Source organism: Panulirus ornatus, chromosome 35, assembly GCF_036320965.1.
Source record: "Panulirus ornatus isolate Po-2019 chromosome 35, ASM3632096v1, whole genome shotgun sequence".
In the NCBI taxonomy this organism is placed as follows: domain Eukaryota; kingdom Metazoa; phylum Arthropoda; class Malacostraca; order Decapoda; family Palinuridae; genus Panulirus; species Panulirus ornatus.
In genome coordinates, this window is record NC_092258.1 from 11,669,211 (window position 1) to 11,730,158 (window position 60,948).

Below are 60,948 nucleotides of genomic sequence, written 5' to 3' on the forward strand. Positions count from 1 at the left end.
TGGCAGATAAAAGCTAACAGGCAGATGTTGGTGCTAGGTTACACCGTCGTGTCCTTTCTGCCACTGTTGGTCCTGACGAACATCCCAGCAATGCTACTCACTCAGGTAAGGCCGCTCGAGGTCCACCTCCAGGTGTAGTCATCTTGGTCACAGATAGTACCTTTCACACATCGTATGTCTATTGAGATCTTCCATAAGGTTACGGTTTGCAGAGCGAAAGAGTGAAGATGAACGGTTTAGTGGAAGGAAAGGAGGTTGTGGAAGCCTTGCTTAAGATCAAGAGTGGCAAAGCAGTATGAGTGGACTGAAAATGCAGTTAAGTTCCTCAAGAAAGATGGGTTGACAGTGCTCTTGATTGGTTAATCAGGCCTTTCAGCATTCGTTTGTCTGCGTCAAGGGTGCGTGATATCACCATGGCTGTTTGATCTGTTGATGGACTGAGTGGCTATGATTAATGTGAGGGGACAAGTATAGAGTATGCTGGCAATTAAGTGTCAGTTGCTTCCCGATGACAGCTTTTGGGGTAAGAAACAAAGGAGAAACTCCAGAAGCGAGTTCATGAGATTAGGAACGAGTGAAAGGAGTGAGTTGAAAAGTGACTGTGAAGTAAGGTAATAAGGCGCAACATGGGAGCAAGAAAGGGTGGTTTGAGTGTGTCTGAATGGGTAGGACCTGGGAGTGGACAGTGGAGTGGATAGAACCATGGAGGTTGAAATGAGTCATAGGGAGAGAGGGGGCGCGAAGGCTCTGGTTTGCATTAAGGTGCGTGTGCAAGGAGAGGTTATTCAAAGACTGGTATGTGTGAAAGGTACTTTAGTTTCAACAGTACTGTATGGATACGAGTCTTAGGCCTTAAGTAGAAAAGAAAGGAAAAAGATGGATGTGTTGGAAATGGAATGTCCAAGGACAATACGCGATATAAGGAGGAATTTTCGTTTTACAGAATGACAGTATAAGAGCGAAATGTGGTGGCAAGCGCAGTCTGGTTGAGAGGCTGTGCTGAAATGGTTTGGACATATGGAGAGGATGAGCGAAGACTGATTGACTAAGAGGATCCGTGTGTCGGAGGAGGAAGAAGCAAGGAAAAGGGAAGACTACAGAAGGAGATGGAAGGCTGAAATGATAGAAGATTTTGGGGTACTGGGATCTGAACATTTAGGAAGATGAGAGGTGTGCATGGTATAGGATGAAAAGGATTGACATGATTTATGGGGAACGCCACGGTATAGGACATAGTCAACATAAACCGTAGAGGGGGAGGGGGATATTATTCCGTGTGTGGCGAGGTGGTGATGGGAGTAAATAAAGGCAGACTATGAATTATGTTCATGTGTATATATGTATATGTCTGTGTGTGTATATATATGTGTACATTGAGATGTATAGGTATGTATATTTGTGTGTGTGGAGGTGTATGTATATACATGTGTATGGGGGTGGGTTGGGCGATTTCTTTCGTCTGTTTCCTTGCGCTACCTCGCAAACGCGGGAGACAGCGACAAAGCAAAAAAAAAAAAAAAAAAATATATACATATATATTTTTTTTTTACTATTCGCCATTTCCCGCGTTTGCGAGGTAGCGTTAAGAACAGAGGACCGGGCCTTAGAGGGAAAATCCTCACCTGGCCCCCTTCTCTGTTCCTTCTTTTGGAAAATTAAAAAAAAACGAGAGGGGAGGACTTCCAGCCACCCACTCCCTCCCCTTTTAGTCGCCTTCTACGACACGCAGGGAATACGTGGGAAGTATTCTTTCTCCCCTATCCCCAGGGATATATATATATATATATATATATATATATATATATATATATACATATATATGTATATATATATCATACAAAGTTCCATCAGCCAGGATCGAACCTGGGACCCCTTGTGCAAGAGGCAGGCATGCTAACCGCTAGGCTAAGGGACTGTATAATAGGAAACAACTATTCGAAATACTAAGTACTCGAATACCCTTCGTCTCACTATGGTGAGCAACGGGGTCTATCGGTTGTTTCCGAACAGAACACATAGCCAGCTGAGAGCGTTTTACCGAACCTGACTGTACAACGCGGAGTTATATATATATATATATATATATATATATATATATATATATATATATATATATATATAAGTATCCCTGGGGATACGGGACAAAGAATACTTCCCACGTATTCCCTGCATGTAAAAGGCGACTAAAAGGGGAGGGAGCAGGGGGCTGGAAATCCTCCCCTCCCATTTCAAATTTTCCAAAAGAAGGAACAGAGAAGAGAGCCAAGTGAGGATATTCCCTCTAAGGCTCAGTCCTCTGTTCTTAACGCTACCTCGCTAACGCAGAAAATGGCGAATATGTATGGGAATATACATATATTGGAAAGGATCACAATTTTGCGCGTGATCAAGTATATTCCTAAGAGTCCACGGGGAGAAATGAAACGCGATAAGTTCCTAAGTGCACTTTCGTGTAATAATCACATCATCAGGGGAGATACAAGAAAGAAATATAAGTCAGTTGATATACAACAAAGAGACGTAGCTAGAACGCCATTTGGTATATAATGGTAAGCACAAGTAACAAGAGATTGAATGAAAGGCCTATTAATTGCCATTAGATTCATAATATCATATATGCAATTCATCTTATACATATTCATAAAGCAAACTCCTCTTGGACACCCCAAACAAAGGAGTCGTATTTTTTCTAAACCGAATATGAAGTAAGTTTGATATCGAACTCCTAAACGAGATATTTTTCATTATTTAGGTTTCAGCTGGTAAAAGGTAGTACGAGTACAAATCTGTTTACAGGTTTCCTGCGATAGACCTGTATTACTTTACTTGTATATCGAAGGCAACCTGCACACAGATGTAGACAGACACAAGTCCTAAGCAAGGCCAACCTATAACAAAGTGAGACAAGAAAATCAATAGTCTTAAAGTCGCTGTTAGTTAGCAAGCAAATGTTCAGCCAGGACGTCCCAGTTCGGAAATCTAAGGTCGGCGAGGCAGGCAACAACCGTGTTGGTGTTCGTATACGTACTGACTCCTCGCGAAGGTGGATCATGCGTGAAGGTTCGAGATGTGAGAGGGATCAAGGAAAGATAGAATACTAAGAGTTATTGGCCGAATGGTGTTCAAAAATAATAGAACGACCGTGAATGGTGGAGCAATGAATTTATAAAATAACTGTCTAAACGATTTTTGAAGGTATTTATAGTCTTAGCACTCACTACGTCTGTCGGTAACTTATTCCAGTGCTCAACTCACCTATAGGGAAAGAAGCTTTTTCCCACGTCTGTACCACATCTTTTAGCTGGAGCTATTATGCTCTAGGATTTCACTAAGATTCATAGAATTTCGCTAAGATTCAAGTGGCAAGGGTCATGGAAGGGGCCCGTACTGCTACTGCCTAAGTCCTCCCTCTCTTTGGCAATAGAATCGTCACTGTATATAAGCTTCCCTTCATCCCTGTGAAATTTACTTCGTCTGAAGGCAGAAAAGATACTGAGACTTTAATGTTAAAATTTCATCCGTAGCTGGACAACCATCACTGGATCCGTTTAGAATGAAAAGAAAAAAAGAAAATGTAGAAATACATTTCCCATAATTTGTAAGTCTGACATTCTTTCCTCGTTGTCGTAAGCAAATTGACGTACATAGGCCACATGCATAGTGAGAGTGTATGTGGTCCTCGAATTATCTTTAACTCCTTCTTCAGGAGTTAAAGATTTTTCGGTTGGTGGATGTAACTCAACGTTGACGGCCTCTAATGATCCTGGCAGTTGAACAGCCTAAGAAACTCAACCAAACAACCAACTAACCAACGTACGTTCTTTGTGGTCCCGCACAAAGACCTGTTTCCTCTCTCACACACACATATTGGGCAAACCGCTGAGAAACCTGGAATTGTGATGGAAATTTCCTGCTTCAGACAGACGAGGTGAGGCTTGTCCTTCGAACACTGCGACGCCTGGAGGAGGATCGACAACTGAAACATCAAGTAAGTTTATCTTTTTTTGATTATCTCCTGTCTATCCCCATATAGAAAATAGATAGAAAGATCCTATAAGTAAATAGTTCTGATTTCTAAATTGTTTACTACATAAGTATGATACTGTAACATGATGTATATTAACAAAGTGATATGTTAATAACATATTACATGCATAGTTTTGACCCATTCGGATCACATGGATAATGTTTATCAATTCTTTATCAATTCTGTTCCCAAAAGAAGGAACAGAGAGGGGGGGGGGGCCAGGTGAGGATATTCCCTCAAAGGCCCAGTCCTCTGTTCTTAACGCTACCTCGCTGATGCGGGAAATGGCGAATACTTTGAAAAAGAAAAAGAATAATCTTGACCCATTCTGATCACCTGAATTATCTTGATCAATTCCAATCAAATGCGTCATCCTGACCCATTCTAATCGCATGAATAATCTTGATCACAAGTACTGAGGACTTTTGACCCCGAGCGAAACTGCGGAGAATCTCAGAGCAGACGCAGTGCAGTCTGTCGTCCCGTAAGTGTCGTGTGCAAGAACCATCGGCGCTTGGACACGCCCTGGTCCTCACCATCCCATCTCCCAGCTCTGGGCAGGGATTAGATGCCTTCGTCAACTGACAGTGGTGAAGAACCAGATGCCTAGAGTTGAACTGACTGGTTAGCGTTGGTGCTAGGGTGGATGAGGCTCTCATACTCTCCTAGCAGATCATCAAGGGCAAGTGACGACTCCCGGTCAAACTCTGTCTTGCTTGGGAGCAGCTGTGGTTGTGGCATCTGTCACACCAGTGCAGCATTGGCTGCTCGGACGAGAGAGTGGGTGCGTTTCAGCACAAAAACTCGATCCATTAAGATCTACCCACAGAGTATAAGTTTGGTACAGCAATATTACCAGCACATACCAGTCCCTGTAGAGTTGGGGAAGTCAGTCCTTACTCAAAAACTTGCAACAGCTGACCTTAGAGTTACGGTCGCTTCTCACAGTTTGGAGCAAGTTGGGTGTACCCGCCCAGCTATGGTGACAGAGCAAATGCTGCTCTCCCGAGCCCAAGGACAATAGACTGAAAAAGAAAAGTTTCTGGTGCATGAACACGGCTGCAGAGCTACAGAAAGCTGCTGATGTGCACAATAAACAGGGCTTTCACTTTGGACTACCTATCTGCCTGCGGCCCCAGATCCATCGGCATTTATGGCACCTGACATCACAGCAGAAGGCAGCCAACTCCCTACAGACACACTTGACAGACTCTATCGATGGGCGGTTAGTCTACGGTACGCAACGACGTCAATTACTCGCTTCCAAGACGACCTGCGCAAGACGGGCTAGCCACTGAGCCATCTCAGTCCAAAGTCTCCTATCCTATCAGGCAACTGACAACAGGGTAAGCATCCAGGCGCAGATGGTATGCCACCTGAAATCTATAAAACATAGTTACCATGATCAGTGGCCTTCTGTTTTTTCCATCTGGAATTATGGTAATGTATCTCAAGAGTATAGTCCAATTGTACTAGAGAAAGGGAAACAGCTGTACTGGAGAACGGGAAACGAATCTACCTGTGACAATCATGGTGGTGCCTTCCCTCACCCTCACAGCACGGGAAAGCCTGGAAAGGTTTGTTCTTAATGTCCTCGTCTCCCATATTGTTGATCCGAAGAGCTCAAAATGACAATGTGATTATCGAGCTGGAAGGAGAACAGTTGACAAGATCACTGCAGCCTGGAAACACAACAAACAAGGACATGCAACATGGTGTTCTACTACCTGACCAAAGGCTTCGACACAGTAAACCTTGGGAGACCTGTGTAATGTTCCACTCTACGATAATTAAAGGCGGCTGATCATTTCAAAACGGCATGATGGCCAACGTAATGTCAAAACACATCCTATCAGGTACCTTTCTTGTCACGGATGGTACCACACAAGGTTGTACAATGGCTCTGGTTTTATTTAGTATCAGCCATGCATCTGTTTGCGTTCAGTGACTTCGATAAAGGAACATATTCTGGTCGTCTCCTCAGTCTGCAGCGACGTGAGACTCACGAAAAGACCAAACAACAGCTGCCTGGAGAGTTGCTGCTGTTTGCTGATGATTGTATCATGGCACACTCCACTAAGACACGTAGCTGACCGGTAGCTACTTTACTTAAGCTTGAAAATACTTATACTTCACAATAAAGTTGAAAAATTAGACAGTTAATTCATCGATCAGCACTCGATTACCCCCATGAAACTCCCGTTGTCATGAGTGACACAACTCAGTCCAGAATTTCTGCTACTTCCAGGGTCTCTTCTCCAGCAACACCGGGTTCGATGACGAGGTCGCTCACCCTTTTGGCTAAGACAAAGTCCAGCAATTGGTAGGTTCGCTCCTTGGCTTGGGAACGAGTAGAGAGTCTCGTCTTCAGACAAATATCGAAACATATTAAGATTGTTGTTTTCGAAACCTCATCTTCGCTGCTTGCAATCCATCTTCAGCGTTTCCAGACAGCTGAACACAGTACCCAACACCGCTTGTCTGGAGGAGTGTGGCATCTCAGGCATGACAGCATCCTCATGTGGGTTCAGCTTCGTTGGGATGATCCTGTGGTTTGCATGGACGACACCCGCATACCAAAGCCAGTAATCTTCAGCCAGCTAAGCATGAACACGAGGCGGAAGAGGCCAGTTTCGTCGGAATGGAGTACATGGTCTGGGCGACGATTGTGACCATTGCCATCTCAGATGACTTTCAGGAACGCCTGGGGAGTACACTGACACAGCCACTCAGTAAACAGTGATGGTTTCACCCCATCATGATGCACAGTGAAGGTTGTATGCGTAATACAAATGTGTACTCAAAAGATCCCAACACAGAAAAATATCTTAGCTATAGCTGATACCTAGCTTTCATGTTCCGCTGTTTTTCTACCCAGCAGACTCAAAATCATTGCTAGAAACCTCCGCTAAGATACCAGACCAGAATTTGTCAAACTTGCCATACTGTACATCTTTCCCTCTTAACCTCCTCTGTCTTCTTGTACTGTCGCCATCAAAAGCTCAACAACTCTTCATTTTATGAAGCTATATCAAGCACAATTCAGCTGATATATATATATATATATATATATATATATATATATATATATATATATATATATATATATATATATATATATATATATATCATGCCATCGCTTCGTCAAGACTGGACAGTTGTGGGTGGCAGACATTCTACTGGCAAACCAGTGGTCAGCCGGGGAGGCCGAGTGGGAAATCTGCCATGGAAGATGGCTGCAGTTTCTGCCTTCAATTCGTTTATCTCTTCATTCTTTCCTTCTGTTACTAAATAAATGAACAAAAACAAAACAAGTAATATCAAGATCAAAATCAATTCAAGGTAATGGAGGGATGAAAGAACAGGAAATTAGTCAGACAAGACTAGGGATGATACATCTACAAAGACATCGTCCTTACATGACTTTTAAGAATCAAAGAAAACGGTTGCATGTGACAGTATCATGTAAGGATGAGATCTCTAGAGCTGTGTCATCCTTGCGTTTGTTTGCCTACTCTTTGCCATCATCTTACATGTAACAAATGTTTTTTCTTTTATTACTTTCGTAAGTCGGTGTTACATCTGTATGTGTTTGAAGACCTTCAGCCATTTGATCATTAATCTTAACGTACAATTCATAAGTGTGTTGTACTGACAAGATGGATGTTTCTGCCACACACACAAGCCACAAAAAAGATGTCATTAAACTCGGTTCTCTGGTATGTAAACACACTGATTCATTTCCCATGCTTGATTAGAATCTAACCAGTTTCTTCACACGCAAAGCCGTGTTGCCGAAAAGTATGATAACCACCTGGTGTTGCCTCGGCAGCTGGAGGAGCTGCTGGAACTGCTAGACGAGTCCCCGGGGTTCGAGCTGTGTCGACTCTTCATCCTAGACAGGCGGCGCATGGTGGACGTGAGTACCTTCACAAATGACGCTACAAAGGGATTCAAACAGCAACAGACCACACGGTCCTTTTTTGAGGCTGCTTGTGGTCGTGGTAAATATGAGAATTCACACGTCATTGGCAACACTGTTCTATCGAATACCTCATACACTGCTGGTCCCTCCATTCTTAACTATATCTAATGCATTTTTTTTTTAATTGTTCTTTGTGACCCTTCTGTGTGTTTTGCCTGTGTGTCTGTATTCTCACGCATGCCATCCACTCTCATATGTGTTTTCCCAGCTTTCATTCTTTCGTTATCACTCATCCGATGTGTCTCATTGCCTTATTGTGACACTCTTGTCTTTCCCCTGCCTATTTTGTCTCATGTTGTCTGGTTTCCTCGTTTCTTTTCCTTCTTCAATCTGTGTATCCTCTTGCCATCCATTTTCTGTCACTCCCATTCTCTTCTGACGCAATCGTCTCACTCACTTCTTCCCCACGCTTGCCCATTTTCTTCTTGTCTTACACTATGTCACTTCTCACACTACGTCATCTTACATGTGTTCCTCTTTTTCATTTTGTCTTTGGTGTCATTCCTCACCTCCCTCCTCTGCTCTGACGACCATAGCAGAGACGAAGATTGTAAATCATAGGACGATTCACATCATTATCAAAATCGTTCAAGTCCGACTTTGACATATTTCATATATTCATTGACTATGATGAAAGTGAGGTAATTCATATCAAATATTTACATTTCTAGAAAGCATCATATATAGGCACGTCACAATGTATCAATGAGGCTGGAAAATTGGTTGACTGACCATATACAGACGCGATCAATGGTGAAGCTTGATAATGGTTAGACGTAACAAGTGGTGTACCACAGGGATCAGTCCTAGGGTTCAATTCCCTTTCTGGTATGAATCAGTGACACTGATATTAAAATGTGCTGTAGTAAGATAGGAAAATTCGCAGACGAGAATGACTGGGCTAAAAAATGACAATGAATTTCGATAAGCGCTAGGTTTTACTCGTCGACTGTAAAATACACACACAAAAAAAACAAACTAAAGTACGATTTCCGATGATTTATCAGTTAAAAGAGATCATAAAAAGGCAGATATGGTTCTCAGAGATACAAGGGGTAAGGCACTTGCTTTCACGTCTAAAAATCTAATCATTACACTTCAAGATTCACTGGTGTCACCTCGACCCTAAATATTAACTTCAGGTCGTTTCATCTTACTTGAAAAAAAAAGATGCATTTTAGTGTCAGGTTACCAAAATGATTCTTGAATTGTCTGTTGCTGTTTGTATTCCCGTGTATCTAGTAACAGATAATGTCAAGGTGAGGACTGATATCAACACCTCTGAATCACCACTAAAACGACACTTTGATATTGTTTATCAGTGACTAAGCTTGTTCAAGTATCAGGATATGATATGGAATGATTCCATTTTATTTCTTTAAATGATAACGGTTTATACATTCCCTCCCTAGAATATCCGGCTACTGAAGTTAGCTTAGAGTGTTTATCCTCTCGTCTTTTCTTAAAACATTTCCATGTCAGTATATTCTCCCTATGATACCTGGTACTGTAACCATTTTCGTACCTGCTGATGTGCCGGAAAGGGTAGTGGTCAGAGAAGAGCCTCCTGCTTCACCATCTATATAGATTAAGAATTTGGGAGAGTTAATCTCCTTCAACAGATGAAAGCGTAGCTCCTCGTCCAGCTTCGTGACCCCTTACTGAACCATCTCCTTTAACCGTGTCCATTTCACCCTGTCTTCTCGATTCCCCATTGATGTCTCCATTTCTCTCTCTCAGCATAACTATTTCCCCCATGTCTTGCAGATCTTCAGCTTCGTGGCCACCTACTTGATCATCCTGCTACAGTTCCGGATGACGGACACCATCAGCACCACCTCCGCCAATGGAACGGACCCCAGCGATAATCCATAGACGATGACACTGGACCTATTCAGACGAATTCAGTGAATTTTCTTTTACCGTATCTTATCTAACGTAACATCATATACAGTGGCCCTTCATGATCTTTATAGACTCTTGGTGTGATTATGTACATTTACATACTTTATCCTACATGTTGGTCCCTCGTAATTTTTACTGTGAGCATTGATGTGGTTATGTACATTTAGATACCGTTTATTATATGGATGATATTATTGAATTCATCCTCAACTCTCTGCAGATACATTTTATCAGTAGTATATATATATATATATATATATATATATATATATATATATATATATATATATATATATATATATATATATATAGAAAGAATGATTTGGTAAACAGAGAAGAGGTAGTAAAAGCTTTGCGGAAGATGAAAGCAGGCAAGGCAGCGGGTTTGGATGGTATTGCAATGGAATTTATTATAAAAGGGGGTGACTGTATTGTTGACTGGTTGGTAAGGTTATTTAATGTATGTATGACTTATGGTGAGGTGCCTGAGGACTGGGGGAATGCTTGCATAGTGCCATTGTACAAAGGCAAAGGGGATAAGAGTGAGTGCTCAAATTACACAGGTATAAGTTTTTTTTTGTTGAGTATTCCTGGTAAATTATATGGGAGGGTATTGATTGAGAGGGAGAAGGCATGTACAGAGAATCAGATTGGGGAAGAGCAGTATGGTTTCAGAAGTGGTAGAGGATGTGTGGATCAGGTGTTTGCTTTGAAACATGTATGTGAGAAATACTTAGAAAAGCAAATGGTATTGTATGTAGCATTTATGGATCTGGAGAAGGAATATGATAGAGTTGATAGAGATGCTCTGTGGAAGGTATTAAGAATATATGGTGTGGGAGGCAAGTTGTTAGAAGCAGTGAAAAGTTTTTATCTAGGATGTAAGGCATGTGTACGTGTAGGAAGAGAGGAAAGTGATTGGTTCTCAGTGAATGTAGGTTTGCGGAAGGGGTGCGTGATGTCTCCATGGTCGTTTAATTTGTTCATGGATGGGGTTGTTAGGGAGGTGAATACAAGAGTCTTGGAAAGAGGGGCAAGTATGCAGTCTGTTGTGGATGAGAGAGCTTGGGAAGTGAGTTGGTTGTTGTTCGCTGATGATACAGCGCTGGTGGCTGATTCGGGTGAGAAACTGCAGAATCTGGTGACTGAGTTTGGTAAAGTGTGTGAAGGAAGAAAGCTGAGAGTAAATGTGAATAAGAGCAAGGTTATTAGGTACGGTAGGGTTGAGGGGCAAGTCAATTGGGAGGTAAGTTTGAATGTAGAAAATCTCGAAGAAGTGAACTGTTTTATATATCTGGGAGTGGATTTGGCAGCGGATGGAACCATGGAAGCAGAAGTGAATCATAGGGTGAGGAAGGGGGCGAAAGTTCTGTGAGCGTTGAAAAGTGTGTGGAAGTGGAGAACGTTATCTTGGAAAGCTAAAATGGGTATGTTTGAAGGAATAGTGGCTCCAACAATGTTATATGCCACAAACATCTTTTGCACAAGCCATCACTGCTTCCCTAAATGAATCCCATTCCTCCCCCACTCCCCTTACGTCCTTTGTTCTCACCTTTTTTCATTCTGTACTCAGTCTCTCCTGGTACTTCCTCACACAAGTCTCCTTCCCAGCTCACTTACTCTCACCACTCTTCACCCCAACATTTTCTCTTCTTTTCTGAAAACCTCTACAAATCTTTACTTTCTCCTCCACAGGATAATGATCAGACATCCCTCCAGTTGCACCTCTCAGCACATAAACATCCGAAAGTCTCTCTTTCGCGCGACTATCAATTAACACGTAATCCAGTAACGCTCTCTGGCCATCTCTCCTACTTACATACGTATACTTATGTATATCTCTCTTTTTAAACCAGGTATTCCCAATCACCAGTCCTGTTCAGCAAATATATATATATATATATATATATATATATATATATATATATATATATATATATATATATATATACCGGGGTCGACGTGCTGTCAATGGATTGAACCAGGGCATGTGAAGCGTCTGGGGTAAACCATGAAGAGTTTTGTGGGATCTGGATGTGGAAAGGGAGCTGTGTTTTCGGTGCATTATACATGAAAGTTAGAGACTGAGTGTGAACGAATGTGGCCTTTGTTGTCTTTTCATAGCGCTAGCTCAAGCACACGCGGGGGAAGGGGGTGCCATTTCGTGTGTGGCGGGGTGGCGGCGAGAATGGATGAAGGCAGCATGTATGAATATGTACTTGTGTATATATGTATATGTCTGTGTATGTATATGTATGTATACGTTGAAATGTATGGCTATGTATATGTGCGTATGTGGGTGTTTATGTATATACATGTGTATGTGGGTGGGTTGGGCCATTCTTTCGTCTATTTCCTTGCGCTAGCTCGCTAACGCGGGAGACAGCGACAAAGTATAAGAGAAGAATTTTATATATATATATATATATATATATATATATAATATATCATCCCAGGGGATAGGGAAGTAAGAATAGTTCCCACATATTCTCTGCGTGACGTAGGCGACTATAAGGAGAGGGAGCGGGGGACTGGAAATCCTCCCCTTCCGTTTTTACTATTCCAAAAAAAGAAATAGAGAAGGGGGCCAAGTAAGGATATTTCCTCTGAGGCACAATCCTCTGTTCTTAACGCTACCTCGTGAACGTGGGAAATGATAAATCCCTTAAGTTTGCAAAGAAATCATTTTATTGAGTTGAACCCAAACCTTCCACTGATAACATGAATCTTTTAGTTCTCCCTTTTAATAATAATTTCACTTTACTTCCCATGTTGCTTAAATCCTTTAATGTAAATGTTGCCTTCAGCAACAATTATTTTATAAAGAATATCTTAATCAGGAACTCACCAGAAAATTCTCCTGGATGCATCTATAAAGTGCCATGTAGAAATTGTGATAAGTTTTATGTTGGGCAGACTGGTAAGGATCTTCCTGTTAGACTTAAGCAACATAAATATAGTATAAGAGCATGACAAGAATCAAATGCCTTGTTCAATCACATTAAAAACTAGGATCATTGTATTGACTGGAGCAATGCCATCTTAGTTATTAACTCAAACTCCAGTTCCACGAGAAATATCATTGAATCTTCTATTATCAAATGCACAAGGAATTATAACCTTAATATTAATGAAGGCCTATACAAATTGGATAACTTTATTGTTGATAAAATTCGTAAACAATTTCCCTTCTTGTCCACATAATAAATTTATGATGCGCTCGTTCTGTCTTGGGCAATTGCATGTTTACTAAATGGCGTTCTAGCTACGTCTCTTCGTTGTATATCAACTGACTGTTGTATTCATCTCTTGTATCTCCCCTGATGATGTGATTATTACACGAAAGTGCACTTTGGAACTTGATGTGTTTCATTTTCCCCGTGGACTCATAGGAATATATATATATTTATATATATATATATATATATATATATATATATATATATATATATATATATATATATATATATATATAGTAATGTCATTATTGGCTGTTAACAGCAACTTTATTCTATACATGCATTGTTTAAATGCTGTGTTTCACTCGTATGATAGTTATGTAGTTTACTCATATCATCATCTGATAAAAAGTTACATAAAAAATAGATAATTCAAGCGATCCAATAACAATTAGAAGCACTTTTTTTTCTGTTAGATTTGTTTGCCTTTATACCATCAGAATCTCTTTAACCAAATATGCCTGGTGATGATCGGTAAACTTACAAAATTCTTAGGAATTAGGATTTCGAAAGAAATCCCTTCTCACAAGATGGGTCGATTCTGATCTTTTTTGGGGGTATATATGTATATATCTATTTCATATTTATTATACTTTGTCGCTGTCTCCCGCGTTAGCGAGGTAGCGCAAGGAAACAGACGAAAGAATTGCTCAACCCACCTACATACACATGTATATACATACACGTCCACACACAGCACATATACATACCTATCGAGGATGTAAGGCATGTGTACGTGTAGGAAGAGAGGAAAGTGATTGGTTCTCAGTGAATGTAGGTTTGCGGCAGGGGTGTGTGATGTCTCCATGGTTGTTTAATTTGTTTATGGATGGGGTTGTTAGGGAGGTGAATGCAAGAGTTTTGGAAAGAGGGGCAAGTATGAAGTCTGTTGGGGATGAGAGAGCTTGGGAAGTGAGTCAGTTGTTGTTCGCTGATGATACAGCGCTGGTGGCGGATTCATGTGAGAAACTGCAGAAGCTGGTGACGGAGTTTGGTAAAGTGTGTGGAAGAAGAAAGTTAAGAGTAAATGTCAATAAGAGCAAGGTTATTAGGTACAGTAGGGTTGAGGGTCAAGTCAATTGGGAGGTGAGTTTGAATGGTGAGAGGCTGGAGGAAGTGAAGTGTTTTAGATATCTGGGAGTGGATCTGTCAGCGGATGGAACCATGGAAGCGGAAGTGGATCATAGGGTGGGGGAGGGGGCGAAAATTTTGGGAGCCTTGAAAAATGTGTGGAAGTCGAGAACATTATCCCGGAAAGCAAAAATGGGTATGTTTGAAGGAATAGTGGTTCCAACAATGTTGTATGGTTGCGAGGCGTGGGCTATGGATAGAGTTGTGCGCAGGAGGATGGATGTGCTGGAAATGAGATGTTTGAGGACAATGTGTGGTGTGAGGTGGTTTGATCGAGTAAGTAACGTAAGGGTAAGAGAGATGTGTGGAAATAAAAAGAGCGTGGTTGAGAGAGCAGAAGAGGGTGTTTTGAAATGGTTTGGGCACATGGAGAGAATGAGTGAGGAAAGATTGACCAAGAGGATATATGTGTCGGAGGTGGAGGGAACGAGGAGAAGAGGGAGACCAAATTGGAGGTGGAAAGATGGAGTGAAAAGGATTTTGTGTGATCGGGGCCTGAACATGCAGGAGGGTGAAAGGAGGGCAAGGAATAGAGTGAATTGGAGCGATGTGGTATACAGGGGTTGACGTGCTGTCAGTGGATTGAATCAAGGCATGTGAAGCGTCTGGGGTAAACCATGGAAGGCTGTGTAGGTATGTATATTTGCGTGTGTGGACGTGTGTATGTACATGTGTATGGGGGGGGTTGGGCCATTTCTTTCGTCTGTTTCCTTGCGCTACCTCGCAAACGCGGGAGACAGCGACAAAGTATAAAAAAAAAAAAAAAAAAAATCTCAACGTATACATATATATACACACACAGACATAAACATATATACACATGTACATAATTCTTACTGTCTGCCTTTATTCATTCCCGTCGCCACCCCGCCACACATGAAATGACAACCCCCTCCCCCCGCATGTGTGCGAGGTAGCGCTAGGAAAAGACAACATAGGCCACATTCATTCACACTCAGTCTCCAGGTGTCATGTAATAATGCACCGAAACCAAAGCTCCCTTTCCACATCCAGGCCCCACAGAACTTACCATGGTTTACCCGAGACGCTTCACATGCCCTGGTTCAATCCATTGACAGCACGTCAACCCCAGTATACCACATCGTTCTAATTCATCATATTCCTTGCACGCCTTTCACCCTCCTGCATGTTCAGGTCCCGATCACTCAAAATTTTTTTCACTCCATCTTTCCACCTCCAATTTGGTCTCCCACTTCTCGTTCCCTCCACCTCTGACACGTATATCCCCTTGGTCACTCTTTCCTCACTCATTCTCTCCATGTGACCAAACCATTTCAAAACACCCTCTTCTGCTCTCTCAACCACACTCTTTTTATTACCACACATCTCTCTTACCCTTTCATTACTTACTCGATCAAACCACCTCACACCACATATTGTCCTCAAACATCTCATTTCCAGCACATCCACCCTCCTCCGCACAACTCTATTTATAGCCTACGCCTCGCAACCATATAACATTGTTGGAACACCTATTCCCTCAAACATACCCATTTTTGCTTTCCAAGATAACGATCTCAACTTCCACATATTTTTCAACGCTCCCAGAACTTTCGCCCCTCCCCCACCCTATGATCCACTTCCGCTTCCATGGTTCCATCCGCTGCCAAATCCACTCCCAGATATCTAAAACACTTCACTTCCTCCAGTTTTTCTCCATTCAAACTTACCTCCCAACTGACTTGTCCCTCAACCCTACTGTACCTAATAACCTTGCTCTTATTCACATTTACTCTCAGCTTTCTTCTTTCACACACTTTAACAAACTCAGTCACAAGCTTCTGCAGTTTCTTACCCGAATCAGCCACCAGCGATGTACCATCAGCGGACAACAACTGACTCACTTCCCAAGCTCTCTCATCCACAACAGACTGCATACTTGCGAGATAAAATATGGGTCCCCAAGAGTATAAAACTCCCTCCCCGTACAGCACAGTATGCTAAATACTGTAGAATCATATATTAACAATAAATTGTTTTAAGTTTATATCTTTATATACTAAAACGCACTGACAGGCGAGATAACTTAAAATATGGGTCCCCAAGAGTATAAAACTCCCTCCCAGTACAGCAAAGTATTCTAAATATTATTGAATCATATATCAACAATAAACAGTTTTAAGTTTATATCTTTTCATGCTAAAACGCACTGACAAATAATATTGCAGACAAAAGTTTACTCATTTTTCCGTAAAATGGTAATAGTCCCCATTCACGAAGTTCTCTTCTTTGGGGCGCGACCTAGATCAAGGGATGCTGAATCGCTCACCAATATGCAACAGAGGGTGGGTGACATCTGAAGCGCGGTGGTGACAGAAGAGAAGGCATAGGTGATTGGCACAGGTGACTGCAAAGGGAGTGTGGCAGAGATGCTATAAGAGTAATGGCAGAGGGAGAGTAAAAGTAGCAGTTGGGGGTGGAAAAGGAGACAGATACGCGGGTTGAACAGGTGGTCGTGGTTGAAGAGGTGGTGATAACCTAGACGTGGTGACAGAAATGATGGTCAGGTGTGGTCGAGATGATGGTGTTCGTGAGAAAGGGGCTGGCATCAATGGTGGACAAGGTGGTAGCAGGGGTAATGAATAATGGGTTGGCAGAAGTTGTGGAACAGATGGTTGTAGATGTGGTGCCTATAGAAGTGGTAGAGATTATGGTACAAATGGTTGTATATGTGGTGGCAGGTGTTAGTGAGAAAGTTGTTGGCAGGGATGGTGGACGAGTGGACGAGGTGGTAGCAGGGGTAATGGAAATGAGGTGGCAGAGGTGGTGGAACAGGTTTTGTCACAAGAGATGGTAGATATGGTAAATCAGGTGGTTGTAAATGTGGTGGCAAGAGTTATGACAAAGGCTATTGCAACGGTGGTGGCAGAGGGATGGCAGAGGTGGTTGTACAGGGTGTCAGACGTTTAACAGTGGTGGCTGAGGGGACGGCAGAGGTGGCTGAAGAGGGTGAAACTAGTGGTAGTGGCAAGAAGTAGTAGTAGTGATAACATCAAAAGAGATGGCAAAGAAGGTGACACAGTCGGTTGTAATGGTGTGGTTAGTATTTGTGACAAAGATGTTGGCAGGGGTGGTGGAAGTTACTGGCAGAGGTGGTGGCACTGACTGTTGTAGAGGCGTTGGCAGAGGGTATAGTTACTACTGCGGTGGCAGATGTGGTGGAAGAGGTAATGACAGAGATAACACAGATGATGGTAAAGGTGGTTGTCGTTGGGGGTAGCGAAAGAGGTGGTGGTGGTTGGTGGCAATGTCTCTGGAAAAGGGATTGGCACAGGTGACTTCATCTCTTCTTGAATTCACTGAAGAAACACCACCACAAGTCTTGATATCGTAGAAAAATACACTAAACCTTTCAAATTCACAAGAGTGCAACTTGTACGTTAGTTGGTTACCAATAAAACTATCTGATGAATCAAAAAGCTTTCCCAAGTAAGGGATATCAATTTAATAAAAAAAAAGTTAATTTCTCAATTTTTTTGTTGTATTCAGAGTGATGATAACCAGTATCTGACTCAGTGTCACATCAGAGCTCATAACACTGACTCCAGAGAAATTAATTTCTCATTAAACATTTGCTGGTAGACAGTAGAATGTCTTATTGTGTAACGAAGGTGAATCACTATAAAAAGAAGTTTCTGATACAAAACATTTTGTAGTTAAAACTCACACTTTTTCATGTCTATAAAAACATGTAAGGATAAATATGCCATTTTTAATTCTTGTCTCTCATTAAATAGTCTTTCTGTCACTTTATTATATAGTCTAGTAATGAAAATCTTTTATAATTATACCATTTACTTCGGGCAATAAGCGACGTGTTGACACTTGTACCTTGAGCTATTATGACATGATTCTCCAGCATATCTATGACTAGGTGGGTAAAGCGGTAGTTTTTAGTATATTTACTGTAGCTGTGGAGATGATATAGTGATATATCGTAAGCGTGATATAGACCTGTAACCTTTTCGTTGGATTTTAATGTTAAATAGTCTCAAAATCCGACCTGTTCAGGACTGCCAACACATTAACCTTGGGGAGACGTCCTTTGTCACGGGATTGACAGTGTATATTGATGGTAAGTGCTCTTTGGACATATGAAGGTATTCCTATTACACTCATTAACCACAAGATTTAAAAGATTTAAAGCTTTATAAGATAATGTAAGCAAGTCGATAAGGTATATTTGTGATGATTCAAAGATAATTTTCTAGTTTACAAATGCCACCTTTATAGTTCATAGAAATTAACGACATTCCCAGGAACGCATCGTTTATTAGGTGCTGCACCTGTAACTCCATCAACTTCAACTTTATAAAGTGGGCAGGGCTTTGAAGTAGAAGGAACTTGTTCAATATTGGTCAGTGTAAGTGATAAGTTCTTAACACTTTCCTTGAAGTCTTGCAAATAGTAAATGACCAGGAGGTATGCTTATGATGTCTTAATGTCATTTTGTAATGTTCTTATACTGCGAGGTTATTAGTGTGAACAACACAAGGATAAATGGTAAAATCAATGCAGGGGAAAACGGAAAATGGAAATAAATGAGGTGTGGAGATGATGTGAATATTGTCAAGGATTGTTGAAAGTTGACATGCTGTCATTGGGCATAAGAAGCAACAAGGGGAAGGCATGGAAAGGTCTGTGGGGCTAGGTTTTGAACAAGGGGCTGTGGTTCCGATGAATTAAACATGATATCTAGAGAATGGATGATAGCAAATGAGGCCTTTTACCTGTTTGAGCTCTACCCTAGTAATGCAGAAAATCGAAAGCAAGGAAGATTATCTATATTTATATATATATATATATATATATATATATATATATATATATATATTCTTCTTTCTTTTCTTTCTTTCATACTATTCGCCATTTCCCGCATTAGCGAGGTAGCGTTGAGAACAGAGGACTGGGCCCTTGAGGGAATATCCTCACCTGGGCCCCTTCTCTGTTCCCTCTTTTGGAAAATTAAAAAAAAAAAAAAAAAAAAAGTGAGAGGGGAGGATTTCCAGCCCCCCGCTCCCTCCCCTTTTAGTCGCCTTCTACGACACGCAGGGAATACGTGGGAAGTATTCTTTCTCCCCTATCCCCAGGGATAATATATATATATATATATATATATTATATATATATTATATATATATTATATATATATATATATTATATTATTATTATTATACTTTGTCGCTGTCTCCCGCGTTTGCGAGGTAGCGCAAGGAAACAGACGAAAGAAATGGCCCAACCCCCCCCATACACATGTATATACATACGTACACACACGCAAATATACATACCTACACAGCTTTCCATGGTTTACCCCAGACACTTCACATGCCTTGATTCAATCCACTGACAGCACGTCAACCCCGGTATACCACATCGCTCCAATTCACTCTATTCCTTGCCCTCCTTTCACCCTCCTGCATGTTCAGGCCCCGATCACACAAAATCTTTTTCACTCCATCTTTCCACCTCCAATTTGGTCTCCCTCTTCTCCTCGTTCCCTCCACCTCCGACACATATATCCTCTTGGTCAATCTATCCTCACTCATTCTCTCCATGTGCCCAAACCACTTCAAAACACCCTCTTCTGCTCTCTCAACCACGCTCTTTTTATTTCCACACATCTCTCTTACCCTTACGTTACTCACTCGATCAAACCACCTCACACCACACATTGTCCTCAAACATCTCATTTCCAGCACATCCATCCTCCTGCGCACAACTCTATCCATAGCCCACGCCTCGCAACCATACAACATTGTTGGAACCACTATTCCTTCAAACATACCCATTTTTGCTTTCCGAGATAATGTTCTCGACTTCCACACATTCTTCAAGGCCCCCAGAATTTTCGCCCCCTCCCCCACCCTATGATCCACTTCCGCTTCCATGGTTCCATCCGCTGCCAGATCCACTCCCAGATATCTAAAACACTTCACTTCCTCCAGTTTTTCTCCATTCAAACTCACCTCCCAATTGACTTGACCCTCAACCCTACTGTACCTAATAACCTTGCTCTTATTCACATTTACTCTTAACTTTCTTCTTCCACACACTTTACCAAACTCAGTCACCAGCTTCTGCAGTTTCTCACATGAAACAGCCACCAGCGCTGTATCATCAGCGAACAACAACTGACTCGCTTCCCAAGCTCTCTCATCCCCAACAGACTTCATACTTGCCCCTCTTTCCAAAACTCTTGCATTTACCTCCCTAACAACCCCATCCATAAACAAATTAAACAACCATGGAGACATCACACACCCCTGCCGCAAACCTACATTCACTGAGAACCAATTACTTTCCTCTCTTCCTTCACGTACACATGCCTTACATCCTCGATAAAAACTTTTCACTGCTTCTAACAACTTTCCTCCCACACCATATATTCTTAATACCTTCCAAAGAGCATCTCTATCAACTCTATCATATGCCTTCTCCAGATCCATAAATGCTACATACAAATCCATTTGCTTTTCTAAGTATTTCTCACATACATTCTTCAAAGCAAACACCTGATCCACACATCCTCTACCACTTCTGAAACCACACTGCTCTTCCCCAATCTGATGCTCTGTACATGCCTTCACCCTCTCAATCAATACCCTCCCATATAATTTACCAGGAATACTCAACAGACTTATACCTCTGTAATTTGAGCACTCACTCTTATCCCCTTTGCCTTTGTACAATGGCACTATGCACGCATTCCGCCAATCCTCAGGCACCTCACCATGAGTCATACATACATTAAATAACCTTACCAACCAGTCAACAATACAGTCACCCCCTTTTTTAATAAATTCCACTGCAATACCATCCAAACCTGCTGCCTTGCCGGCTTTCATCTTCCGCAAAGCTTTCACTACCTCTTCTCTGTTTACCAAATCATTTTCCCTAACCCTCTCACTTTGCACACCACCTCGACCAAAACGCCCTATATCTGCCACTCTATCATCAAACACATTCAACAAACCTTCAAAATACTCACTCCATCTCCTTCTCACATCACCACTACTTGTTATCACCTCCCATTTGCGCCCTTCACTGAAGTTCCCATTTGCTCCCTTGTCTTACGCACTTTATTTACCTCCTTCCAGAACATCTTTTTATTCTCCCTAAAATTTAATGATATATATATATATATATATATATATATATATATATATATATATATATATATATATATATATATATATATCCCTGGGGATAAGGGAGAAAGAATACTTCCTACGTATTCCCTGCGTGTCGTAGAAGGCAACTAAAAGGGGAGGGAGTGGGTGGCTGGAAATCCTCCACTCTCGTTTTTTTTTAAGTTTCCAAAAGGAGGAACAGAGAAGGGGGCCACGAGAGGATATTCCCTCAAAGGCCCAGTCCTCTGTTCTTAAAGCTACCTCGCTAACGCAGGAAACAGCAAATAGTATGAAAATATATATATATATATATATATATATATATATATATATATATATATATATATATGGTTGTTTGATTTGTTTATGGATGGGGTTGTTAGGGAGGTGAATGCAAGAGTTTTGGAAAGAGGGGCAAATATGAAGTCTGTTGTGGATGAGAGAGCTTGGGAAGTGAGTCAGTTGTTGTTCGCTGATGATACAGCGCTGGTGGCTGATTCATGTGAGAAACTGCAGAAGCTGGTGACTGAGTTTGGTAAAGTGTGTGAAAGAAGAAAGGTAAGAGTAAATGTGAATAAGAGCAAGGGTATTAGGTACAGTAGGGTTGAGGGTCAAGTCAATTGGGAGGTAAGTTTGAATGGAGAAAAACTGGAGGAAGTAAAGTGTTTTAGATATCTGGGAGTGGATCTGGCAGCAGATGGAACCATGGAAGCGGAAGTGAATCATAGGGTGGGGGAGGGGGTGAAAATCCTGGGAGCCTTGAAGAATGTGTGGAAGTCGAGAACATTATCTCGGAAAGCAAAAATGGGTATGTTTGAAGGAATAGTCATTCCAACAATGATATATGGTTGCGAGGCTTGGGCTATAGAGTAGTGTGGAGGACTGTGGATGTGTTGGAATTGAGATGTTTGAGGACAATATGTGGTGTGAGGTGGTTTGATCGAGTAAGTAATGAAAGGGTAAGAGAGATGTGTGGTGATAAAAAGTGTGTGGTTGAGAGAGCAGAAGAGGGTGTTTTGAAATGGTTTGGTCACATGGAGAGAATGAGTGAGGAAAGATTGACCAAGAGGGTATGTGTGTCAAGAGGTGGAGGGAACAAGGAGAAGTGGGAGACCAGATTGGAGGTGGAAGGATGGAGTGAAAAAGATTTTGAGTGATCAGGGCCTGAACATGCAGGAGGGTGAAAGGCATGTAAGGAATAGAGTGCTTTGGAATGATGTGGTATACCGGGTTGGACATGCTGTCAGAGGATTGAACCAGGGCATGTGAAGCGTCTGGTGTAAACCATGGAAAGTTTTGTGGGGCCTGGATGTGGAAAGGGAGCCGTGGTTTTGGTGCATTATACATGACAGGTAGAGGCTTGGTGTGAATGAATGTGGCCTTTGTTATCTTTTCCTAGCGCCACCTCACGCACATCCAGGGGGAGGGGGTTGTCATTTCATGTGTGGCAGGATGGCAATGGGAATGAATAAAGGCAGCAAGTATGAATTATGTACATGTGTATATAAGTATATGTCTGTGTATGTATATATATGTATACATTGAAATGTATAGGTATGTATATGTGCGTGTGGATGTGTATGTATATACATGTGTACGTGGGTGGGTTGGGCCATTCTTTCGTCTGTTTCCTTGCGCTACCTCGCTAATGTGGGAGACAGCGACAATGTATAATAAATAAATAAATAAATGAATATATATGTATATACATCCCTGGGGATAGGGGCTAAAGAATACTTCCACATATTCCCTGTTGTAGAAGGCAGCTAAAATGGGTTGGAGCAGGAGGCTGGAAATCCTCCTCTCCAGTTTTTAAACTTCCAAAAGAAGGAACAGAGAAGGGGGCCAAGTGAGGATTTTCCTTCTAAGGCTCTCGCCTCTGTTCTTAAGACTACCTCACTAGTGCAGGAAATGGTGAATATGTAAGAAAAAAAGGAAAATATAGATATGAATATATTTGTATATAAGCTACTGTTTATGTCCTATGGTTCCAACTTGTGAATGTCCCAGCTTCCTGAGTGCTGCAGGAACCTCATAAAATGAAAAGTGACTCCTGGGGCAGGAGGTAAATAATCTTTCATATTTTTTGCCCCAGAAGTCATTTTTATCTTGACATCTACTTAAAGAATGGAAATGAAAAAGATTTCAATGAGAAATACATAAAATGCATGGGAAAAATTCTGAACAATATAAGATTATTTTCATACTGTGTTTAGGGTCAATTTATATCTATGTTAAATGATATAGGTATCTGAGGTCTTTCATGTTTCCTTGGTCTTTCCTCAGATGCTTACTTGCTGCAATTCACCATGAAGCTCCTGTTAACTTTAGCAATGGTCAGAGCTCTGCTTGTGCATGGCAGGTTGGTGGTCTAGCTCTGCATTATATTTTATCATTATCAGGCATTTAAAAAACTGCATTTTGGAGTACGGTACAAGTTTAAAGCATACACATACGTGGTTGCACATGCACACATCACAAGAAATTAAGTAAGCATCATATCGGAAGAGATGTAAGTATTTCAATAGTAACAGACTGTTGGGTAAGTATTTCAATATTAACAGACTGTTGGGTGAATGAAACAGGCACAGTGAGTGTGTGAATGCTGACAGTTTTCAGAAATTTAAGTTCCGAGTACTGTAAATTAAGTTTAATAAACAGGATCCTGTGTGTGTCTGACTCCCTCCCTACAATCTACAAAAGTGCAACTGCAGGTACATGTGAATTTGTAAATTTACTGCAGATCATAAAGGAAGGCAACTAAGAGCATACCTGAAATAAGAGAGACGAGATACAGAAAGAGGACAGCAGCCATAGATTTGCCCACATGGGATGAGAAAATTTTTCTTTTTTTTCTTTTTCTCTGCAGTTAAGTTCCACTCATTGGCCCAGGCTGTTGTTTTGTCTTTCTTCCAGAAACATAACACTTGACAACATGTATCTCATATGACACATTCATCTTAACTTTAATTTTCCTTCAGTAAGAGCTATGAGCTTGCTCTCCATTTTGGCAAAGTCTCATCATAACTGCTCATAATCAAGGACTCTATCTGCACTCCATTTCTCTTACATACACACCGACACACACAGGTAAAGTGTCAAGGGAATGGGAAAGGGCCAACACCATATCTATCCATACAAAAGGACACCGGAAGCAGACACTGAACTCCAGAGTTGTCTCACTAAAGATTGTGGTCATAACATGTTCTGGAAGACTTCCTACAGTGGAGAAATTACCTAAATGAGGGACTTCTAAAATTTCTACAAGACAGTGAGCTGTGTTGTAGACTAAAGGAAAGGCTAGGTGGATTGTTTGTATCAGAACAGCCAGAAAGCATATGATACTGTATGGCATGGAAGGCTGATTAAGAAGCTGGATTACCAAGCAGGGATAAGGGGAAAAGTTCTTCAGAGGGTAGATTATCTACGTGGAGGAGGAAAAAGGATGCATGTCAGAGGAGCCTACTCAAAATGGCTTAAAGTCACCAGTAAAGTGTCAAAGGCTCTGCTTTGGGACCATTACTCTTCTCATTCAATGTAAATGACCTTACCAAAGATATGGACTCATCTCTCTATATCTTTTAAGATGATACAAAAAAGGTAATGAAGAAAGTGAAAAGCATGGAGGATTTCATCACTGTAAAAAGTTGGTCTGCTATGCAGGTGATGAAGTTCAACCTGAGTAAATATAAATTAATGAGGATGGGGCACAGTAAAAGAGGGCCTTGATGTGATTATCATCTAGCATAACAAGCTACAGGAATCTGTGTGTGAGAAAGTCTTGGGAGCTGACATTTTCCCTGTTGCCAGAGTCCCACCTTACGAGTATGATCAACTGTCTGCAAGCAAATATTAGGATAGCAAGCAAGTTCATGGATAGGAAATTATTCTGCAAGCTACTCACATCACACATAAAGCCAATACAAGTAAGCTTTTCAAGTCTAGTCACCACACATAAAAAACTAATCACAAAGAGCTACTAGAGAAGGTCCATAGGAAAGCAACAAAGACGGTTCTAGAATTAAGAAAGCAGAGTTACGGGGAAAGGCTAGAGGCTTTAAATTTGCCCCCTTTGGAAGAGAGAAGATTGAGAATAACCTGATCATGCTCTTCAAGTTTTTAGAAGAGAATGATAACATAGAGAAAAGTTCTTCAAGAGATGTATGGGTAAATCAACCAGAAGACATAACGTGAAATTACACAAGAAACTTAAAAAAAAGATGAAGTATTTTTATAGCATACGAATGGTGGATAAATGCATTAAGATGACAGAAAACATGGATAATGCGGACAGAATAGAAAAATTCACGAAATTTTATCACGGAGTACATTCAAGATAAAGGGCCTCACGAGTGTAAAACTCCTTCCCCATTCAGTACAAGTAGGTAATTACACACACACACATGAAAAAGCAAATGACAAGACTGCCTCTATTCCTTACCAAGGCTTGGATTGACTTGAGCTTTCCAAGGCCTTCTTGAACCTAGTAAGGGGAGGGAGCAGATTAAATATAACAAGTTACTGTTGCAGATTGAGGAGTAAAATAAGAGTGGGGATGAGAAAACCACATGCTAAATCAAACTGTGTTAGAGTCATTAAATTCCGAAATCTAACATTTTAGATGATTGCATGAATAAATAATATTTAACTAGGAGATAGATGATAATGTAGCTGATATAACCTTATTATAGAAGTTCTGTATGTAAAAGAAGTGCTGCAGAGTGTAAGAGTATTTAAAAAAAAAAATACTATGGCAACTCTGCCTGCTGATGTGCCAGAGAGCTAGATTCTGAAGTTATAGACATGGAAACTGGCAAATCAACACAGAAGGATGTAGCAGATCAAAGAGTGACAGTAAAATTAGAAAATTAGTGAAACAAGAGGTTGATAACCCTCCTTATTCTCTTTTGCACTGGAAGAAAACCATATTCCAGATAAAACAAAGATATTACCCAACAAAGAGGAAAGGGTGGAGGAGGAAGGAATGCTCATTAAGATACTACTAGAGGCTGCAGATGTGCCAGATGCAGTGTCTATGATAACAGAAATGAAAAGAATTTGTGGACATAGTCTGGACATAAAGGGATGATCAGTGATGGTTACATGTGAGTTGGAGTTGTGTAACCAGGAGGTCCTCAGGCAGGTTAAGAAAGTCATTATTAAATTTATCAACATGGGGAACAGACTAAAGGAACAGAGAAGAAAATAATACTATCAGAAGGCTAAAAATGGGTGACATCAAATAAGGGAAGACATGGCTCCATCAGTACTCTAAAGGGGTCAGGATGTTCAACCAAGAGTGCCAGGAGTTATTATATGACATCTAGTGTAGCAAAGCACTTTGCTTCATAATATGAACACTAGTGTATGTAGGCTTATTTTGAACAACCTGCCAGCATTTTAACATTTGTGGGGCTTCTAATTGTCACTTAGTCAGTATTGGTGCTTATTGCAGTAGTAAGTACTTTCTTGAAGTAATTCTGAAATGTAGATTTACAAATAAGTAAATGTATAAGTAGGTGTTCATGGACTTTATCTCTCTGTGGTTAGACCACTAATGAGAAGTCTCCTTTGGCAAGGTTATGACATATGAATACAATCTTGTTGAAGAACTCCAAAGAAGTTCATCCTTTCCAAGCTACTACGTGTAGTGCATCCTTGAAGCTGCAGGAGCCTCTGGGGAAAGGACTCTTCAATTTACTTAATATAAATGTGTAAATTGTGTGTATATATGTGTAAGTAGTAACCATAAACAGTGATGTCTTTTACCAATTGCGCGTCATGAGGCTCACCCTCCACTCCTCTTCCCCCACAATCCTGCCAAGGGAAGAATGCATATAAGTTTTTTGGCTCATTTTTGCTACATAATGTTTACATTTACAGGTACACCACCAAATTTTCGGCAAGTGATGGTTTAGCACCTCCTATAGTCCGGACAAAATTACGTGAGGGAACTTGAAATTACTGCGGCAACCAGACTAGTTTAATGGGCAGCCACAGATGGTGTTGTGTGTAGGGCATGCTTATTTACATTCTTTACACTGCACTTGTTGGTGGGGATACCGCAATTCTGTGAGATTCATAGCTTATTTTGCTTAAATTTAACCTTAGCTATGGCTTCTAAGACATATGAGAGTGTCAGTCGTGGTGTCACACGTAAACACTAGTCTATATCAATCCAAGATAAAGTAGAACCTGAAAAAATGGACCATGGTGTTTCGGTGCTTAAGCTGTGCGACATCTGCAGTATTGGTTCATCAACTGTTTATGATATAAAGAAACAAAGGAAGAAAATATTGAAATTCTATGCAGACAGCGATTCCAAGAAACAAATGACGATTAGAAAAACTATGGAAGACGGTAAAAGTACTGAGCATGATCATGTGATGATGGAATGGCTTTGACAGCGTCGGAGTGATGGACTGGACTTGTGAGGTAGCATGATAGTGGACCAGGCTACATTGTTCCATAAAGAACTTAAATTACATGAGCATGACTATAGTGAGGGATGGATTCAAAGATTCAAGAAGCGTCATGGAATTTACATGAATAAAGTGTGCGGAGAAAAGTGGTCTGCAAACCATGATGGAACTGGCGAGTATGTGGACGAATTTATGAAACTTGTAGCTGACGAGCACCTCAGTCCTGAGCAGATGTATAATGTATTTCAATTATTTATTAAATTTACATTTAATATTTGTTTAATTTAAATTTCTAGCAGTCCATGGTATACTTTAGACATATGGGAGATATATAATTAGTGGGTTAAAGGTGTGTTGATGAATTATTATTACGTGACCACTGTTGGTCTAGCAAAATGGTTAATCCAGCAAGGCTTTGGAACCAAGAGTGCTGGAAAATCAGTGGTGTACCTGTACATATATTTCTTTCATAAATTGTGATAAGAGTCATTACTCAAACTAATTCACCTCCTTGCTCTTTTTGCAACCTCTCACTGCTACATTTTATTGAACGAAACTTCCTCAAAATCTTTTGCCTGCAAGAAACTCAGCTAGGAAATGATAGATTAACCTTTGGGTATGACTGTAAATATTTATAAATCTTGACAGGTCACAAGTAGAAGGCAACTTTAGTGCAGTGTTTTCAGAGGCTCCCAGCTAATGTTCTTACCTCCTGCTTCCATCTAATGTTCCTCCCTATGACTTTTATATATTGCTCCTACAATTTTGCCAAAACAGAAGGCTAGCGCATAGCATTTACTGCAGAAAATCTAGTTGGGAAGATTAAGTTGTGCGAGTTAAAGTGTTGTTAAGTGTTATGTGTGACAAAGGAAAATTGTATGTTTGTAGATAGAATGCCAGCAGTCCATGTATGGGTGAAACAGAAAGAAAAGATAGTTACCAGGGTCAAAGGAGTGTAACTTGACAACCAGTGAATGGCTGGCTCACTACGCAGACATCACTAACCCTTCCGATACCCAGGTGGGTAGTACTGGTAATATACCTTCCCGGTCAGTGGCTGTGTACCAGCAACTACCTTCTACCAAAATTAACAGTTTGTCCTTAAATGTATGGTTTGGTAAGGAAACCCTTTCAGTTTAGGGAATTATCAATAATTCTTTAATCACTCTTGCCTGATTTTTATTTTCTTCTTTCATGGTACTCTGATATACTTCATACTTATAATAACATTAAATTACCTATTGCTGAAGAATTAATGTATAAGAATTTATTAATAGTTAATCATTCTGTTCCTGCAGATCTTCATGGTCCATTAACTGGGATACTCTGATATTCACACAACAATGGCCAATAACCAGTTGCATCAGCCACATGATTCATAAACCCACCTCAACATGTGTCCTTTACCCTAATATGACAACATGGACCATCCATGGTATATGGTAAGACAATTCCAGGATTCTGAGATTTGACAGTGCCATTAGGAATCTATCATGGTCTGTAAATTTTCTCTTAATATATTATTTTGGTCCATTAGAATGCATTTACAGTGCAGTTTTAAGTTTCACATTTTAATATTTATCCAAAACTGATAGTTATAAACTGAATTTATGTAACACACAATAGTGCCCATGAACCAGCTGCATTAGCCGTTTATTACATAGTAGAAAGGTCACCACTGTGATCTCTTGCAATACACAAAACTTTCCGTGGTTTTTACTTCAGATGCTTCATATGCCCTGGTTCAATCCATTGAGAGCACTTGGACCCCAGTATACCACATCGTTCCAATTCACTTTATTCCTTACACACCTATCACCCTTCTGTATGTTCAGGCCTTGATTGCTCAAAATCTTTTTCACTCCATCCTTCCACCTCCAATTTGATCTCCTGCTTCTCCTTGTTTCCTCCATCTCTGACACATATATCCTCTTTGTCAACCTTTCTTTTTGTTTTTCATACTTATTTGCCATTTTCTGCATTCGTGAGGTAGCATCAAGAACAGATGACTGAGCCTTAGAGGGGAAATTCGTCACATGGCCCTTGTCTCAGTTCCTCCTTTAGGAAATGTAAAACAGGAGGGGAAGATTTCCAGTCCTCCACTCACCCCTTTCAGTCCCTGTCTTGAATGTGGGGAATATGTGGGCAGTACTCTTTCTTACATATCGCCAGGGATAATACAGATGTATGGTAATTTGCATGTGTGGAGACATTTTCGTATGTTTATATATATATATATATATATCAGCGAACAACAACTGGCTCACTTCCCAAGCTCTCTCATCCACAACAGACTGCATACTTACCCCGCTTTCCAAAACTCTTGCATTCACCTCCCTAACAACACCATCCATAAACAAATTAACCATGGAGACATCACACACCCCTACTGCAAACCAACATTCACTGAGAACCAATCACTTTCCTCTCTTCCTACACGTACACATGCCTTACATCCTCGATAAAAACTTTTCACTGCTTCTAACAACTTGCCTCCCTCACCATATATTCTTAAAACCTTCCACAGAGCATCTCTATCAACTCTATCATATGCCTTCTCCAGATCCATAAATGCTACATACAAATCCATTTGTTTTTCTAAGTATTTCTCACATACATTCTTCAAAGCAAACACCTGATCCACACATCCTCTACCACTTCTGAAACCACACTGCTCTTCCCCAATCTGATGCTCTGTACATGCCTTCACCCTCTCAGTCAATACCCTCCCATATAATTTCCCAGGAATACTCAACAAACTTACACCTCTGTAATTTGAGCACTCACTCTTATCCCCTTTGCCTTTGTACAATGGCACTATGCAAGCATTCCGCAAATCCTCAGGCACCTCACCATGAATCATACACACATTAAATAACCTTACCAACCAGTCAACAATACAGTCACTCCCTTTTTTAATAAATTCCTCTGCAATACCATCCAAACCTGCTGCCTTGCCGGCTTTCATCTTCCATAAAGCTTTTACTACCTCTTCTCTATTTACCAAATCATTTTCCCTAACCCTCTCACTTTGCACACCAACTCAACCAAAACACCCTATATCTGCCACTCTATCATCAAACACATTCAACAAACCTTCAAAATACTCACACCTTCTCCTTCTCACATCACCACTACTTGTTATCACCTCCCCATTTGCCCCTTTCACTGAAGTTCCCATTTGTTCCCTTGTCTTATGCACTTTATTTACCTCCTTCCAAAACATCTTTTTATTCTCCCTGAAATTTAATGATATTCTCTCACCCCAACTCTCATTTGCCCTTTTTCACCTCTTGCACCTTTCTCTTGACCTCCTGCCTCTTTCTTTTATACCTCTCCCTCTCATTTGCATTTTTTCCCTGCAAAATTCGTCCAAATGCCTCTCTCTTCTCTTTCACTGATAATCTTACTTCTTCATCCCACCACTCACTACCCTTTCTAATCTGCCCACCTCCCACATTTCTCATGCCACAAGCATCTTTTGCACAAGCCATCATTGCTTCCCTAAATACATCCCATTCCTCCCCCACTCCCCTTACCTCCTTTGTTCTCACCTTTTTCTGTTCTGTACTCAGTCCCTCCTGGTACTTCCTCACACAAGTCTCCTTCTTAAGCTCACTCTCACCACTCTCTTCACCCCAACATTCTCTCTTCTTTTCTGAAAACCTCAACAAATCTTCACCTTCGCCTCCACAAGATAATGATCAGACATCCCTCCAGTTGCACCTCTCAGCACATTACCATCCTAAAGTCTCTCTTTTGCATGCCTATCAATCAACACGTAATCCAATAATGCTCTCTAGCCATCTCTCCTACTTACATACGTATACTTATGTATATCTCTCTTTTTAAACCAGGTATTCCCAATCACCAGTCCTTTTTCAGCACATAAATCTACAAGCTCTTCACCATTTCCATTTACAACACTGAACACCCCAATGTACACCAATTATTCCCTCAACTGCCACATTACTCACCTTTGCATTCAAATCACCCATCACTATAACCCGGTCTTGTGCATCAAAACTACTAACACACTCATTCAGCTGCTCCCAAAACACTTGCCTCTCATGATCTTTCTTCTCATGCCCAGGTGCATACGCACCAATAATCACCCATCTCTCTCCATCAACTTTCAGTTTTACCCATATCAATCTAAAGTTTACTTTCTTACACTCTATTACATACTCCTACCACTCCTGTTTCAGGAGTAGTGCTACCCCTTCCCTTGCTCTTGCCCTCTCACTAACCCCTGACTTTACTTCCAAGACATTCCCAAACCACTCTTCCCCTTTACCCTTGAGCTTCGTTTCATTCAGAGCCAAAACATCCAGGTTTCTTTCCTCAAACATACTACCTATCTCTCCTTTTTTCTCATCTTTGTTACATCCACACACATTTAGACAACCCAATCTGAGCCTTCGAGGAAGATGAGCTCTCCCCGCTTGACTCCTTCTTCTGTTTCCCCTTTTAGAAAGTTCAAATACAAGTCGGGGAGGGTTTCCAGTCCCTTGCTCCCGTTCCCTTTAGTCACCTTCTACAACACATGAGGAATGCGTGGGAAGTATTCTTTCTCCCCTATCCCCAGGGATATATATATATATTTATTTACTTTATTTTATTTTGCTTTGGCGCTGTCTCCCGCGTTAGGGAGGTAGCGCAAGGAAACAGACAAAAGAATGGCCCAACCCTCCCACATACACATGTATATACATACACGTCCACACATGCAAATATACATACCTATACATCTCAATGTATACATATATATACATGCACAGACATATACATATATATACATACACAGACATATATATACACGTGTACTTATATAATTCATACTGTCTGCCCTTATTCATTCCCGTTGCCACCCCGCCACACATGAAATAACAACCCCCTCCCCCCACATGTGCGCGAGGTAGCGCTAGAAAAAGACAACAAAGGCCACATCCGTTCACAGTGTCTATAGCTGTCATGTATAATGCACCGAAACCACAGCTCCCTTTCCACATCCAGGCCCCACAGAACTTTCCATTGTTTACCACAGACGCTTCACATGCCCTGGTTCAATCCATTGACAGCACGTCGACCCTGGTATACCACATTGTTCCAATTCACTCTATTCCTTGCACGCCTTTCACCCTCCTGCATGTTCAGGCCCTGATCACTCAGAATCTTTTTCACTCCATCTTTCAACTGCCAACCACTTCTCGTTCCCTCCACCTCTGACACATATATCCTCTTTGTCAATCTTTCCTCACTCATTCTCTCCATGTGACCAAACCATTTCAAAACACCCTCTTCTGCTCTCTCAACCACACTCTTTATTTTACCACACATCTCTCTTACCCTTACATTACTTACTCGATCAAACCACCTAACACCACATATTGTCCTGAAACCTCTCATTTCCAGCACATCCACCCTCCTCCGCACAACTCTATCTATAGCCCATGCCTCGCAATCATATATCATTGTTGGAAGTATATCATTGTTGGAACCACTATTCTTTCAAACATACCCATTTTTGCTTTCCCAGATACGTTCTCAACTTCCACACATTCTTCAATGCTCCCAGAACTTTTGCCCCTTCCCCCACCCTATAATTCACTTCCGCTTCCATGGTTCCACCCGCTACCAAATCCACTCCTAAATATCTAAAACACTTCACTTCCTCCAGTTTTTCTCCATTCAAACTTACCTCCCTATTGACTTGTCCCTCAACCCTACTGTACCTAATAACCTTACTCTTATTCACATCTACACTCAGCTATCTTCTTTTACACACTTTACCAAACTCAGTCACCAACTTCTGCAGTTTCTCACTCGAATCAGCCACCAGCGCTGTATCATCAGCGAACAACAACTGACTCACTTCCCAAACTCTCTCATCAACAACAGACTGCATACTTACCCCGCTTTCCATAACTCTTGCATTCACCTCCCTAACAACCCCATCCATAAACATATTAAACAACCATGGAGACATCACGCACCTGTGCCGCAAACCAACATTCACTGAGAACTAATCACTTTCCTCTCTTCCTACAAGTACACATGCATTACATTCTCGATAAAAACTTTTCACTGCTTCTAACAACTTGCCTCCCACACCATATATTCTTAATACCTTCCACAGAGCATCTCTATCAACTCCATCATATGCCTTTTCCAGATCCATAAATGCTACATACAAATCCATTCATTTTTCTAAGTATTTCTCACATACATTCTTTAAAGGAAGCACCTGATCCACACATCCTCTACCACTTCTGAAACCACACTGCTCTTCCCCAATCTGATGCTCTGTACATGCCTTCACCCTCTCAATCAGTACCCTCCCATATAATTTCCCAGGAATACTCAACAAACTTATACCTCTGTAATTTGAGCACTCACTTTTATCCCCTTTGCCTTTGTACAACGGCACTATGCAAGCATTCTGCCAATCCTCAGGCACCTCACCATGAATCATACATACATTAAATAATCTTACCAACCAGTCAACAATACAGTCACCCCCTTTTTTAGTAAATTCCACTGCAATACCATCCAAACCTGCTGCCTTGCCAGCTTTCATCTTCCGCAAAGCTTTTACTACCTCTTCTCTGTTTACCAAATCATTCTTCCAAACCCTCTCACTTTGCACACCACCTCGACCAAAACACCCTATATCTGCCACTTTATCATCAAACACATTCAACAAACCTTCAAAATACTCACTCCATCTCCTTCTCACATCACCACTACTTGTTATCCTCTCCCCATTAGCCCCCTTCACTGATGTTCCCATTTGTTCTCTTGTCTACTAGTCTTACATGAAGCCCCCTGCTAGACCATATCTATAGTTCCAAAACTCACCAGCTCTTACAATCCAGAAAGGTCTCTCCTTGTCAGATTGACTTCATAAATGAGAAAGAACTCACATAAATCGATAGTGCAGTAGTGATTTCTAATATTATAGGTTAAGATGTCATCTCATTTTTCAAGGTGAAGAACCGGTGATTGCTGATGAATTAAAAAATTTTGAGGTGAGGCTTTGTAAGGATAGTAGTGGAAACACAAAAGTTCAAAACTGACTCATGGATGGGAGAAATTGGGGATTTGCTAAAAGCATACTGTTGATGTTTGGCTGCAAAATCCATATGTATAGGTCACAATAGCTAAGAATTTATAGTGGGTGAGATATGTAATTAGTGTATTAACTGTAGTTGGAATTCACAGATCAGATAGAATGAAGAATGAAGAGGTGAAAAAGTTATGTAGAATGAAAATTTTATTTGAAAGGCACATGGATGAAAGTCTTTAAGGATACATGGTCATTTAGAATGCATGACAAATTACAGCAGTCATGAAGAAATACTTTAGTAGAGCAGAAAGTACAAAGTGAAGTAAACCATAAAGGAGATGGATAGATGTAGTGAGATAAGTGATTAGGGCTAGTAGGAATATTTCAAATGAAGGTGGAAGTGGAAGGATAAGGGACTAGATGAAAAGGAATCATTTTCTGTGAGGAAGTGGTATAAATGGAGAATAAGGTCCCAACTAATGAACCAATGTAGTGTGGAAAGTGAGAAATTAAGAAGTGCACTTAAAGCAAATGTTCCTGTTTCATTTATAAATGCTGGGCATGGGCTGAGGATGTGTGTGATGATACAGAGGCTATATGTACCAGATTCACCCCATTGTTTTGGGATTGAAGCTCACTGTAATGATAACAAATAGTTAGATTGACATGTGAAAAAATAACTATGTATAAGTCATAACTTTATAATTTGCAGGCCTACCAAGCATGGAACGATTGGACCAAATTTTTGCAACAAATCATGGATTTTTGATGAATCACAAATTTTACCATTGGAACCATACTTAATCAAGTACTGGGGCAACATATTTGGTGAGCAGTCACGGACATCACTCTGGAAACATGAATGGTTGAAACATGGCACATGTGCAGCTGAACTTGCTTCCTTAAATTCAGAGAAAAAGTACTTTGGAAAAGGTAAAACTGAGTAACATTTGACTATCATAATGCATTGATATTGTAAATACAGAAAATTAATATATGATATTCATCTAACGAATGACTCTTAAACTTGCTAATGAAGAGACTTTCCGATCTTTTTTCTTCACCCAATTACTTTAACCATTTTAGCAAGCCTGTCTGTATGTACCAATGATCATGAGATTTTAAACATTTTCCCTCAAAGCATCTTCTTCCTCACATTTCACTCAGTCCATGTTTTAAACCATGCATCCTTTTTCGTTTCTTTCATCATTACACTTTTCAGTATGACTTTCATGGAAATTTATGACACAATCAGATATTTTTGTATCATCATTCATGTGCAGTGGAACTTTCCTCACAACCATCAACTTCCCTCTTATCATTATACTTCTTCATGTTGACTTTCTGATTTTGACATTTTCCCAGGCCTAGTACATTCCACTGTCATATATACTTTAACCAGCTTACTTGGATTTTCTCTCATAACACCTGCTGTCCCACAGTCTAACCTTTATTTGGATTGGACTTCTCTTCATAAAACTACATCATACTTTTCATCGTCATACTTCCGTATTCCTATCTTCATTTAACAAGCTTACCTCCTAAGTAAATCTCATACCCATACCATGATCTACCTGCCTCTTTTTTTAACTTTCTCTGTTTACCAAATCATTCTCCCTAACCCTCTCACTTTGCACACCACCTCGACCAAAACACCCTATATCTGCCATTCTGTCATCAAACACATTCAACAAACATTCAAAATACTCATTCCATCTCCTTCTCACATCACCACTACTTGTTATCACCTCCCCATTAGCCCCCTTCACTGACGTTCCCATTTGTTCCTTTGTCTTAAATAAAGTGCGTAAGACAAAGGAACAAATGGGAACATCAGTGAAGGGGCTAATGGGGAGGTGATAACAAGTAGTGGTTGAGAAGGAGATGGAGTGAGTATTTTGAAGATTTTTTGTCGAATGTGTTTGATGACAGAGTGGCAGATATAGGGTGTTTTGGTCGAGGTGGTGTGCAAAGTAAGAGGGTTAGGGAGAATAATTTAGTAAACAGAGAAGAGGTAGTAAAAGCTTTGCAGAAGATGAACGCCGGCAAAGCAGCAGGTTTGGATGGTATTGCAGTGGAATTTATTAAAAAAGGGGCTGACTGAATTGTTGATTGGTTGGTAAGGTTATTTAATGTATGTATGACTCATGATGAGGTGCCTGAGGATTGGCAGAATGCTTGCATAGTGCCATTGTACAGAGGCAAAGGGGATAAAAGTGAGTGCTCAAATTACAGAGGTATGAGTTTGTTGAGTATGCCTGGGAAATTATATGGGAGGGTATTGATTGAGGGTGAAGGCATGAACAGAGCATCAGATTGGAGAAGTGTAGTGTGGTTTCAGAAGTGGTAGAGGATGTGTGGATCAGGTGCTTGCTTTGAAGAATATATGTGAGAAATACTTAGAAAAGCAAATGGATTTGTATGTAGCATTTATGGATCTGGAGAAGACATATGATAGAGTTGATAGAGATGCTCTGTGGAAAGTATTAAGAATATATAGAGTGGGAGGCAAGTTGTTAGAAGCAGTGAAAAGTTTTTATTGAGGATGTGAGGCAAGTGTACGTGTAGGAAGAGAGGAAAGTGATTGGTTCTCAGTGAATGTTGGTTTGCGGCACGGGTGCGTGATGTCTCCATGGTTGTTCAATTTGTTTATGGATGGGGTTGTTAGGGAGGTGAATGCAAGATTTTTGGAAAGTGAGGCAAGTATGCAGTCTGTTGTGGATGAGAGAGCTTGGGAAGTGAGTTAGTTGTTGCTCGCTGATGATACAGCACTGGTGGCTGATTCGGGTGAGAAGCTGCAGAAGCTGGTGACTGAGTTTGGTAAAGTGTGTGAAAGAAGAAAGCTGAGAGTAAATGTGAATAAGAGTAAGGTTATTAGGTACAGTAGGGTTGAGGGACAAGTCACTTGGGAGGTAAGTTTGAATGGAGAAAAACTGGAGGAGTGAAGTGTTTTAGATATCTGGGAGTGGATTTGGCAGCGGGTGGAAGCATGGAAGCGGAAGTGAATCATAGTGTGGGGGAGGGGTCAAAAGTTTTGGGAGTGTTGAAAAATGTGTGGAAGTCGAGAACATTATCTTGGAAAGCAAAAATGGGTATGTTTGAAGGAACAGTGGTTCCAACAATGTTATATGGTTGTGAGGCGTTGGCTGTAGATAGAGTGTGCGAAGGAGGGTGGATGTGCTGGAAATGAGATATTTGAGGACAATATGTGGTGTGAGGTGGTTTGATCGAGTAAGTAATGAAAGGGTAAGAGAGATGTGTGGTAATAAAAAGAGTGTGGTTAAGAGAGCAGAAGAGGGTGTTTTGAAATGGTTTGGTCACATGGAGAGAATGAGTGAGGAAAGATTGACAAAGAGGATATATGTGTCAGAGGTGGAGGGAACGAGAAGTGGGAGACCAAGTTGGAGGTGGAAAGATGGAGTGAAAAAGATTTTAAGTGATCGGGGCCTGAACATGCAAGAGAGTGAAAGGCGTGCAAGGAATAGAGTGAATTGGAACGATGTGGTATACTGGGGTTGATGTGCTGTCAATGGATTGAACCAGGGCACGTGAAGCGTCTGGGGTAAACCATGGAATGTTTTGTGGGGCCTGGATGTGTAAAGGGAGCTGTGGTTTCGGTGCATTATACATGACAGCTAGAGACTGAGTGTGAACAAGTGTGGCCTTTGTTGTGTTTTCCTAGTGCTACCTCGCGCACATGCTGGGGAGGGGCTGTCATTTCATGTGTGGTGGGGTGGCGACGGGAATGAATAAGGGCAGACAGTATGAATTATGTACATATGTATATATGTATATGTCTGAGTGTGTATATATATGTATACATTGAGATGTATAGGTATGTCTATGTCCGTGTGTGGATGTGTATGTACATACATGTGTCTGTGGGTGGGTTGGGCCATTCTTTCGTCTGTTTCCTTGTGCTACCTCGCTAACACGGGAGACAGCCTTCGAGGAGGATGAGCACTCCCTGCGTGACTCCTTCTGTTTCCCCTTTTAGAAAGTTAAAATACAAGGAGGGGAGGGTTTCCAGCCCCCCGCTCCTGTCCCCTTTAGTTGTCATCTGCGACACGTGAGGAATGCGTGGGAAGTATTCTTTCTCCCCATCCCCAGGGATACATATATGGATGAAGTGGTAAGAGAGATGAAAGCAAAACTAGGAAACAGGGGTGCAGGGATGGAACATGGCAGAGATATGGTGGTTAGGGGCAAGCCTGCTTGTGGATGATACTGTTGTTTGCAATGTGAGGGGAATTGCAGCAGGTTGTAAGTGTGTTTTATGATGTGTGTAAGCATAGGTAATTGAAGGTAAATACGAATAAAAGTACAGTAATAGTGTTTGACAGGAAACAGAGTGAAAGTATAGATTTTGTAAAACCACTTAGAGTGAAAGAAGAAAGTGTACTAAATTGTGCTTTGGATATGGGGAGGAAAAGACTGGAAGAAGTGAGAGAATTTAAGTATCTAGGAACTGTCTTGGGTAAGTGTAGTGATATGGAAGGAGAGATAAGGGATCCTAAGAATTCTTTCAACTTGCAGCACACTACCCTGCAGAGAAAGTGTTTTTATTTTTCAAAAATTAATTTTCTTTTAATCATAACTGCACCAAACTAATCACTTTCCATAATTTTTTTCAGGCTTAGAGTGGGTTACCCAGTATGATTTTGTGGCTGTTCTAAACAAGTACAACATATACCCCAGTGATATTGATACCTACAGAGCTGCTGACATCTTGGATGCCATTAAGGACATGTTGGGAGTTGACCCTGTCATAGACTGCATATATGATAAAGTAAATATTTTTAAACTATGCTTTGTTTTCTCTCTTTTTTTTTTCTCTTGATTTTTCCCAACTTAGGACTACAAAGTTATGTAAGGTTGTCATTTACTGTGAAAGATTTCAGCCATCCAAGGTTTCAATTGGGTAATAAGCCCTTAGTTTCTATGTTGCCCACTTTGCATGGCAAACACTTAAGGATCACTTTGTCCTCTTAATATCATCATCCATTTGTTGTTCATCATCACTGGGGGCCACACTTCAGGTTAACATAAGTCACAACTTAAAACCATATGCCAGTACAGGTTGAAGATCCATAATCTGAAAATTCAAAATGTCCCTGAAATCCAAAAGTTTTTGAGCACCAACATTACATTACAAGTGGAAAATTCCACACCTAAGTTCACTTACCCATGCTGGGTTCTGATGCTCTGTTGGTGCCAGTTTGCATTACTTACTGTGTTTTTTGCTTATTCTTTGCTCTGTGTAAATAAGTATAAGAAAATGATTTCTTATCATTAGCATATAAATTCAGAGTCAGGAATGGAGATGATGCCAAACAACCACAGATTGTCCACATGTGATACCTTAGCTTTCTGATGATTCAGTGTTACACAAACTTTGTTTCTGGTGCAAAATTATTGAAAATATTGATTACATTTCCTTCAGGCTGTGTTTAAGTTGTATATGAAACATAAATGGAATTTGTGTTTAGACTTAGGTCCCATTCCCAAGATATCTCATTATTTATTATCCATCATGACAAATGTGGAAAACAGGATGGTATGGAAACAAATGGGTTAGAGCCAAGACATACCTCAGCGTTTTGAATGTTCAACAGTCTTCCTTAGGAGATACAAATTCCAGCATTTAGTGGGGCCTAATCCCCAGCAAGTGATGGTCACCGTTTTGATGCCTTGGCTTATCTCTCTCTGATTGGACCACTTGTCCTGCTGCCTCCACCTGTTCACAGCAATTTCTGCTGCCTAACGTGACCAGCAGATGAACCCAGACCTTATGTTGATGTTGCTCTTAATCCCTTCCTTTAGGTAAGCTCTCACACTATCACTAAACAGTTTGTCACTTGCCTGTAGTTGCCTTGGCGTCAACCTAGAGAAAGTCCACTATGAGGGCCCATATTGGGGGTGTAATCAAGCAAGGCAAGATAGTGGCAATAACTTCATCATGGCTGCCACTTGACAGTATCATTATTAATATCGTTTCTTTCATGTTTGTAGTGAACAGTGATAATAAAGATGTATTTTATAAGTCTGAACGTAAATTTTTATGAGGAGGAGACTTACATGGTAATCAAAGAAGCTGGAACAAGTGAGTGGTTGTGGTTGCTCTACTGCCCACCTACCCATTACCCACCACTCCTCCATCACGGGCACAATGCTACCTAAAGTGTCCTCTTCAATCTCACTTATAGAGTTGGCTGATTACTATCTGTTAAACAGATTTTCATTTTTATTAACAAAAATTGTTGATGACTGAGTGTTCTAAAACAGTAAGAAAACATTACATAAGCTCATTCATGATGCAGTGAAGATTTTGCAAGAGAAGAATTTAAATATCAATTCTTTTCTACTGTAAAAATTTAGATATCAATTCTTTTCTCCTGTAATATGTTTGTACAGAAAGAGAACATTAATTTGTACAATTTTTTAACATACAGAAGTTTACAATATTAGAATTCACATTATATCACCATGGTGGAAGAGGAATGGCCCAGTGATGGTAGGTACTCTTTCACTGCCTGCCTATGCTACCGCCATCACCTAAAGCTTCCCTTTCAGTCTCATTCCTGGGATTGGCTGTATACGTTTTTTAATGTAGATTACTATTTTTTGTAACTAGAAATTTGTTAGATTCCCATCGCCAAGAAAAGAATGTAGCAATATACTGATACTGGCATTCACATGAGTGATAACCCACCACTGATTGGGTAAAGCAGAAATTAGGTGTATAAGCATATGCTGTAGTCCGAAGTCCATGCCAGCCCTTCCCATTGATTCCCTGGAAACATCATGCTGAAGGTTCCATCAAGAGTGAAAAGTTACCTTTGGTGAGGCTGTATCATATGGAGCGCAGTCTCATCAATGATCTTTTCACTCCAAAGTATTCTACATTTCCCTGTTATTAGAGGTAGCACAGCTTGTGGCTGCAGGAGTCTTTAGAAAGGTCCTGGTAACACCAGGACTCTTACATAGAAGTTAGGTCTGGGGTAATTATGAATGAAATAAAACAATATCATGCACGTTGAGTTCATTACGGTTCCTACTCACCTTGCACTGGTATTTTTCATACGCTCAAAAAGGTAGCACACATCTAGTGGATTCACAGTGAACATGTACTTTGTGGTGCAATATGTACATTTTATTTTTTCAACATGGTGGGGGAATTATGCTAAAAAAAGATTGGATAAAAAAAAATACCCTCTATTACCAGAAAGTGTAAAAGTAGTATTTATCTGCATGTCAGTGTTTGTGTTAATCATAAATGTGTGACTTTCTGATCTTATGGTGTTTTGACACATTAAATGATTATATGATGTACACCATAAAGAAAAAATCATATACCAGCTTTACCATTACAAAACAAGTTTGTTGGCTTAAAATTTACTGTTTGGTGTCATATGATTATTAAGCAATCATTTATGGAGTGCATGTTAAAAATAAAAAATGTATGGCCAAAAACAGCATGTTAATGGTAGTGCACATCTCAACAAACTCGCTGTAATGGTGATGATGGTAAAGATTTAATATAAGAAGAATGAAGTATTATAGAGAAGTCATTTTTGAAGAAATGCATGTAAATAGAAACAGTGTAAGACCTAAAACAGTGCCATAAATTTCTGATTAGAATAACTTACACATGGCTGGCTGCTAGTGCCTTGTCAATTTTCATCATACTGTGAAAGCTCGTCCCCTTGTACATGAAAGTATAAAAGAATGACAAGGAAGTGTATGAGTGAACTGAAATGATGGTGACCGTATGAGAAAAACAAAAATTTTAGGAGAGGGAATGCATGAAGGGTCATGTGGGAATTCTTGCTAATCAAAGTTTTCAAAAATGATCATTAGCTTCACTAAATAAAAAACAAAATTGCTTCATTCTTTTGTTTATAAAATTCATTCTAGGTCACTAAAATAACTTTATCAGTTAGATAACACTAGCAGTAACTGATTTCTAAGTCCTTAGTGTTTGAATTTAAGTGATAAGGCTTTGTTATTTTGCACAATCTTCTTTCAGGAAAGTGTTTGAATTTCAGAAATATAATTTTCTTTTGCACTATCTACTTTCAGAAAACACATCAGCATATACTGTCTCAGATCAAACTGTGTTTTGACCAATCTTTATATATAATGGATTGCGATGGAATCACTGGCTTCAGAGAGCATATTCTAGGGAACTGCCCTGCTGAAGGCATAACATATCCAGCATCAGTAAAGTAAGTAGTTGTTCCACTGTAATACAGAGTGGAATGCAAGTTGAATATTTCTCCAATATTTTTGTTACTAATCTGGTACACTAAACAAACTTATACATTGAAATGTCTTTAATCTGGCTATCTATGTTTGAAATCACCTATGATTCAGAAATATGACAGAGTTTGGCCTCTTTCGGTAAAATTTCCATGGTTTGACAAATTGCTGGTATCCCTAAACTCCAAATACACAATACAGAAGAGAAATTCAAGAGGATTGCAAAAATTGGTGAAATATACCAGTAGTACTGTAGAAGACCCAGTGTTTCTTCTACCTCTTTATATATATTTGTCATTTCCCACATTAGCGAGGTAGCATCAAGAACAGGTGACTGAGCTGTAGAGGGAAAAATCCTCACTTGGCCACCCTTCTCTGTTCCTTCCTTTGGAAAAATGAAATAGGAAGGGAGAATTTCCAGTCCTCTGCTCCTGCCCCTTTTAGTTGCCTTCTGTGACATGCAGGGAATATGTGGAAAATATTCTTTATCCCCTATCCCCAAGGATAAGAATACCCAGTTATCTAATAAAATTTATGCTTACATCAACAGGTAACTTTTTCTGTATTTCTATGAATTTATATATCAATTTCCAAACTGACGGTGGAAAAATGGAATTAAAGTGCATTATCTTAGAAAAATAAAACAACTGAGAAATAAGTAATAACAAACTTCCAACGAGAGTGTATAACTAAGATCATGGTAAGTGCAACACCACTTGGTATTGACATGTTTTGCTCGACGACATTTAGTTCTTTTAGTACCAACATAAACCTCACTTCCTACTGATACCTCATATGTATAAACTTGTTCCTTATGTCACCACTCCTGACAATGTGTATATAGTTTCATTAAAACATTCATTATGTGGTTTGTATTGGTATTCATTGTTTGGGACACCTTAATAGGATGATGTTCCTTATCTTTCCCTCCAATCATGTTTTAATTTATAGGATGATGTTCCTTATCTTTCCCTCCAATCATGTTTTAATTTAGTGTCAGTTAGGATACTTCTGTGCTCTTTCCCAATTCATTTTTCTCATTAATAAATGCATTGAAATTACTCTGTTACAAAAAACTTACAAACTGTTGTAATTTACTGCATATGGACTCACTTTATTTTGATTCTTTGTACCCAGAGCACCATTGGACAATGCTTACCAGAATTTTTATTATAAAGTACCATTTTTCATATCATGCAGTACTGTATTTTAATGTATAATGTTCATTACTTTATCTTGAAAACCCCATATTATGGAAACAACTAAGTTTGCCTCTAGGAAACTGTGAGTCCTGTTAGGTGTCAAAATTTCTTTTCTTCCAAACATTTGCTCTATTTATACAGAGGATTGCTCCATCCTTGTGTGTAGTACTGTTTTCACATCTGAGGTGATTCTAACTTTGCAACCTTACTTGACAGTTTAGTTGAAAGTGGCCTGATATATAAATTCTTCCAAGCTAACTTCAAAACTTGATCCAGTTGCCTTATGCCACAATGTTGGTTCCCTTCTCTATACATATGCCTTTTGTTTTTGATTTCAAGAGCTGGATTCTTGTGGTCCCCCCCCCCCCCCCCCCCCCCACTAGCTAGATCATGCAAAACTCAGCAAGCTGCTGTGTAATATGATTACTATGTGGCCATTAGCAACTCAAGGGTGGGCCATTTTGATAACTTTTTTCCTTACACCTCAAAGCTTTGTAACCGTCCACCCTCTCATGTGTCTCCCAATAATTATGACCTGACACATTTTAAAAGACAAGCTTTCACTTCCTGTATATATATATATATATATATATATATATATATATACATAAATGCCCATACATGTACATATACATACATACACAGACATATACTTACATACACTTGTACATATTCATACTCGCTAGCCCTCATCCATTCCTGGTGATATCCCACCCAAGGGAAACTGCATCGCTACCCCCTGGTTCAGCAAGGTAACACCTGGAAAACAGACAAAAAACTGGCCACATTCATTCACAGTCTCTAGCTGTCATGTGTAATGCACCAGAACCACTGCTCCCTATCCATATCCTGGCCCCATGGTTCACCTCAGACATTTCACATGCCCTGGTTCAGTCCATTGAGTGCATGCTTCCCAGGTATACCACATTGTTCCAATTCACGCTATCCCTTGCACACCTCTCACCCTCCTGTATGTTCATTCCCCAATCGCTTAAAATCTTTTTTCACTCCATCCTTCCACCTCCAATTTGGTCTCCTGCTTCTCCTTGTTCCCTTCACCTCTGACATCTATATCCTCTTTGTCAATCTTTCCTCACTCATGCTCTCTCAACCATACTCTTTTTATTACAACACATCACTCTTACCCTTTCATTACTTACTCGATCAAACCACCTCACTCCACATATTGTCCTCCAACATTTCATTTCCAACACATCCACCACTCTGTACAGCCTCATCTATAAACCATGCCTGGCAACCATATGATATTGTTGGAACCACTATTCCTTCAAACATACCCATTTTTGCTCTCTCAGATAACATTCTCTCTTTCCATACATTCTTCATCACCCCCACCCTATGACACAACTTCCACTTTTGTGGTTCCACTTCCAGATATTTAAAACTCTTCACTTCCTCCAGTTTTTCTCCATTCAAACTCACAACCCAAATAATTTGTCCCTTGCTTTTTTTCCACATTTACTCTCAACTTTCTCCTTTCACACACTTTTTCAAACCAACTTTGGCAGTTTCTCACTCGAATCAGCCACCAGTGCTGTATCATTGGCGAACAACAACGACTCACTTCCCAAGCCCTTTCATTCCCAACAGACTGCATACTTGCCACTCTCTCCAAAACTATTGCATTCACCTCCTTAACCACCCCATCCATAAACAAATTTAACAACCAACCAAGGGGACACCACACCCCTGCCACAGAACGATCTTCACTGGGAACCAATCACTCTCCTCTCTTCTTACTCGTACATTTGCCTTACACCCTTGATAAATCTATCTATTTCTCCAAGTATATCTAACACACATTCTTCAAAGCAAACACCTGATCCACACACCCTCTGCCACTTGTGAAACCACACTGCTCCTCCCCAGTCTGATGCTCTGAAGATGCCTTCACCCTCTCAACCAATACCCTCCCTTACACTTTTCCAGGAATACTCAACAAACATATATATTTTTGCCTAAGCCAGGTACCCATTTTTATTGACCATCCCCTAGGGAATAATGAACAGTTGGTTTACTGTAGACTGTTTACTGTGACAAGAATTTGAACCAGTGTGGACTCATCTGCAGACACGACCTTGGATGGGCCCATGAATACATTATGGTCAGCACTGTTAATCATTACACAACAGAGGTCCATGAATGTAAACACTTTTCTGGAATGCATCCTGTACATCAAACAAGGTGCCCCTCTCATGTAAAAATCCTGTGAATAGATGCCTGTACTTTATTAATAGAATTAGTTTTCATTTCCAGAATATATGCTTTGCTAAACCATTAGAATCCTAGGCAATTGTCATTTCTGTACTTATGGAAAATCACTAGATCAGCAATTGCTTAGTCCTTACCATACCGAACTAAAGACATTTCACTGTACCTTTGTAATTTGAACATTCACTTCTAACGCCATTGCCTTTATATAGTGTCATAGGTATTATGCCAGTCCTTGGGTACTTCACCATTTGCCATGCATACATCAAAAATCTTAACTAAGCAGTCATCAACATAGGCTCCTTTCTTGAAAAATTCAACTGCAATTCCATTCATTCTGATAGGCTTGCCATACCCAAGGAAACAGCAAACAAGCATGAAAGATGAAAAAAGATATATAATATATATATATATATATATTCTGGAAGGAGGTAAATAAAGTGCGTAAGACAAGGGAGCAAATGGGAATTTCAGTGAAGGGCGCAAATGGGGAGGTGATAACAAGTAGTGGTGATGTGAGAAGGAGATGGAGTGAGTATTTTGAAGGTTTGTTGAATGTGTTTGATGATAGAGTGGCAGATATAGGGTGTTTTGGTCGAGGTGGTGTGCAAAGTGAGAGGGTTAGGGAAAATGATTTGGTAAACAGAGAAGTGGCAGTAAAAGCTTTGCAGAAGATGAAAGCCAGCATGGCAGCAGGTTTGGATGGTATTGCAGTGGAATTTATTAAAAAAGGGGGTGACTGTACTGTTGCCTGGTTGGTAAGGTTATTTAATGTATGTATGACTCATGGTGAGGTGCCTGAGGATTGGCGGAATGCGTGCATAGTGCCATTGTACAAAGGCAAAGGGGATAAGAGTGAGTGCTCAAATTACAGAGGTATAAGTTTGTTGAGTATTCCTGGTAAATTATATGGGAGGGTCTTGATTGACAGGGTGAAGGCATGCACAGAGCATCAGATTGGGGAAGAGCCGTGTGGTTTCAGAAGTCGTAGAGGATGTGTGGATCAGGTGTTTGCTTTGAAGAATGTATGTGAGAAATACTTAGAAAAGCAAATGGATTTGTATGTAGCATTTATGGATCTGGAGAAGGCATATGATAGAGTTGATAGAGATGCTCTGTGGAAGGTATTAAGAATATATGGTGTGGGAGGCAAGTTGTTAGAAGCAGTGAAAAGTTTTTATCGAGGATGTAAGGCATGCGTACGTGTAGGAAGAGAGGAAAGTGATTGGTTCTCAGTGAATGTAGGTTTGCGGCACGGGTGTGTGATGTCTCCATGGTTGTTTAATTTGTTTATGGATGGGGTTGTTAGGGAGGTGAATGCAAGAGTTTTGGAAAGAGGGGCAAGTATGAAGTCTGTTGTGGATGAGAGAGCTTGGGAAGTGAGTCAGTTGTTGTTCGCTGATGATACAGCGCTGGTTGCTGATTCATGTGAGAAACTGCAGAAGCTGGTGACTGAGTTTGGTAAAGTGTGTGAAAGAAGAAAGTTAAGAGTAAATGGGAATAAGAGCAAGGTTATTAGGTACAGTAGGGTTGAGGGTCAAGTCAATTGGGAGGTAAGTTTGAATGGAGAAAAACTGGAGGAAATAAAGTGTTTTAGATATCTGGGAGTGGATCTGGCAGCGGATGGAACCATGGAAGCAGAAGTGGATCATAGGGTGGGGGAGGGGGCGAAAATCTTGGGAGCCTTGAAGAATGTGTGGAAGTCGAGAACATTATCTCAGAAAGCAAAAATGGGTATGTTTGAAGGAATAGTGGTTCCAACAATGTTGTATGGTTGCGAGGCGTGGGCTATGGATAGAGTTGTGCGCAGGAGGATGGATGTGCTGGAAATGAGATGTTTGAGGACAATGTGTGGTGTGAGGTGGTTTGATCGAGTAAGTAACATAAGGATAAGAGAGATGTATGGAAATAAAAAGAGCGTGGTTGAGAGAGCAGAAGAGGGTGTTTTGAAATGGTTTGGGCACATGGAGAGAATGAGTGAGGAAAGATTGACCAAGAGGATATATGTGTCGGAGGTGGAGGGAACGAGGAGAAGTGGGAGACCAAATTGGAGGTGGAAAGATGGAGTGAAAAAGATTTTATGTGATCGGGGCCTGAACATGCAGGAGGGTGAAAGGAGGGCAAGGAATAGAGTGAATTGGATCGATGTGGTATACCGGGGTTGACGTGCTGTCAGTGGATTGAATCAGGGCATGTGAAGCGTCTGGGGTAAACCATGAAAAGCTGTGTAGGTGTGTATATTTGCGTGTGTGGACGTATGTATATACATGTGTATGGGGGTGGATTGGGCCATTTCTTTCGTCTGTTTCCTAGCGCTACCTCACAAACGCGGGAGACAGCGGCAAAAATATATATATATATATATATATATATATATATATATATATATATATATATATATATATATATATATATATATATATATATATATATCCCTGGGGATAGGGGAGAAAGAATACTTCCCACGTATTCCCTGCGTGTCGTAGAAGGCGACTGAAAGGGGAGGGAGCAGGGGGCTGGAAATCCTCCCCTCTCGTTTTTTTTTTAATTTTCCAAAAGAAGGAACAGAGAATGAGGCCAGGTGAGGATATTCCCTCAGAGGCCCAGTCCTCTGTTCTTAACGCTACCTTGCTAACGCGGGAAATGGCGAATAGTATAAAAAAAAAAAATATAGATGGAGTGATAAATAGTAGAAAATGCATTAAAAACACAATTTTAGGAAAATTACATTAATTAATAGCTTTCAAGGTTAAGCTAATCATTTTGTTTTCTTTTATCATATTCTAGGACAGGGGGGAAGGAATATAGCTATCCACGCAAGCTTGTAGACCTTCACACAGAACGCTGGGAAGAAGCACAAGCAACCTGTGTTTCATGGTTATGCCATGCTCTTTTAATGGTTTATTCTCTCATGTGGATTACACTTTAGTCTAAGGATTTTTAAATTTTAGTGAAGCACTTTTTTCAAGCACTGTCCAGTTGCCACAATTAAAATAAACATTTTATTTTTTCAGACTGTTCTAATTTACAAAAAATTACCATCTTTGTCTTGTTTCAGAAATATTTGATACAGGAAAACAGAAATATGTAAAGTGTATAGTTACATTAAAAATTAAATTACCAAGATTTTTCGAGATCTTGGAACAAGAGTTCTTATGGAATACATAAGCTGTTTGATTTCATATTTCATTTTCTGCAAGATTACCATTAATCTTACCTGCATGTATAGCAGTTTATTTTATTAGCATTTGTGTTTTTTAAATAATTAAATGCTCCTCACACTTTCTTAAAGAAAGGATTGTTGAAATAATTGCTTGAGTGATGTCAGTCCTACAGTTGGTGTATAAATCTTCCATAGCTTTATTATCTGTGTGTAGCTTTTAGCCACCAACAACTGGTATGCTTTTAGGTTAGGAACTGAAATAAAGGAGATCTAATCCCAGTTGTTAAGTACAGTGCAAGTGATTAGCAAATGAAAGATATTACTGATACTGATTATAATCCATAATCATGAATAGGGGGCTATGGTTTTTGGTGCATTGCACATGACAGCAAGAGAATGGATGTGAGCATCCAGGCACTACCTTGCTAGCACAGGAAACAGCAGACTGATGTGAAAAAATACTGCTACAGGTTTAAATTATTTTTAAGGAGCTGCAGAACATGGTCAGTATCATTATATGTGACCATTTCATTCCAACCAGGGGGAAGCTTTTGATAACTGCAGCCTCCATTTTTTCTATATTAGACTTAATGAAGCCAAAGGTTTGTATGTCTCATCTTGCTGCGCAAGGCGTACGAAATATTAGTTAGAAATGTATACGTAAAGAATTACTTGAAATGAGCACCATCCCACCCAGCAGGAGGCAACAACCAATCGAAATCCTGCCACTGATATTTCCTTCTCTTACTTATTTGACTACCTGTCACCTTTCCATTTCCATAACTGTCTAAGTGATATTCATTTATGAATCTTATCAGGTTCTGTGCATAATGTTATAGTCCAGTGCAACAAAGGTTTCTGCTAACTATAACGAGAGTTTGCAGGAAGACAGCTTGGAAAGATTCTTTATAGGTTACTGAAATTGTCAGATGACTCCTCTTGATTGTGGAAGAGAGAGAGAAGTCATTAACTGGAAAAAATACAAATAAACTGAACGTGACTACAGTCCATGAATCAGCATTTCAGTTCCATAACCGTCCAAGTGATATTCCGTAACATATCACATCAAGTTTGGAGCTAGTGTTGCTAGAGTCTGACACAAAAAATGTGCCATTGACATCTACCTTTGTATGTCAGAGTGTAATTCACTCATATTTTGTACAGATTATTAAGGTTTTCATAAGACCTCTCCTCACTGCTCATTGATGAACAGTTCAACCAAAGTTATCATATCAAAATAAACCACCTGTGGTTCATTAAAACCATTGTCAACTCCTGTGACAGCAGTGCATTGAACAAGGATGGAATTGCCTTACTGCCAAACCTCAGATATCTGTACTGCACTCATGGAGACCGAAGATTTAATGTTACTCAACTCAAAGATAAAAATGTAGAGTAAACATTCTCTTGCCAACTTAACTTTAAGCACCTGTCTCAGTCAGGAAAATACTTGAAAGTAATCTTTCATTGAAAGTGTCAGGTTCATGGTTTCAGTGCTCCATATGAGTATGTTGATACACTGCCAATATGTTCTATAGATTTTACATCTGAATTGGATATGGGTCTCCTGGTTATCAAATTAGGGGTAAAAATAGAGGATAACCAGTTTAATTACACAGCACACTATGTGTAGTATTTCTAGAAATGTGGTGGGCCAGTAGTAACTAGCTTGTCTTTCATTACTGTATATGCAAAGCACAGAAATCTAGGATAGCCAAAAGTTTTATTGCTGTTTCTGACTTGACAGCTATTGATAACACTGATAATCCTAATTGAGGATCAGCATAAGAAAAAATCATGTGTTATAAATCTACTTCATTGTTTGAAACCAGTTGAGTGTCACATATGTAAAACAAAATATTCATTATCCTCTATCATCCCAAATAAGTTTTCCTTTCCAACCCTTGAAATTCACATCCTTCAAGTTGTGAATAACTATATCTAACCTTACAGTTTCAAGTATATCCATACGAAAATGAAAAAATCAGTTCAGAAGTAAATTTCATCATTACTTTCACTAGATAATGAGTAAATGTTTTGTAGATGTTTCAGCACAATGAGCTAAAAAGTGTGAGTAAGGCATGGTTCTCTAGTAAGTTGTCCCTGAGCATGTTCTATTGTTTATTCTACTTACACTGATATAATCAGTGTGATTCATTGATGATTTTTTTTCATGACAGCATAACCTTTGTAAAATTCATCAGATGCAACTTTGTCAAGGTCATGTGAGTGGTGGCGACACTGCCTTCACTTTTATTAGAAAATGTCTTCTGTCTTGTTTTGTTTACCTTTTAATACTGAAAGAGTCAGTATCCATAAAGTCACCCTGCAAACAATCTGAAGTCAGATCATCATCATCATCAAAGAATTCAGGATCATCTTTTGCCTTGTCTTCTACATTTAGCTAAAAGCCACTATATTTTTTTCCCAAGAAAACTCACCAAAAAGTGCTCTCATAGGCTGAAAGATAACTGAATGTGGGGAGAAATTATTGCCACAGCCAATACCTAGGCTCAGTGCATGGCCTTGAAACTGAAGCATGAAATTGCTTAAATACCTGTATAGAGGTGTCTCTCAGCTTGAGTAAATATCTGTCTGAGGGCATTAAAGGGTTAAAGAGATGTTGGCTTTAATAACTATGATCATGTCAGGTATTGTTGATGAATAGGCAACTGTTTATCATCATACAGGTGAGTATAATGCCTTCGTTTTCAAAAAGTTTAACTGAGTAGAATCGTTTTTCAAAAATATATGTACTTCCAAATACGATAATCATTCTCTGTGGATAATGATACAGGTAAGTAGTTCAGCCTTGTAAAAACTATACAATTCAGCCAAAATGGTCTCCAGTAACGTAGTCACTGTCAAAATGGAAAGTCCATGAATAATATTTCAGACTTGGTTAAAGGACTTTCATTATCCATATATACAATATGGGTCTACAGATAATATGGTAAGGCATTGATAAAATAATTCATTAGCTTAGATATTACTTTTTAGCTTTAGCTGTTATGTGGTTTGACGGAAACGTTGTTGAGTGCACATACAGAGCTGTATCCTACTTAGATATATAGCAATAGATTCTTTGGTTTAACAAAAATGTTTGAGTCCATCATTTCCCTACTTCTGTGAAGTGCATCCCTGAAGCTACAAAATCCCCATAAATGGAGTCCAGGGTTTAATATGGGGTCCAGGGTTTGATAATTCTCTTATGGTTGGAAGGGAATATTTCAGACACTCTTAATGTAGGAATATTTCAGACACTCTTAATGTAAGACTAGCTGTCCTTTGAAAGATTACTTCCTTACATCGGTAATTCTTGTAAATCTACCTTCCAGAGCTTCATCTTTCAACAAATGTCTCTCCTCAGGGTTTAGAAACATATTCTTTTCCTGATTGTTTAAATTTCATGGAATTAGTCTTGGAAGAATCAAAATGTCTGAGACATAGAGCTAAATATTGTTCTGGCTCTGGAACAGTTTCCTTATAGTATGGGATAGTCTCTACATGTTTTGTTTAAACTTTGGAGTCCTGGCTTATAATAATGAACACAGGTCTATGAAATAGCCCATGCTGGTAAAGTTTGATAAAGTAACTTTTAATGGGCATCAAATAAAGCAATCACATTATGTTCACATTAAAGAGAATATCTTGGTATATCACTGAACGAGAAGTGGGAGACCAAATTGGAGGTGGAAGGATGGAGTGAACAAGATTTTGAGTGATCGAGTCCTGAACATACAGGAGGGTGAAAGGCATGCAAGGAATAGAGTGAATTGGAATGATGTGGTATACTGGGGTCGACATGCTGTCAATGGATTGAACCAGGGCATGTGAAGCATCTGGGGTAAACCATGGAAAGTTTTGTGGGGCCTGGATGTGGAAAGGGAGCTGTGGTTTCGGTGCATTACACATGACAGCTACAGACTGAGTGTGAACAACTGTGGCCTTTGTTGTCTTTTCCTAGCGCTACCTCTCACACGCAAGGGGGGGAGGGGGGTGCCATTTCATGTGTGGTGGGGTGGCAACGGGAATGGATGAAGGCAGGAAGTGTGTATGTGTACATGTGTATATATGTACATTTTTTTTTTTTTTTTATATACTTTGTCGCTGTCTCCCGCGTTTGCGAGGTAGCGCAAGGAAACAGACGAAAGAAATGGCCCAACCCCCCCCATACACATGTATATACATACGTCCACACACGCAAATATACATACCTACACAGCTTTCCATGGTTTACCCCAGACGCTTCACATGCCTTGATTCAATCCACTGACAGCACGTCAACCCCGGTATACCACATCGCTCCAATTTACTCTATTCCTTGCCCTCCTTTCACCCTCCTGCATGTTCAGGCCCCGATCACACAAAATCTTTTTCACTCCATCTTTCCACCTCCAATTTGGTCTCCCTCTTCTCCTTGCTCCCTCCACCTCCGACACATATATCCTCTTGGTCAATCTTTCCTCACTCATCCTCTCCATGTGCCCAAACCACTTCAAAACACCCTCTTCTGCTCTCTCAACCACGCTCTTTTTATTTCCACACATCTCTCTTACCCTTACGTTACTCACTCGATCAAACCACCTCACACCACACATTGTCCTCAAACATCTCATTTCCAGCACATCCATCCTCCTGCGCACAACTCTATCCATAGCCCACGCCTCGCAACCATACAACATTGTTGGAGCCACTATTCCTTCAAACATACCCATTTTTGCTTTCCGAGATAATGTTCTCGACTTCCACACATTCTTCAAGGCCCCCAGAATTTTCGCCCCCTCCCCCACCCTATGATCCACTTCCGCTTCCATGGTTCCATCCGCTGCCAGATCCACTCCCAGATATCTAAAACACTTCACTTCCTCCAGTTTTTCTCCATTCAAACTCACCTCCCAATTGACTTGACCCTCAACCCTACTGTGCCTAATAACCTTGCTCTTATTCACATTTACTCTTAACTTTCTTCTTCCACACACTTTACCAAACTCAGTCACCAGCTTCTGCAGTTTCTCACATGAATCAGCCACCAGCGCTGTATCATCAGCGAACAACAACTGACTCACTTCCCAAGCTCTCTCATCCCCAACAGACTTCATACTTGCCCCTCTTTCCAAAACTCTTGCATTTACCTCCCTAACAACCCCATCCATAAACAAATTAAACAACCATGGAGACATCACACACCCCTGCCGCAAACCTACATTCACTGAGAACCAATCACTTTCCTCTCTTCCTACACGTACACATGCATTACATCCTCGATAAAAACTTTTCACTGCTTCTAACAACTTTCCTCCCACACCATATATTCTTAATACCTTCCACAGAGCATCTCTATCAACTCTATCATATGCCTTCTCCAGATCCATAAATGCTACATACAAATCCATTTGCTTTTCTAAGTATTTCTCACATACATTCTTCAAAGCAAACACCTGATCCACACATCCTCTACCACTTCTGAAACCACACTGCTCTTCCCCGATCTGATGCTCTGTACATGCCTTCACCCTCTCAATCAATACCCTCCCATATAATTTACCAGGAATACTCAACAAACTTATACCTCTGTAATTTGAGCACTCACTCTTATCCCCTTTGCCTTTGTACAATGGCACTATGCACGCATTCCGCCAATCCTCAGGCACCTCACCATGAGTCATACATACATTAAATAACCTTACCAACCAGTCGACAATACAGTCACCCCCTTTTTTAATAAATTCCACTGCAATACCATCCAAACCTGCTGCCTTGCCGGCTTTCATCTTCCGCAAAGCTTTCACTACCTCTTCTCTGTTTACCAAATCATTTTCCCTAACCCTCTCACTTTGCACACCACCTCAACCAAAACACCCTATATCTGCCACTTTATCATCAAACACATTCAACAAACCTTCAAAATACTCACTCCATCTCCTTCTCACTGCAATACCATCCAAACCTGCTGCCTTGCCGGCTTTCATCTTCCGTAAAGCTTTCACTACCTCTTCTCTGTTTACCAAATCATTTTCCCTAACCCTCTCACTTTGCACACCACCTCGACCAAAACACCCTATATCTGCCACTTTATCATCAAACACATTCAACAAACCTTCAAAATACTCTGTGCATATATATGTATGTATACGTTGAAATGTATAGGTATGTATATGTGCATGTGTGGGCGTTTATGTATATACGTGTATGTGGGTGGGTTGGGCCATTCTTTCATCAGTTTCCTTGTGCTACCTCACTAATGCCAGAGACAGCGATTAAGTGTAACAAATATATATATATAAATAAATCATCGATCATGTCTCACACCATAGCTGCAGAATGAAAGGTATATAAATGTCTTATTGATTTACTACACTTTTGAAGTCTACTTGTATCGGTCTTTTCAGTGAATCTCAAAAAAAAAGGTGTGAATAACTATTTTCTTAAATCTGTCAGGTTTTAATGGCTCCATTTTTGTCTTTTTTATTTCATATTTTTTGTTAGCTGCCTTGATTAAATGAAAACTTTCATGTTATTAAGCTATCAACATGTATAAAAGCTTATTAATGTCAGGGAATTCAAATATATATTGATGCAGTTGCCATCCTCTAAATTTAAGAGTCAAAGTCCTCAACAACTGTGTGCATCTTTTATGCTATTTGTTGTATTCTTTAGGATAGAGATTTTAACCTTTTATGAAGTATAAAGCAGTTCTGACAGTTCCTTTGTGACTTTGATATAATTCTTCTTCTTCTTTTACAATTTCTGTGATCAAGTTTCAAGTTTGTCCCCCTCCTAAAACAAATATTTGTTCATGTCCCTGAAACAGCAGTTGCTTGTATAAGTTGACATCCTGAGTATTTACAAATTAAAAGAACAACAAGCTGGGGATCAAGTTACAAGTTGGAATATCACAGATTTTAATCCCTGACTTCAAAGCAAATGACTTCATGTTTCCAGTTTATGAAGCCATTCAAAAGACAAAGAAAAGCTCATATAGAAATGTAAATTTGACACTCAGCAGTAAATTCTTTTATATAAACTATAACAAAATAATGGAATTTGAATATTATTTATGTTTTTTTGGGTTTTCATATATTCTTTAAAAAGAAAAACAGGAAACAGCAAAGTACATGAGGAGCTTTAGCTGTTCCATTACACCCAGCATTTCATGCTGACGCCTCTTTAGTCCATTTACCTTCATGTACGGGATGAGTTTTGTTTATTTTGTATCCCTCCTATTGATAAGCCTGTTCCAATCCAGTCCTTATATTTAGTTTTAAAGATTAAATGTTAAACAATTCAATCTTGGAAAGCATACAAATTGTCAGCATTAACTTTCGTATTTAGTGCTTATTTACTTTGCTTGCCTCAAGGAGCACTGTTAGTAGTTTATGCTTTAACTAGAATTTCAGTGGAGTAAACAGAGTTATCCATAGTTTTTGCCGACAGTTATATCTATTTTTCCCTACTTCCCTACTTATCATGTGTTTTCTGAACTAATGACACTATTATGTTTCATTCTCTTCTGTTAAATTACTGTGCAGCTTGTAAATATAAAGAGCCACTGAAATTGCATTTCATCCTAAGGGCTCCATATATTGTACTAATGAATTGCTAACATTATTTGTAAAAAGTTCACTTACAATTTGTGAAATAAACTATAAATATTCACACAATTTTGCTTTCCAGTTAAAATGAGTCAAATTTGAAAAGCTCACTCATTCACGTTCTCAACATTAGGAGGATAACAGATAAATAATTCAGAAGAAGAATAATGACTACCTCCTGGGCACTGGGCTTCCCTTCCCTTTGTTAACATGATTTGTTAAAATTTCATAAAATTTGCGAAATTTTTTTTTTTATGAAAATTCACAGTTTTACTTTCCAGTTAAAATAAGCTACATCATCTAAGTTCACTCATTCACATTCTGTACAGTAGCAGCATGAAAAGAGAAATAATTTTAAAGATTGATAATGACTTTACCTCTAGGTCATTGGGGATCATTTCCCTTAGCCCACCTGTGGGGATAGCTATAGTTGAGTACCCCAGTTTAGCAAAACTAATTCCACAGAAAGCACTTACCTGTATGCACTTGACTCACCCATGTGGTAGGAATGCAAAATTATATAAATTATGATAGTATAAAACATGGAGGTGTTGGGTGTATACCTGTCCCACTTCTATGGAGTTTGTTTGAACTGCTTTCATGGTGTCACCTGCATGGCATAGCAAACACCTGGGTCAGTTTTGTCCACTGGAGTTATCCATCAATCCATCCAAAGACCATCATTGGAATTCACACTTTGAAAACTAAATCAGACACTCAAATTCTATATGGATGGCATAAGGCAGAAATCTAATCTAAAGTTTGCTTTGCTTGAATTATGCCAATTATGAAAAGATTTAACTGGAATTTACCCAACTTCACAAGTTTTGGCCAAGAAACCTCATAAATTATTTTGCAGCACCATAAGAATTGAATGACACAAGGCCCAAAACTTGAGTTTTATTTTTATGCCACTTTAACCTGGAACTTATCCCATTTATGCAACTTTTAATAAGGTTTAATCCAAAGATTAACTTGGTTCACAACAAAGAAACTTCCACCTATGGGCATGAAACTTAATACAGTTGTTTTCCGGCATCAAAAAAATTTAATGACACAAGATCCATTGCTAGTTTTAATTTCATGCTACTTATAAAAAGGATTATCCCTGTTTCATTTCTAATAACAATGCTGTGCTGCAGCAACATATCCATGCTTTCGAATGCTATTTTAAATATTTACTTGATACAACAGCTGTCAGAAGCATGGGGGACATCAGCAGGGGTGTAGCTATATATGGCTTAATGAAATACCAATTTCATACTGGCTGTATCATATTGCTGAGAGGTTCAGCAATTGCTGTGGCAAATTTTTCATGTTGTCAAGGATGCCTCAAGTATCAAGCTGAATGACAGTCCTAGCTCATGTAGTGACAATGCAGAAAGAGGTCTCATACCTGCAAACCTTTTCTCATTATATAAATATACATACTATGAATATTCTCATTTCTTACATATGGTCAATCATGATACTGGTTATGGCACATATAAAAGTATTTAGATTTGATTTTTCAACATTCACTTTTTAAACATTTTTCCTGCTGTAGTTGTGATGCTGGAGCCAACTCACATTATTTAGGACTTAACATTTTACTTTTTGAACTGACCCTTTTTGGTACCACTGCTTGGAACCCAGGAGTAATTATGCTCAGAAATGTCTGAATATGAAAATAGTGTACGTTGTGTGTGTGTAAGAAACTACTTGTACAGGAAGTGACCCTTGAGTTACATACATGTAATGAATAATTCAAAACAAACATGCTTATTCTGTAGAAATGCAAAGAAATTACGTTCAAAACCCTTGAGTTACATACATGTAATGAATAATTCAAAACAAACATGCTTATTCTGTAGAAATGCAAAGAAATTACGTTCAAAACTGTATGGTAATAGTATGATGGAAGTGTACTACCCCACTGATGTGGCAAAACAGCCAGTCAGCAATGCTGCTCAAAAGGCAACCTCAATGCTTACCCTGGCAACACAGCCTAGAAATTGTGGTCTCCTAGACTGAGCCACAAGCAGCCCATGGCCACATGACACTTGCCTGATCCACGAACAAGATATTGGGTGGTGCTGTGGAAAATTGAGGATACTTGAAATTTGGTGCTGTGGTTGATAAAATGACGTACATTAATCCAAATGTATAAACTCAAAACCATGGTAAGAAAGGGACCTCTGTACTTTACTTTCTCTTCTGTCATGCAACTTTTTAAACTTCTGTATGTTGGCTGCATTTAGTTTCTTCACTAAGCTTATTCTCTTGATCCACAACTCTATTAATATAAGTCTTTCACATCTTAATTAGAAAAATTCTTGCATATTTTCTTGTCATGAACTCTGGGTGTTCTCTCCTTGCATTTTCTCAGAAAAGAATTCCCATGTATCAGCATCGTTATCATCCACCTCAGAGTATTTGTATGGAAAGGACACCTTTTTGAACTTGTAATCCTGATTGAAGCATATGACAGAGGTCTCATGTTTTTTAATATGTGTACATCTTTTTGGCAAGTGATAACATTTGGTGCAAAAGGGTTTTGGAGGATTTTACTTACATATCCAAATTAGAATTAGAACATGTTCAGCAGTAACATTAATTTTCTTTCATGGATGCTTTATATTGATTATATATTTTTTTTTTTTTTGCTTTGTCGCTGTCTCCCGCGTTTGCGAGGTAGTGCAAGGAAACAGACGAAAGAAATGGCCCAACCCACCCCCATACACATGTATATACATACGTCCACACACGCAAATATACATACCTACACAGCTTTCCATGGTTTACCCCAGACGCTTCACATGCCCTGATTCAATCCACTGACAGCACGTCAACCCCGGAATACCACATCGCTCCAATTCACTCTATTCCTTGCCCTCCTTTCACCCTCCTGCATGTTCAGGCCCCGATCACACAAAATCTTTTTCACTCCATCTTTCCACCTCCAATTTGGCCTCCCTCTTCTCCTCGTTCCCTCCACCTCCGACACATATATCTTCTTGGTCAATCTTTCCTCACTCATTCTCTCCATGTGCCCAAACCATTTCAAAACACCCTCTTCTGCTCTCTCAACCATGCTCTTTTTATTTCCACACATCTCTCTTACCCTTACGTTACTTACTCGATCAAACCACCTCACACCACACATTGTCCTCAAACATCTCATTTCCAGCACATCCATCCTCCTGCGCACCACTCTATCCATAGCCCACGCCTCGCAACCATACAACATTGTTGGAACCACTATTCCTTCAAACATACCCATTTTTGCTTTCCGAGATAATGTTCTCGACTTCCACACATTCTTCAAGGCTCCCAGAATTTTCGCCCCCTCCCCCACCCTATGATCCACTTCTGCTTCCATGGTTCCATCCGCTGCCAGATCCACTCCCAGATATCTGAAACACTTCACTTCCTCCAGTTTTTCTCCATTCAAACTCACCTCCCAATTGACTTGACCCTCAACCCTACTGTACCTAATAACCTTGCTCTTATTCACATTTACTCTTAACTTTCTTCTTTCACACACTTCACCAAACTCAGTCACCAGCTTCTGCAGTTTCTC

At 39.9% G+C, this 60,948-nt stretch overlaps 1 protein-coding gene across 3 annotated transcripts; it reads left to right on the forward strand.

The window, feature by feature from the left end:
• Nucleotides 1-18,116: 18,116 nt before the first annotated feature.
• RNaseX25 (Ribonuclease X25) lies at nt 18,117-56,458 on the forward strand. Of its 3 annotated transcripts, none has more exons than XM_071683051.1 (7): nt 18,117-18,182; nt 23,728-23,953; nt 29,162-29,305; nt 35,645-35,865; nt 39,567-39,721; nt 43,015-43,160; nt 49,416-56,458. In XM_071683051.1, the coding sequence occupies exons 3-7, from the start codon at nt 29,235-29,237 to the stop codon at nt 49,555-49,557; spliced, it is 735 nt and encodes a 244-aa protein (XP_071539152.1). In that variant the 5' UTR covers nt 18,117-18,182; nt 23,728-23,953; nt 29,162-29,234; the 3' UTR covers nt 49,558-56,458. The 3 variants fall into 3 exon arrangements, with proteins under 3 accessions (XP_071539152.1, XP_071539150.1, XP_071539151.1); XM_071683049.1 differs by having other exon boundaries at nt 23,728-23,803; XM_071683050.1 differs by lacking the exon at nt 18,117-18,182 and adding an exon at nt 18,320-18,383 and having other exon boundaries at nt 23,728-23,803.
• Nucleotides 56,459-60,948: the final 4,490 nt, after the last annotated feature.

Bases quoted from the DNA above. Each gene is read 5' to 3' on its own strand.
- RNaseX25 (XM_071683049.1), top strand. From the start codon at position 23,751: ATGAAGCTCCTGTTAACTTTAGCAATGGTCAGAGCTCTGCTTGTGCAT. The intron at 23,804-29,161 runs GTTGGTGGTCTA...CTGTTCCTGCAG, and splicing joins GCTCTGCTTGTGCATGGCAG to ATCTTCATGGTCCATTAACT. The intron at 29,306-35,644 runs GTAAGACAATTC...TATAATTTGCAG, and splicing joins TGGACCATCCATGGTATATG to GCCTACCAAGCATGGAACGA.